The 72,089-nt window shown below is 42.2% G+C and overlaps 2 protein-coding genes across 2 annotated transcripts in view; one reads left to right on the top strand and one right to left on the bottom strand.

Annotated features, from left to right (window-relative positions):
• Window positions 1-27,451, bottom strand: part of LOC139173077 (vomeronasal type-2 receptor 26-like) — a 30,894-nt gene extending 3,443 nt beyond the window's left edge. The window contains exons 1-4 of the mRNA XM_070762574.1: window positions 27,228-27,451; window positions 26,254-26,550; window positions 25,175-25,180; window positions 11,861-12,641 (exon numbers count right to left, since the gene is read on the bottom strand). Coding sequence (XP_070618675.1) covers window positions 11,861-12,641; window positions 25,175-25,180; window positions 26,254-26,550; window positions 27,228-27,451 — 1,308 coding nt within the window. The remainder of the gene's footprint in view (window positions 1-11,860; window positions 12,642-25,174; window positions 25,181-26,253; window positions 26,551-27,227) is intronic.
• A 6,940-nt stretch (window positions 27,452-34,391) lies between these two features.
• On the top strand, window positions 34,392-69,467 carry LOC139173192 (vomeronasal type-2 receptor 26-like). The gene is made up of 8 exons (XM_070762790.1): window positions 34,392-34,612; window positions 34,981-35,269; window positions 39,417-40,211; window positions 45,645-45,857; window positions 54,713-54,839; window positions 62,690-63,588; window positions 67,483-67,578; window positions 69,324-69,467. The coding sequence occupies exons 1-8, from the start codon at window positions 34,392-34,394 to the stop codon at window positions 69,465-69,467; spliced, it is 2,784 nt and encodes a 927-aa protein (XP_070618891.1).
• The last annotated feature ends 2,622 nt before the right edge of the window (window positions 69,468-72,089 follow it).

Genomic DNA, 72,089 nt, shown 5'->3' with positions numbered 1-72,089 from the left:
CTTGTCGGACCCCTTTTTCAATTTGGAATTGTTCAGTTATGTCCCCATTAATTGTGATTCTTGCGTATTGTTTTTGGTAGATAGCTTCAATCATTGTAGTAAATGTAGAGCTGAATTTCATTTGTTTTGTCAGTTCCTTCATAAATTCCCAATTCAAATTATCAAACGCTTTTTGAGCATCTAGAAAAATGAGGGCCATTTGTTTTTCGGAGTGGGTTTTGTAAAATTCTAGGACGTTCAAAATTGTTCTTATATTGTTTCTAATAAATCTACTGGGTAGGAAGCCATTTTGGTCAGTGTGAATCCTGTTGTTTAAGATTGGTTTTAATCTGTTTGCCATAATACTCATGAATATTTTGTAGTCTACATTTAGTAGGGATATGGGTCTGTAATTCTGTATTTTGTGTTTTTCTGTTTTGGTTTTTGGTATTAAGCTCATTGTTGCTTCTGTCCAGGAACTGGGGATTAATCCTTTTTCTAATACCTCATTGTATCCCATCAATAGAAGTTATCCTAAAATAGAATTGAATTCTTTATAGAATTCACTGGGGATGCCGTCGGGGCCTGGTGATTTGTTGTTTTTCAGATTCCTTATTACATCTTCTAATTCTATCATAGTAATTTCCTTATTAAGTATTCTTCTTTCCCTATCTGTTAATTTGCCTATATCCGTTTTTGTTATATATGTTTTTTTTATCTTCTATTGGTTTGACTTCTTTTTTATATAGTTCTTGATAGCAATTTGTTTTTTCGCCTCTATTGTGGATTGTTTGTTTCCTTTGTCATCTTCTAAGAATTGAATGTATTGTTCTTCTTCTTTTTTGAGTTTATAGGCTAGCCATCTACCTGGTTTGTTTGCGTTTTCAAAATAATATTGTTTGGCCATTTTTAATTTCAACGCTATTTCATCTTGTGTTATTAAATTAATTTGGTGTTTAAGTTTGTCTTTTTCCTCTTTTAATTCCTCATTTAATATGTCTTTTTGTATCTCTATTTCTATTTGTTTAATTTTTGTTTGATATTCTTTTATTTGTTGGGTTTTAATTTTTTTTAGTTTAGCTGAATGTGATATTGTCACTCCTCTTATATACGCTTTGATGGTGTCCCATAAATTCTGTATGGATGTTTCTTCGTTCCAATTGTCTTGAAAAAAATTTAATTCCCTTTTTATGTGCTCAATATAATCTTTTTCTTTGAGTAGTGTCTGATTTAAAGACCATTTTAAAAAAATCTTTTTTAGGTTCTTTTATTTTAATTATAATTGGGTGATGGTCTGCCCATATATTGGGTCCAATTTCAACTTCTTCTATACAATTATCAAAGACATTATCTCCCCAAGTCATGTCAATCCTTGACCACGATTTTTGTGGTGGTGAGAAGAAATTGTATTCTGTTTTTTCCAAGTGTCTTTCTCTCCATAAATCTAGTAGTTTGAATTCTCTAACCATTTCAAAAAAATTATTTGGTAAGGTTTTCCTTTCTTGGGTTTTCTTGTTAGCTGTTTTGTAGTCTTTTTGTGTATTGTGAATTGCGTTGAAGTCTCCTATAATACATATATTTTTTCCTCCTAGTTGTGTTATTTGATCAGATATTTTTTGATAAAATTCTGTCTGGTTTGAGTTTGGGGCATATATCACCATCAAGACTGCTAATTTCTGTCCAATTTTAATTTTCAAATTGAAAATTCTTCCTTTGGGATCTGCATATATTAATTCAGGTTTGTAATCTCTCTTTGGCATATATTGCTATACCTCTTTTTTTTGTGTCTGCTAAAGCAGTAAATAGTTTCCCTAGTTTTTTATTTTGTAGTAGAATTCGATCTTGATTCCTAATATGGATTTCCTGCAGACATATTATATCTGCCTCTTCTTTCTGTAGTTTATTCATCGTTTGTTTTCTTTTAATAATGGAGTTTAAACCGTTTATATTCACTGAAAAGATTTTGAGGTTTTTCATGGTTTTTTTCTTTTTTCTTTTCTCTTCTTCCCCCTTTAAATTATGTGTTTGTTTCTTTATTGATTTGCAGGTTATTGTTCTTTTTCCTTCTTCTTATTATTTTTCTTTCTTATTCTTATTGTTTTTTCGCTGCCGCTCTTGTTGTTACTCTTTCTTCCTGTCTGGTCTGAGATCTGACTTCGGAACCGGTTTCATTCTCTCCTTCTAGGTATTGGAATATGAAGTTGTCCACTTTTTCAAATGAGTCTATCTTGATTTTTTTTGCCTTTCCAGGTTATTAGCAATCCCTCTGGTATTAACCACCTAAATGGTATCTCTCTTCTCATCAGTTTTGCTGTTAAGAAATGGAAATCCCTACGTCTCTCTCTGATTCTTTTAGGTACTTGTTTTAGTGTGATTATCTCTTTGTCATTACACATTATCTGTTCATTTCTCGTACATCTGTAGATTTTGTCTCTAACTGTTTTTTTGGTAAAGCGTATGTGTACCTCTCTTGGGACTCTGTTTTTCTTTGCGTAATTAGTCTGGATTCTGTAGACCTCATCTATATGGTTTCTCACTTCATCTTCATCTAGTTGTAAATTGTCTGTTAATATCTTCACCATTTTACTTGGTAGATCTTCTTCTGTTTGTTCTGGTACATTTTGAAAATGGAGAAAATACGAGGATTTTTCCATTTCTAAAACTGAAATTGCACCCTCTAGCTCTTTGTTTGCCGCTTTCAGTCTTCCTTCTGCGTGTTTGATCTTGTCATCAATTTTGACTGTGTTAGCTTCCATGTTTTTAATCCTTTGTTCATGATTATTAATTGCTTCTTGGACCCCTTCCATTCTAGCCTCTAATCCCTCAATCTTCCCTGCCATTTTATCAAAGTTCTTGTTAGTTTCTTCCTGGTTTTTTTCATTGTTTCTTGTGTTATGGTTGTTGATTCTTGGCTTCTTGCCATAAATTCTTGTATGAGTTCTAGTGAGGCCTGTATTGAATGTAAGGTTGGTAACTGACTCTGTTTGTCTGTGGTTGCCATCTCGGTGTTTAATTTAGAGCTTGAAACATTTGGACTTCCTGCTGAAGTTGTTTTTTTTAGTGTTTTGGTAAACGTTGTTGACATAATTAAAGAAATGTTCCACACTTTTCTTAGTGCCTTCTCCTTAATACTTAGTGTTTAGTGATATAGAGTAAGTAGAATGTATAACTCTGTACAGTGATCCCTCGAGTTTCGCGATCTCAATCTTCGCGAAACGCTATATCGCGATTTTTCCACCCGATGACGTCACTCTCTTCCTTCCTTTCTCATCTTTCTTTCTCTCTCTCTTTCTCTATCTTGCTTCTTCCTCTCTCACACTCTCTTCCTCCCTCTCTCATCTCTTTCTTTCCTTCTCTCTCTTTCTCTATCTCTCCCCCTCTTGCTGGCGGGCGGCGGGCGGGCGGGCGAGCGAGCGGGGGCATCAGCGAGGAGCCGGGTTTCCCCTTTGCGTGGGTGGCGGGGAAACCCCGATCTTTGTTGGGCGGCCAAAGGAACCTTCCCTGGGTCTTCCCCTTTGCGTGGGCGGCGGGGAACACCCAGGGAAGGTTCCTTCGGCCGCCCAGCAACTGATCTGCTCGGCAGATCAGTTGCAGCGGCGAGGAGCCGAATCGGGGTTTCCCCTTTGCGTGGGCGGCGGGGAAACCCCGATCTTTGTCTGCTCGCTGCTGCTGCGCTGCCAAGCAGATCAGCTGCTAGGCGGCCGCAGCAGCAGCGAGCAGACAAAGATCGGGGTTTCCCCGCCGCCCACGCAAACTCCACCATCTACTCATGCGCGGCCATGGAAGAAAGGGCGCGCATGCGCAGATGGTGTTTTTACTTCCGCAACCCTACATCGCGAAAAATCGATTATCGCGAGGGGTCTTGGAACGGAACCCTCGCAATAATCGAGGGATCACTGTACTTGCTTAATTATCAGTCACTTAGGTATAGGTATTTTAAGACAATTATCTTGATGGTGTTTTTCTCCTATCCAACTAGCTGCGCAGGTATAAATAGTAAATAGTAAATAATAAATAATATATAAATACGTGTTATTTATAAATATAAATTACTATAAATATAGTAAAATTATTAATGCAAATTATCAATTATACTATCACTAAAATCACATAATATTCACAAATTCATCTAAATGTGTTTACTATTAAATCTTAAATATTAAATATATTTCTAAATTTATTTGGTTGTATTTAAATTTAAATTGTATATATCTATATGTTTGGACCGTCCTTCAGCACTATCTCAGACCAGTTTTTTTTTCTATTTCCTTATACTATAGTGTCTAAAAGTATCAAGTATCCAATCTCAGATGTAACAATATACCATAGATAATGATAGCTATACGTTCTTACACTTCAAATGTTGATTTCACAGTCTATCGGCTCAAATCCTCAAATAATTTGTACTCAATAATCACTTTAACCGATAATCAGGTTATCCACTTATCAAATTTCAATTCATCAAGTAGTTAATATGTCAGTTAAATAAATCAATTTATCAGCTTATCAATATCATAAATATAAACAGATATAAATAGTTAAGTTATAAACAGTTATGAAATACCCTTTATATATTATCTTCTTATCTAATTAAACAAAATAACTCTAATAAATGCTGAAGTAAGATGGATATACTTATCAAATAATCAAATAGTCAGATACTCTAATAATAAGTTAACATGTAAAGATATGTAGGAAATTGATGGTTTATAAGTTAATTTAAATTAACTCTCTAATAGGCAGTAAAGATAAGTTGTATTTGAGTTTATAAGAGTTTATAAGAGAAAAATATACGAAATTTTCAACTTTCCACGTGATGCTGGTGTCTCCAATCTTCCTGTGACCTTGCTGTTCTCTCGTCATCGCTCGCCTCCATTCAATCAGCTCGTTGTTGTCCCTCCTGGCTGGCTCCTCGCACTTTCACACACACATGACTTTCTTTCCAATTCCGAAAAGGCAAAACAAACTGGCAATTTCTTCTTCTTTCATTGCTCACTGCTCACTGCTGCATTGCTCTTTCTCTGGATCCCTTGTATCCTCCAACCGCTGCCCCAATCTCCGTCACTCTGTACCTCTGTCACTCCGTCTCCGTCCTTCTGAGGATGGTCACTGTTCCACCGGCTCCACTGATCCACACCTCAGGAAACACTTCAGGAAACACCTCAGGAAACACAGGGGGATTTCTGGCACTTGTCATTTGTTTTCTCGCCCCGTTCACCTCTCTCCGCACTCTCCGCTTTCCTTCTTCTCCTGCTATCCGCCGTCCGCCATTCACTTCCGCTCACCAACTTCAACTTCCTTTTCCTTTCTCGTATCTTTGCTCCACTCTCAACGCTCGCCGCTTCTTTGCACTTCAGGAGACTCACAGCCCTCCAAAAAGATCACCCAAATTCACACCTACAATTTGGGTAAGTAGGTTATAGCTGTCTTTGCCATTTTCGCTGATACTACTGTTTGTTCTTTTTTACTTCCCCGATGTTCGCTCAGCATGCTGGGCCTTCGGGCTGATGAGGAACCTCAGCTTTTTTCTCCATCTGGTCATGGGGATTGTGCCTCTTGCTGGGGGTGTTTGCGCAACCACCCACCACTCAAGACTTCCCCTATGTTTAGTTCACTCGACTGTGAGGAACTATCACCGTTATCACTGTTATCAAACGGAAAATTTTGAGTGCAGCCCCGCCCCCTGCGACTTTTTTGCCACATTCAGTCTTTCTTCTACAATTGTCTAATCTCCAAATATGGTTAAATAATACAGCCATTATTTTCAAAAGTGAATGAAAAAGTAGGAGGAAAAATTGTCAATCATATACCAACAAAATATAGAGAAAATATAATTGATGAAATTGATTAATTATAGGGAACCTTCTAGAGCAGCTGACACATAAACTGAATAGAGAGCAGGGAAAATGATTCATAAATTATTTAGAAACCACAGGTTGATTCCCAGGAAGCACAGGTTTATCAAGAAGAAAGGTGTCAGGCTAATCTTCTCCCTGGCCATCCCGATGGAAAACACCTTCAGATGTGCTAATTCTACTTGATGGTAATGCGATATCAACCAAATGTTGCAAATCTGAAAGAACAAATCTCCCACCAAATTTTTTTTCAGCTTGAAATTTTAGCCAAGATCCTTTCTGAGTTTCGTTCTCTCCCATTATGCACCTGCAGGATTCTCCCCTCTGATCCGATCCTTCCCTAGGCAGCCTCTCTTTTCCTCAACCCTACAGTCATTCTCAGATACCATTACACTTCCAAAATACCATATTTTTCAGAATATTAAGACACACTTCCTCCCCTCCCCCCAAAATAAGGTGGAAATCTGTTCTACCCTCATGTCCCAACCGCCCGTAATTACAGGGTAATTAGTCCAAACAGACACACACCACATGATAGAAGGAAAACAAACGGTCTTTATCAACAGAAAAGCAGAAAAAACTCCTTTTTTAAATGTCAAAGGGATTTTCTGGTACACACAAGGCACAGGTTAAATGCAATCCAATTTCTCACCCAGTAATTGGGAAATTGAGTCCAATTCCAAAGTCCAGAAAGTCCACACACAGTCTTGAACAGGAAAACAGCAAAACCACGATCTTGATGAAACTATGAATCAGATAAACTTCCACAAGGCTTATCCAGCACGCTGTTCTTTTTATCTGTAGCACTAATTACAGCAGCCCCACCCAACCACATCTGGCCTCACTTATCTCCTGTAATAATCCTTCAGTTGTTCTCTCCTATGCATCACTCTACGCATGCGTGGGTCTGTAATAAGTTCTTGTTCAGAATCCAGGGATGATAAGGATGATTGATCTCCTCCTGGGCTGTCTGCCAAACTCCCCTCTTCCCTGTCACTCACGCTTCCTTCATCAGAGGAGACTTCATCGGCAGATTCTATTGGGAGCAAAACAGCACTGTGGCATGTGGATGTTTCCCCCACATCCACCTCCACATTCCTTGGGGAAGGAGCTGGGCCAGAGCTAACCACAACAGAAATGGTGGTGCATCTTATACACTGAATAAGGCCATTTTTGGCCTCCCTAAGACCAGCTCCATGTGAAAACAGGTGAGTAGACGGTTTGGGAGGTCTGCAAAATGATCCTATGGGTTGGGGAGGGCAAAACCTATTTTTTTCTTTTTTACCTCTTTGAAATCTTGGTATGTCTTATGCACGGGTGCCTCTTATAGTCCCGCATTGGAAGTTCTAAAGATATTGGATAACCATTTGTCTGCCTAGGCAGGGGGTTGGACTAGATGACCTCCACCATGCCTTCCAACTCTGATATTCTACATTCTAATAGAGGGATCCTCAAACTACGGCCCATGGGCTGGAGATGGCCCACCAATGCAAATAATCCAGTGCACAGAGTAGTAGAATTAAGCCCCGCCCTTGCCCCACCCCTCACCATTGGCCTTATCTTCCCATGAGCATCTACTCAAGTAGCGCTTCTTTTATTGGTTGAGCTGAGAAAGGCAAAAAATTTGATTGTTAAATTGACCATGCCCACTCACTCACATGACCACCTAGCCACGTCCACCCACTCACATGACCACCCAGCTGGTCCAGTCCCCCAACTATCTGAGGGTCTGTCAATCAGCTCCCTATTTAAAACATTTGAGGACCTTCATTCTAGTACTTAACTGGGGGACAATACATGGTAGGTGGCTTAGTCTGTTTTTAATGCACAATTTTTTAAAAATGTTTCATCTAATTTTTATTTTTGTAATTGTTCCATTTTTTGAAATTTTTTGAAATTTTTTACCTTTTTTGAATAAGATAAAATTTAATGACAGGGATATCAACTATGCAGAAAAAATATTTATGATTTCCACAGAGAGAAAGCTGCACAACCAAAAAGCAATAGAAAAACATGGGGGGTTTTTTTAGCAACCAGGACTTGAGTAACAAGAGAGTCTCATGTAATAACATTAATGAAGGACTGGGAGAAAGATGAGGGACACGTGATATGGATGTTTGTTAAAATAACCTCAAAATCATAGTGAACTGGAAACAGAATATGAGTCAGCAGGGAGATGTTCTTGGAAAGAAGGCAAATGCAACCATAGGGATCTCAGGAAGTAGATATTCTGGTTGGGGAGACCCCAACTCAAGGAAAAGGTCCCCTTGCAGGCACCAAGCTTTAACTGGGATTTCTGCAGAGAGGAGGTAAAATTCCACTACACTAATCACAAACCTCTACATACAGGATTTGATTTTGAAAAAGGATACAGTAGTTTTAATCAACCGTGTTTAATATTGGAATACCAGGGTATCTAGTCTTTGACAGGGGTGGGTCCTACTCAGTGATGGGCTACCAAAATTTTTACTACTGCACTGTGGAAATTGGGTGCTCTGGGGTGGAGCTCCAAATTTTGCTACCGGAACTGCATTCCTGACCATTCCCGTAGGAACCCATCACTGGTCCTACTGGTCCAGTATGGGTGCATTGGTAGCGGCCCGCTGGTGATATCACCCCACCTGGAACCAGCGTTCCCTGTAAGCTGTGCACCCCAAAATTCCCCCCACCCTTTTCCATGGGTGTGCGCTCCCCATCCCCCTGCCAGCCCGTGGGGCGGGGCGGGGAGGTGCGGCAGTAGGAGGAAAGGGAGCCGCGGCCGTCCCTGCCTCCCCATGGTGCCTCCGGCCAAACGCGTCCCTGGCTTCTCGGCCCTACCCCCCGCCCGCCCGATCTGCCCCCTCTCCTCTTCCACTGCCTCCTGCCTTGGGGCGTGACTTCTCCCATGGCGGTAGCGGGTGCGGGACGAAAGCGCTGCCAGCCAGGGGGCTGCAAGAGAGGGCTTTCTCCGTGGGCTTCGGGAATGCCCGCCCCGCACCTCTTGCAGCCCCTTCGCTGGGAGCGCTTTCGTCCCAGACTTCCAGCAAGGGGGAAGGGCAGGCATTCCCAAAGTGCTTGGAGAAAGCACTCTCGCAGCCCCCTCACCGTCAGTGCCTCCATTTCGGAGCTCCGCCTCACAGCTGATCACCCTGCCGCTGCCGCACGGCTACTGTCCAATGCCGGTGCTGAGAGAAAGAGAGAAAGGGGGGGAGAGAGATAGCAATAGAGAGAGAGAAAGAAAACAAGAGAGGAAGAGAGAGAGATGAAAGGGGGGAGAGAGAGATAGCAAGAGAGAGAAGAGAAAAAAAGCAAGAGAGATAGAAAGAAAGAGTGTGAGAGAAAGAAAGCAATAGAGAGAGAGAAAGAAAGCAATAGAGAGAGAGAAAGAAAACGAGAGAGAGAGAAAGAGAGAGAGAGAGCAAGAGGGGGAGAGAGAAAGAGAGAGAAATGACTCTTGATTTAAAGCATATGATAAAAAGCACCCAAATAATAACAGAGAAACCCCCCCAGCCATTTGTGTGTGTGTGTGTGTGAACTCTTGAACCATTTCCAATAGCTCACCTCTAATTGGAAATGGTTCAAGAGTTCACACACGCACACACAAGGGGGGAGGAGACAGGGATGAAAAAAGAGAAGATAATAATAGTAATAGATTTCGGTTTTGTTTTATTACTAATTTCTTTTAATAAAAAAAGAAGGGAATTTTTTTCTTATTTATTTATTTATTTATTATTTATTTATTATTTATTTATTTATTTATTTATTTATTTGTTTGTTTGTTTGTTTGTTTGTTTGTTTGTTTGTTTGTTTGTTTGTTTGTTTGTTTGTTTGTTTGTTTATTTATTTTATTTATTTATTTATTTATTTATTTATTTATTTATTTATTTATTTATTTATTTATTTATTTATTTATTTATTTATTTATTTATTTATTTATTTATTTATTTATTTATTTATTTATTTATTTATTTATTTATTTATTTATTTATTTATTTATTTATTTATTTATTTATTTATTTATTTATTTATTTATTTATTTATTTATTTATACTTCTATGCCGCCCAGTACCAAAGGGACTGTTGCTCAGATACTATACTTTTCCGCCCACACCGAAAAAAAATTAGAGGGAACATTGCCTGGAACCAGTCCTTAGGGGTCACCATTCCCCCCCCCCCATTTTTTCTGAATATGTTTCAATTTTGGGGATATTTCTTTATCTTTCTTTTCCTAAGCATGTGCAGAAGCCAAGTTTTCAGCAGTGCACATGCATCACCATTTTGTTTGGGTGGAAGGATGGGAGGAAGGAAGGGAGGGAGGGAGGGAGGGAGGAAGCGTGGGAGGTTGGGTGGGAGGGATGGAGGGAGGGAGAAAGAAGGAAAAAGGAGGAAGGTTGGATGGATGAATGGGATGTTAAAAAAGAGAGTAGGAGAAAGAAAAAAGAAAAAGAAATCAAAGAGAGGAAGGGAGGAGGGAGGGAGGGATGCTGGGTGGGAGGGAGGGAAGGAAAGAAAGAAAGAGAGAGAAAGAAAGAGAGGAAGAAATAAAGAAAAAAAGATAAAAGGAAGGGAGGGAGGGAGGGAGAAAGCGTGGGAGGTTGGGTGGGAGGGATGGAGGGAGAAAAAGAGAAAGAGGGCCGGAAGGAAAGAAAGAAAGAGGAAGAAAGAAAGAAAGAGGAAGGGAGGAAGAAAGAAAGAAAGAAAGAGGGAGAAGGAAAGAAAAAGGAAGGTTGGGTGGGAAAGAAAGAAAGAAAGAGAAAGCAAAAGGAGGAAGGAAGGAGGGAGGGAGGAAGTTGGGAAAGAAAGAAGGAAGGAAGTTTGGGTGGGTGGAGGAAAGAAAGTAAGATAGAGGAGTAGAAAAAAGAAAGTTAGAAAGAAGGAAAGAAAGACAGACAGACAGTAAGAAAGAAAGAAAGAAAGAAAGAAAGAAAGAAAGAGAGGGAGGAAAGGAAGAAAAGGAAGGAAGGAATAGGAAGGAAGAGATAGATGAAAAAGAGAAAGAAAGACAAAAAGGAGAGAGAAAGAGAAAAACTCTGCTATTATTTTTAATTGTTCCAATATTTATCATGTGTTAATATTTTATACACTATTTCACACACAGGGTGATTTTACTGCCTTTCTTTTGCCCAGGGCTACCACATATTTTTCAGGGATTTACGTTATTTCAATGTTTATAGTCCAGAGTATAAATATGGGTGTCTTTACTATGTCCATCAGATTGCATAATTCCAGCTTAATATGCTATTCCATTCCATATTCAGCCACATCAGCCATAACACTAATGACTGTTCTGAACAATATGCAGATTGTATTCCATGGATGGCAACTTTATATGTGAAATTATGACCGAAATATTTCTGCACCTACATTGGTTCTCACTGTCAGGAAATGTTTCCTTGGTTTTAGGTGGCTTCTCTCTTTCTTCAGTTTCCATCCATTGCTTCTGGTTTGGCCTTCTGGTACTTTGGAAAATACATCCCCCCCACTTCTTTCTAGCAGCCCCTTAAGAGCCTGTTGCCTCTCACACTCTTGGGCAAAGCATGGGAGCCATTTCCTCCTTTCAGGGGTCCATGAAAGGACATCTCAAGTATGGAAAGATGGAAAAAAGGCGAAGAACATTGTTGCAGAACTGCAGATTCATTGAGTGTGACAAGGAATGGCTGGGAGGGGAGGGGTTGGGCGAGGCACCTCTTGATGTGAGTGACATTGAGTTGGTCATGCCCACCCAGTCACATGACCACAAAGCCTCGCCTGCTGAATCACATGATCATGAAGCCACTCTCACCCAGACATGACGGCCAAGCCACCCTCACCTGGTCACATGGCTAGTAAGCCACTCCCATGCGTTCAGGTGACCATCAAGCCACACCCACAAAATAAGCCACACCCACAGACTAGTGGTAAAAAATTAGGAAACCTCCATCGCTTTGGAACCATTATTCTCTGAGTAATTAAATTGGGCAGATCTGTTGAGGTGGTTCCCCTCCTTCTCCTCGGGATTCCTTCTCCAAAGGATCTCAGATTCATGGATCCCTATCAGGATCCCCTACCTGCCATGGCTGCAGCCTTGGAGACCCCAACCTCTTTTCTCCCTCCTTCCTTCTCCTTCTCGATCTGGAGGAATAGGCCGCATTCAAGACATAGGCCAGAGTCTTCATGATGCTGTAAAATGTATATTGATTTGGGAAGTCTATCCTGTTCCATCTCCACTGGGTCTCCAGTGGGGCTTTCTGGGTGCATCTTCTGCGGCCTCTGACAGAAAAGACATTTTTTGAAAGAGAACAGAGAAAATAAAGATCTTGAATGTTTACTTCCACAAATAATAGGGGTTCAAAGGCTTCATCTTTTGGCCTTCTTTTGGGCAGATAACCAAAGTTCAAAATACTGTGGACGTATTTGAGAAGTCTGCGCCTGTCCATTTCATACCCTAAAAAATTTGTGAGAATCCAGACTTTCCCTTCAATGAGTCCTGGCAGGCCCAGAAATGTTTCATGGAAAGGAAGAATTCTGTCCCAAAGGGAATCAACTTCTATGAAGTGAACAAAGACATTAACTTGTCTCCACTTAGAGAGGGCATCTCTGAGGGAGGCTGTATGTTCAGTTGTTGAGAATCGTTGTGATAGAACCACACAAATTCCATTCCTGACAAGCACAGGAGGGAAAGTCCTCATGAAATTCTCTCCCTTCTCTGTGTCTGAAGCAAAGAGGCCAATCAAGGTCCATCTGAAATGGAGGAGCAGTTGGACAACAGCTGGGTACTGGAACCCTTCTTTGGGGAGCATCTGGTGGAAAAAGGGGGATTTGCTTTTATCACTCAGAGCCTCTGAAGCACTTGCATGATAGATCTGAAAAAGCAATGAAAATGCCGTGTCATATTTGGGGTCAGATCAAATCCAAACTATTAGATTTTAATAAATTCAATCTGCTTCTCATGAATGTATTAGAACAATTTGTACTTTGACATTTTTTGAATTATTAAAGACAGGATATTAGCAAGATTGTATAATAAATATGAAAAGGAATAAATTTTAAAACTATAAACATTGTGAATAATATTACTGTACCACCTCTACAATTTACCACAATTTGATTAACACATTCAAATGTTGACTGAGGTATTATAATTTTTGAGGATGGGTGCATCTTTTTCTGTTTCTGTATCCCAGATTTTTTTCTGAGGGACTCTTTTTTGCTTCTTCTCCTGTTATACAAGAAACTGGGAGACCTCAGTTCCTAATACAATTTGTCAGTTGTATAATCCAAGATTTTTCTTTAATTGAACTTTTGTCTGTTTTTGGAGTCTGTCAGTTTTCGTAGATTAAAATTTATGCCGTTATCTATGTTTTCTGAATTTAGAGAAAGCAGAAATTGTGTAAATTCCCAATACAACTTTGAGGGCAGCAGCTGCAGTCCTTTTACCCACCCCAAGATGCTCCTCAGAGGCTGTGATTGGGTTGGTTCTGCTAGTGATTTCTCTCTGAAGCCCCAAACATCAGATGGATGTAAGAACATGGGGGAAACCTTGACCTCTTATGCGTTGATAATTGGGGCTGAGGAAGCTGGAGAGCTATGAGGTTTTCATTTAAGCACCACTTTCACTCAGGCCCTTTCCCTCACTGAGCTCCTTTGATGATGAGGGTCCCAGATTCAGTCTCAGAGAAAACCCCAGGTAAGGAAAGGTGTTACACGCTCCATTGGCTGATCAACTGTGGCTACCATGTCATTTCCCAAAGACTTTAATTTTTGACCTGGATTGATTAATTATCAGATAATTATTATGACAAAAGAATCCAAGTCTTGTTCACAGAATATACAATCCAATGTGTAAGTATGATAATATCATTTTGTTAGTGTACATTAGTGAGTTCCAATAGGTATTTAACATGCTAAATATGTGTACCTATAACTAGTGATGGGCGAACCCAACGTTGTCTGGGTTTGGCGAGTTCGGCCAAACTTGCTGTGAATTTCGGGTGAGTTCGCCGAACCCGAAAACTCCGTGATGTCGAAGCTCCACCCCTGGAATCCCATTGTGGGATTTCCCAGCTCCTTTTGCTGAAAGGACTTCCCTTTGTTTGCTTAGAAGAGAGGGCAGAAGTATCATTGGTTCTACAGTATAATGGTTAGCACTCTGGACTTTGAATCCAGCTATCCGGGTTCAAATCTTGGTGGAACATCCTTTTTTAAATTTTTATTTTATTTATTTATTTATTTATTATTATTATTATTATCATCATCATCATCATCATCATCAACATCATGCTTCTTTATATAATAAAAGGGGTTTGGGTCCTTTTAATGCTTTCTTAGTGGGGGAAAAAAGAAAGCAATAAAAGGACCCTCCAGCTCTTTGGGGGCAAAAGGGAACCTTCCCGATGTGCCCATGGAAATAATTAATAAATGATGATGATGATAAATAAAAAAATAAAAAAAAAATAAAAAATAAAAAAGGAGGTTCCACTGAGATTTGAACCCGGATCACTGGATTTAAAGTCCAGAGTGCTAGCCATCACACTATAGAACTGGCTATGCTTTTGCCCTATCTTCCAAGCAAGTAAAGGGAAGTCCTTTCAGCAAATCTCCAGTGTTGGAGCACACACAACTTCTGAGTTAATCCACTGATTAATTGCTCTAAGTGTAAGGAAAGTTCTCCTTAGTTCTAGGTTGTTTCTCTCCGTGATTAGTTTCAATCCAATGTTTCTTGTCTTGTTTTTCAGTTTTTGGAAAATAGATTAACCCATTCCCCCTATTCTTTGGGGCAGACCCTGAAATATCACACACTGTTATTAGGTCACTGTGAGAAAAGGAAAAATAATGTCACAGGAGCCAGGTGAACAGGAACAGACATTTACTATCTCCTTAATCAAGGAGAGGCCAACTCAGGTTGAAAATCACACCTGAAGAAGGCAATTGACATCTTCACACCTCCATTTTTATACCAAATAGACAATACATACATGACTCCCAGTATATCGAACACTCCCATAAGTCTTGACGTGAGCAATGACGTATGTTCTTTATGTGGTTTTTCCTCTTACTTAGGGACTAGCCCCATTTTTATATCCTGTTTTTCACACAATGAGCTAAAAATACAATATTTGTTCATAATTCTGCTTCGCACGCATTGTTATATAAAGGTACAGAGGAAAGGCCTGAGTGTAAAAGACAACTTGATATCACAATATGGCTGCACTTTGGTTCCCTTCTTTACACAAAATAAACCATCTTTACATTTTCCTCTCAGTCACCCCCAGTCCTTTTCATTAAACTAGACATACCCAATGCCTGCAACTGTTCTTCATATGTTTTACTCTAGATTTTTAATCATTTATTTATTATTAAAGTTGAAAGGGACCTTACAGGTCATCAGGTTCAACCCCCTGCCTGAGCAGGAAATCCTACATCATCCCAGCCAAATGGCAGTCCAATCTCCTCTTGAAAGTGTCCAAAGTTGGGGAGTCCACAACCTCCGCTGGCAGGCCGTTCCACTGGTTGATCGCTCTCACTGTCAAGAAATTCTTTCTTATCTCCAGGTTGAATCTTTCCTTGGTCAGTTTCCAACCATTGTTCCTCGCCCGGCCCTCTGGTGCCCTGGAAAACAGTGTGTCCCCCTCCTCTCTGTGGCAACCCCTCAAGTACCTGTATACAGCTATAATGTCCCCCCTAGCCCTTCTTTTTACTAGACTATCCATGCCCAGTTCCAGCAACCTTTCCTCGTATGACCTGGTCTCTAATCCCTTTATCATTTTAGTTGCTCTTTTCTGCACCCTCTCTAGAGTCTCTATATCTTTTTTGAAGTGTGGTGACCAGAACTGGATGCAATACTCCAGATGCGGTCTGACCAGGGCCTTATAGAATGGTATTATTACCTCTCTGGTCTTGGAGTGTATCCCCCTGTTCATGCAGTTTAGGATTGTGTTGGCTTTTTTAGCCGCTGCTGCACATTGCTGGCCCATGTTTAGCTGGTTATCCACTAAGACTCCAAGATCCCTTTCACAGTCACTCATGGTGAGTGTGGTTTCACCTAATTTGTATGCATGTTTTGGGGGGGTTTTTTGCCTAGGTGCAGGATTTTACTCTTCTCTACATTGAACTACATTTTGTTCATTTCGGCTCACTGTACAAGTCTGTCTAGATCTTTTTGAATTCTGTGTCTATCCACTGGGGTGTTGGCCACTCCTGCCAGCTTGGTGTCATCTGCGAATTTAATTAATTCCCCCTCTATTCCCTCATCTAGGTCATTGATAAATATGTTGAAGAGTACTGGGCCGAGGACTGATCCCTGTGGTACCTCGCTGCCTATCTCTTTCCATGTGGATTTAGTCCCATTGAGGGCTACTCGTTGGGTGCAATTGGTCAGCCAGTTTTCAATCTATCTTGTTGTGTTACTGTCGATTCCACTCTTCTTTACTTTGGAGAGTAGAAGGTTGTGGTCCACCTTGTCAAATGCTTTGCTAAAGTCTAAATATATTATGTCCACTGCATTTCTCTGGTCAATTGATTTGGTCACAGTGTCGAAAACTGAAATGAGGTTGGTTTGGCATGATTTGTTTCTGACGAATCCGTGTTGGCTGGTGGTTATTACATTGTTCGATTCAAGGTGGTGGCAGATCTGTTTCTTGATTATCTTTTCCAATATTTTCCTGGGAATAGACATTAGGCTGATCGGTCTATAGTTTCCTGGGTCTGGTTTTTTGCCTTTTTTATAAATAGGGATCATGTCGGCTCTTTTCCAATCGTCTGGTAGGTCTCCTGTGGTCCAGGATTTTTGAAAGATGTGGTACAGCGGTTCAGTGATGACATTGGCTAGCTCCTTTAGGCTCTGGGGTGCAGGCCATCTGGTCCTGGTGATTTGTACTCATTCAGTTCCAATAGGTGGTCTCTTACTGTATTTCTATTAAAGTAGTGTTTTGTTCCAATTTTGATTTCTGCAGCTGTGATACAAGCTCATTGTTTTGTTGTTTCTTTGTGTGTGAAAACAGATGTGTTCTGTCTGGGTCACTCCGGAAGCTATGACCAACCCAAAAAGATAAGCCAGACACACCGGTAAAATGCAAATACAGTTTATAAAGTTCAAGAGAAACAAAGCGAACAGAAAATGTCCTTACAAAGCAGGAAAAACACTGGAACTCCAAATATATACACAAAGGCAATTGTCCCTGTAGCAATACAGGATTCTTGCTGCCAAGACGAAGCTGTAGATAACAGATATCTACCTCCCACAGGTCTTCCAAACTGCTGGGCCACAAGCCAGGAACAGAGACACCGAGATACAATGCAGGGTCACGCAACACCAAACTGATAACACTCCACATGGCTTCAAGAGCTTGCCTGCCTTATAAACCCTTCCCTGCTAATGAGGACCACACCCAAGCCCTGCTGTTCCTAATTCAATGTTGATAATATTTCTTCAATTGCTCCTTTCTTTGATCTAAACGTCTTTGTCGCATGTCAATGACAGCCTGTGCTTCGTCACCTAATGACTCCAAGCTACTGGCTGGGGAGAACCCCTCCCTGGGGCTCCCATGCTGTTCTTCCTCGTCACATTCCTGACTGGACTCTCCCCCGTCTGACTGCTCAGCCCCCTCCTCTTCGCTGTCATCCTCCTCCGGGCATGGAGCCAGCAGAGACACAGCTGGTCCTTGAGCTGCCTCAGGCTGAACCACAACAAGATGCAAAAAAGGTGTTGAGCAGTTATGCTTTCTTTTTATTGTCCGTTACTTCTGTGCCGTCTCCTCTTTCTAGCGGACCGACTGCTTCCTTGATTTTTTTGGGGGTGTTTATGAGTTGGAAGAAGCTTTTTTTATTGTCTTGGACCTTTGTTGCTAGGCTTAGTTCATACTGGGCTTTTGCTATCCTGATTTTTTCCTTGCAGATTCTGGCCGTTTGTTGGTATTCTGCCTTGGTTATGTGTCCTTCTTTCCAGTTTTTGTACTTGTCTTTTTTTTTCCATTCAGTTTCTTTGTTAGGTTTCCTTTTGGATTTTGGGTGTTTCTTTTTCATCGGGATAGCATTGTTTTGGGCTTTTGTGATTGTGGTTTTTAAGATTTCCCAAGCTTCTTGCGTGGTTTTGCCTTTTAGGACTGTTGTCCAAGGGATCACTCTCAAGTTTTCTCTTAGTTTATTGAAGTCTGCTTTTTTAAAATCTGGGATTTTGGTGTTGTTGGGTCTAGTTGATTGTGTTGATATTATATTGAATTTGAGACTGTTGTGGTCACTTTCACCCAGCACTCCATCTGTTTCGACCCCAGCGATCACTTCTTCTCTGTTTGTGAGAGTTAGGTCCAGTGTGGCTGCCCCTCTAGTTCCTTCCTCTACTTTTTGGAGTTGGACTATGAAGTTGTCTGCTAGGCATGTCAGAAATTTGTTTGATTTTTTCGCTTGGTGCGGAATTATTTTTCCTATTTATTTATTTATTTATTTATTTATTTATTTATTTATTTATTTATTTATTTATTTATTTATTATTTAGATTTGTATGCCGCCCCTCTCTGCGGACTCGGGACTCCAGGTAGTTAAAGTCTCCCATTATTACGGTGTTGCTTTTCTTGCATATGTGTGTCAGTTGGTTGTTGAAAAGGCTGTCCATTGTTTCTGTTTGGTTTGGTGGTCTGTAGTACACACCAATTGTTGTGTTGCACTTTTTTTCTTCTTTGATGTTGACCCATAAGCTTTCTAGAAGGTTTTCTTCTTTCGTAGTTTGTATCTCAGTGACATTGTAGTGGTCTTTTATGTAAAGTGCAACTCCACCTCCTTTTTTGTGTGATCTGTGTTTTTTTTTGAATAGTTTGTATCCTTTGATCTGTATATTCCAGTTCCAAGTTTCAGTGATTCCAACTATGTCATATTTGCCTTCGTGGATTAGAATTTCTAGTTCACCCTGTTTGTTCCCTAGGCTTTGTGCATTGGTATAGAGGCATTTGAGTTCTTTGTGTCCTTTTTTGGGAGGGCCCTGGGTGATTTCTGGTCGGTGTTTGTGAGTGTCTCCCTTCCCTTCCCTTTTTGGTTTGTTGTTGACCCTGCTTGCTGAGGGGCCCTGATTGGCGTTAGGTTCTGGAATATGAATGCCCACCCCACACGGTGTTAGTTTAAAGCCCTTCTGATGAGTTGGGCTAGACGGTTTCCAAGGACATTCTTCCCGGTCTTAGTGAGGTGTAACCCGTCCCTAGCTAGAAGCCCATCCTGGAGAAAGTGTAGTCCATGATCTAGAAATCCAAAGTTTCTTTGGCTGCACCAACCTTTTAGCCAGTGGTTCAACTGTAGAAATTTTCGTTCTCTTGTTGGGTTCCATCCTCTTGTAGGTAGTATGGACAAAAAAACTACCTGTGCACCCATATCTTTGACTTTCTTGCCCAGTTGGTCGTAGTCCCTCATTGTTGTTTCTAGGTCTTTTGCTGTGTTGTTTGTTCCCACATGGAATGTTATTAGTGGGTAGTAGTCTGTGGGCTTTATTATCTTAGTTATTTTTTCTGTTATGTCAGAAATTTTGGCTCCAGGGAGGCAGCATACCTCCCTGGATTGATTGTCCAGCCCGGAGATGACAGGTTCAGTTCCCCTAAGAATTGAGGTATCAATTCTTGGTATATTCGGGTTTCTTCCCATGTAGGATTTGGAAATTTCTGGCGACGTTTCGACGAGGTCCCACTTGTCAACTTCAGGCTGGTGTTTCTGTCCTTGGTGTAGGGCAAACACAGTGAGACCTGATCTGCCTTCCTTCTATAAATACTGGTGGCTGGGTGTGGTTTGATGGCTCAGCAATTGCCTGCTATATAGAAACTTCCAGGTGAGTCAGTGGGGTAACACCTGGGGTCGTTGATGTAGCTGAGATATGCTGATTAGTTAATGGTTGTGGATTAGGCGTGATATCCTGAGTAGTTGGAGCTTGCAGGCTACTTGATTGTTTTGCAATGTGTATTCTGAATCTGGTTTCAGTTTCTGTGGCTGGGATACGTTTGAGGGCTGGTTTCCAGATGTCTGGTAGGCGGGAGGTATCATCCCGCTTGTTCATATTTTGGGGATGTTTTTCTATCTCGATGGCTTCCATGATTATTCTTTTGCTGTTGTGTTCTGTTTTGGAAATTAATTTAGTACTGTCAAAATCAATTTCATGCCCTGTAGTTTTGAAGTGTTGGAAAAGGGAGGAGGTTTTTTCTTTTTTCCTTAATGCATTCTTATGTTCTGCAACACGTCCACTAACTGGAGAGTAACTTGGAATGGAAAAAAAATCAAAATAGATTCGTTCGAGAAAGCAGATTATTTCATACAAAAACATCTAGAACAGGACCCAGAGAATCGCCAAACTATAGAAGATCTATCACAAGAGGAGAGACGGGTGGAGGAGATAAGAGAGGAGGAACAGGACAAGGGAGAACAACAAAAAGAACAAAGGGTTACAACAAGAGCGGCGGCTAAACGTCAATAAAGAAAAGGAAAGCAACCGGGAAAGAAATGACATTAAAAACACTTGATTTAATCTCTGTAAACATCAATGGATTGAATTCTCCGATAAAAAGAAAACAGATAATGACAAAATTATTAAAACAAAACTCAGATATATTATGCCTTCAAGAAGTACATATAAGAAACCAGGACCATAAATTCTTAGAAAACAAAAAATTAGGTAAACTATTCACAGCTCTAACAGACTCAAAAAAGAGAGGGATTGCTTTATATATTAGGGATGTACTTTAACCAGAAAAAATTTACTCAGATGAAGAAGGAAGAATACTGATTGTAAAAATTAAAATAGGATATAGAGAAATAGTGATAATTGCGATTTACGCTACAAACACAAAACAGAAACAATTTTATAAAAAATTAGCTGAACAGCTAGCACATATAAAAAAAGGGGACATCTGTATCATTGGGGATTATAATGCAGTGAGCGACATCAAAAAAGAACTTTAAATCTATGAAGAAAAAAATCTAGAGAGAGGAAAACACTACCATCAGAATTCCAGGAAATAGCAAGAGAATTTAGATTGGTAGATATTTGGAGAGAGAGACACCCATCCACCCGGGAATACACCTTTTATTCATCCCCCCAAAAATCGTGGTCCCTAATAGATATGATCTGGACAGACCAAAATTTTGGAAAATTAATACACGAGATCGAAATAGGCCCAAACATATGGGCAGACCATCAACCAATATTGATGAAAATTAAAATACCGACCCCAGGACAACACCGCTGGTCCATAAATCAAATGCTATTCCAAGATCAGGATTATATTAATCACATTAAACAAGAACTCAAGCTATTCTTAAGAGACAATTGGAACACTGACACCACTATTCAGAACATCTGGGACACACTAAAAGCATTTATGAGGGGGATAACAATAGCTTATCTAGCAAAAAAAAAGAAATACAAGGATAGGAAATTAGAGGAACTTAAGACTAAATTAAAACATTTAGAAATAGAAGCTCAAAAAGACCTCCAAAATGAAAAAATAAGAGAAGAGACAGATACAATTAAACATAACATTAATTTAATAATACAAGACGAAATTGTCACAAAATTAAGAAAAACTAATCAATATCAATTTGAAAACGCAAATAAAATAGACAGATGGCTTGCTTATAAACTAAAAAAACAGGAAGAAGAGCGATACATACAAATTTTAGAAGATAAAAACGGGGAAACACAACATACACTGGGGGAAAAAAAGAACATAGCAGTGGAATACTATGCCCATTTGTATCAAAAGGAAGAAACAAATCAAACTCAACTAAATAAATACTTAGAGGAAGTGAAAGTACAAAAGATAGCAGAAGCAGATGAAGCTATTCTAAATGAAGAAATAACCCTATCAGAAGTTGAACACGCAATAACTAAACAAAAGAATAGTAAAACCCCAGGCCCAGATGGGATACCGGCCGAATTTTATAAAGAACTAAAAGAGTCTTTACTTGAAATTCTAGTAATAATATTTAACGAAGTATTAGGAAAAGGTTTGTTGCCGACATCTTGGACACAAACCTTAATAAGTTTAATCCCGAAAGACCGGGGGGGGGGAAACACATACAAAATTATCGGCCAATATCCCTTCTCAATGTCGATTATAAAATCTTCATGACAATAATAGCTGAAAGACTTAAACCAATCCTTAACAAAATAATAAAGGAAGACCAAAATGGCTTCCTTCCAGGTAGATACATAAGAAACAATACAAGAACAATACTCAACACTTTAGAATACTACGAGACACACTCAGAAAAGCAATTAGCACTAATATTTTTGGACGCCCAAAAGGCTTTTGATAATTTAAGATGGGAATTTACCCTTGAACTAATTAAAAAAATGCAATTCGGCCCAAAAATGATAAAAATGATTCAAACTATATATAATACCCAATCAGCTCAAATCATACTTAATGGTGAACTAACAAAATCTTTTCAAATCTCAAAAGGAGTTCGACAAGGATGTCCTCTATCCCCGCTTCTATATATTTTGGCAGTAGAAACACTATTAAATCAAATAAGAACTAATGTGAGAATTACAGGCCTCACGATCAAAAAACAGGAATTTAAAGTTCAGGCTTATGCAGATGATTGAGCATTTATTCTGGATAATCCAATAGAAGCAGGGAAACATTTATTGAGCGAAGTACAACGATATGGAGAGGTCTAAACATATGCCGGTCTAAACATCAATAAACAAAAAACCAAAATGATAACCAAAAACATGGACATTAAACAAGAACAGGAACTAGAAAAAATCTTAGGAATCCAAACTGTCAAAAAAGTAAAATATTTGGGCATAATACTAACCAAAAGGTGTGGCACAATTCAAAAGGATAACTATGATTTACTTCTCAAAAAAACAGAAGAACAGTTAATTAGGTGGAATAAAATTCATATCTCGCTATCAGGGAGGATAGCTACAATCAAAATGTCTATCTTACCTAAATTCCTATATTTATTTCAGACTATCCCAATAAAATTGAACCAAAAATTTTTCACCAAAATAAACACAACTATTTCGAAATTTATCTGGGAGGGGAAAAAGCCAAGGGTGAGATTTAAATCTTTACAAGACAGAGTAACACAAGGCGGATTTGGATTACCAAACTTTCAAGTCTACTATCAATCATCGGTTCTTTTATGGGTAAAGGAATGGATAACCCTCCAAAACCAGAGACTTTTGGCATTAGAAGGGCACAATATTCTTCAAGGATGGCACAGCTTCCTATGGAATGAAAAAGAGAAAATATCAGTATATTTTAGAAATCACATGATTAGGGACTCCCTAATAAACACATGGTTAAGAATTAAAAAAGAACACTACTCCAAAGTCCCAAAGTGGTATTCCAGCCTTGAAGCCCTTAGACACCCTAATTTATTTCAAACACAAAAAGCGCTGAGTTACAATCATATACTGGATGAGAAAGGAGTTATAAAAACCAGACAACAACTACAAAACCAAAACATCAATATTGACTGGTGGTCCTATTCCCAAATTTTCACGAAATGGAATAAAGATAAAAAGAAAGAAGGAATTCAAGAAAAAGATAGTATAATCGACAAAATATTATTAGGATATGAAAAAAAAATTATAACTAAAATGTACAACTATATAATGGGGTATACCATGGAAACTGAAATAGTGAAAGAAAATATGATTAGTTGGGCCAAAAATATAGGTCATAATATTTATATACAACAATGGGAACAAATGTGGAAAAATTTGAAACTAACTAAATCAGTACCGTACAAGGAAAACGTGCAAAAAATGTTCTATAGATGGCACCTGGCCCCAACTAGATTGGCTAAGATCTACCCCAACCTAAAACCAAATTGTTGGAGATGTAACAACAAAATTGGATCCTTCTATCACTTATGGTGGACATGTCCACACATAAAAAAATTATGGAAAAAAATTCAAATATGGATCCAACAGATCACAGCAATCACATTAAAACTCAGACCAGAAATATTTCTTTTGGGCATAATAGATTTGAAAAATAAAAAAGAGGACCTCTACTTAATACAACATATAATTACAGCTACGAGAATCACAGTGGCACAGAATTGGAAAAAAGAGAACACACCAAGTGAAAGAGAGATTATTAAGAAAGTTTACGATTGTGCAGAAATGGATAGGCTCACCCAAAAACTCAAAAATAAAGAAGATTCAAGATTTTATAAGACATGGGAAAAATTCTATGACTGGGTAAAAAACAAAAAACAAACGGAGAAAAATAAGAAAGGCAAGGAATTAATATAAATTACAGATTAAAAATAGGCTAACATATCAGTGGAGAAGCTCTTATATCAACAAAACACAATATTCTGAATGGTTTTATTGGACTATCATTGACGTCTTGATTAATTCAATCGGAGCCTAACTCAAGTGTAGATTAAAATCTACTCGAAAAACCGCGGCAGCCATATGCCGCCGAATTAGAAATCTAAAATTTTTAGAACTGTCAACAACAGTTCACTGGGGGGGGAGGGGGAGGGAAGGAAGAGTCAGAAGAGCTAATTGATAACGAACTATAGAAATACAGTACTTTAAAAAATTTGGAATTTATAACCGGTTTGGGTTGTGATATGTACATTGACTGGATAAAGCATAACTGAACAGAATTACCATATTTTATCTGTGACTTTATGTTATCACAAGGATGTTAAATACGATACATCCACTCTTCCTCCCTTTGTATATACCTCTTTGTAAATTAATAAAAACTATTTTTTTTAAAAAAAGAATGCATTAAGGAGAAAAGAAAAAACCTCCTCCCTAAAAAACCTATGTACAGAATATGCAAAAACATATATGTATATATACGTATCTACTAAGAGAAAATACAGTAAAATAGTATATTGCTAAGAGATATAATTCAAAAACAAAGGAGACTAGGAAAAACCCACTAAAAACAATATTTTCTAAAATATAAGCAAATTAGTGATCAGAATAGCAATCTAAAGCTATAAAATCTGAATACTTATTCAATTTATTACTATTGTTATTAATCTAGTATGGTAAAAAATAAAAGGAATAAATCTAAATCTTTAAAAATTCAATTAATGCAATTATTATACTAGAATATAACTAATCAATCTATTCATCTTAATCTCTACATTTTTAAAATAATATTGTGATCAAAACTGGATGCAGTATTCCAGGTGTGGTCTTGCGAAGGCATTATAAAGCGATACTAATACTTCACATGATATTATCCATCTGTTGATGCAAATGTTTTTAGCTTTTTTGTCTGGTGCCAAACATTGTTGGTCCATTTTTAAGTGATTGTCCACTAAGACTCCAAGATCTTTCTCACAGTTACTACAATTGAGGCAGATTTCACCTAATTTGTAAATGTACATTTAGTTTCTCCAGCCTAAGTGTAAAACCTTACATTTCTCTACATTGAATTTCATCTTGTTAGGGTTCAAGTCTATCTAGATCCCTCTGGATCTTCAGCCTATCTTCTGGGGTGCTGGCTATTCCTGCCAATTTAGTGTTGTCTTCAAATTTGATGATTTCCCCATTTCTCCCCTCATACAAATCATTCATGCCTAAAATGGAACCTTGCTGGTTTCCCTTCATGTAGACGTAGTTCAATTGAGGACCACCGGCTGACTCCATCTGGGCATCATGCTGCCTATCTCACATATTTTTAGCTTACCAAGAAATAGGTTGTGGTTTGCCTTATCAAATCCTTTCTGAAATCCAAGTGCTGTATACTATGTGCACTGCCTTTCACTGGCCCACTAATTTAGTAATTTTTTTGTCAAAAATAAAATAACATTTATTTATGATCTGTTTTTCATCCTGCATTAGTCCTAGTAAGTCATTCATATCTAGAATGAATAACAAGGGTTCAAATATGTATCTTTCCTTTCCTTGCTTGGTAAGCATAGATCCTTCTTCTTGTGACTCCATTGAGCCCAAACCTCCCTCTCCAACAAGGGTTTGGATCAGGGCAAACAGGCTGAGCTCCATTTGGAGGGCAATCCATTTTCTCCACCCTATTTCTCTGTTCATTCAGTCAAATGCTGCACTAACATCTAGAAAGCCTGTAAACCTTGTTTTACCTCACTGATAGCCACAATATCTGCTAGTCCATTTGGTCTATAATTGCTGGAGTCCTTTTTATTCCATATTCTAGTTACATAAAATGCGACTATTGTCAACTTCAATCCAAGTGGATAGGGCAGGTCTTGTCTTATAAAATGAAGATTCCAACAGAAGCTCCAACATCTAGAGATATTTTTGATCAATTAACTAGTTGGTAGAATGTCTTCTCCATGGAATGTATTGCTTGCATTTCCGGCCTTTTATGATTAATCTCAACATGAACATAATGGGGTAGAACATTGACATTTTGCTAACATGGAGGAAATCAGTTCCTGAATTCCATGCAGAAAACATGATTGCATCTATTGCTCATTTACCATCACCCACCACTTACTTTTACCAGATGGAGAAGAACACACACAAACCTGTGGGACTTTGTAGATGCCTCCTATTGTTGACATCTGGATGGAGATTTCCTTGTGAGCTGCATCAAGAAGAGCCAGAAGGTTGTCCTTCCTTCCACAGCCGTAGTTGGGGACATTGGCTTCTCCAGTGGAGAGAATGTCCAGCAAGGCATCTGAAGTGCGGAAAGTGCTCATATAGTTGTCATGGATATTGTAGCCAAGTGTGAGGTTGTGCAGGAGTTGGGAATTCTTGTTGATCAGTTGAATGTTGAAAATGAATATTAACGCAGATAAAAAACCAAAAATATCCCTATTGTAAAAAATATGGTATTATAATCAACAGCAACAACAAATACTTCTTTTAATATACATTACTCAAAAAAAATAAAGGGAACATTCAAAGAACACATCCTTGATCTGAATGAATGAAATATCCACTTTGAATACTTTGTTCTGTACAAAGTTGAATGTGCTGACAACAGCATGTGAAAAGCAACACAATCAGTGTGGACAGTTTGATTTCACAGACGTTTGATTGACTTGGAGTTATATTCTGTTGTTTAAGTGTCCCCTTTATTTTTTGGAGCAGTGTATAATCTTACACATGCCTACTGAACCAAAAGCAATGATCAGTTACACAAATATGGAAATCGACTGAGGTACAGCAACTAGAACTTATTCCACAATTACTTCACATCAAATTAATTACTCAATGAATAAATTAAGGATTGAACAGAGAGAGGAAATAATACTCTGCAGCCTTTTCAGCTTTTTCGCAGACCCCTTTTTGAGTCTCTTTCACAAAGACAGACAAAAACAAGAAGCCGTGGAAATCAAAATCATTCAGGAAATTAGATATATTCACAATATCAAAATCATTCAGGCAATTAGATATATTCACAATATAAGAATAAATGAGGAAAAAACATAAAATAAGGAGAGTGTTAGAACATAGAGAGTGCAGCTACATCACCCTGAATGACTTACGGATCGGGAAGAGAAGGAGCCACGTTGAAAAGCAACTTTGTATGCAGTGTTTCCTTTGTTTCCTTTACAGTGGCGACTATACCAATGAGATGGTCTCCTGGGTTGTAAAAGCTCTGTGGTTGTTTTCCATCCTGGTGCTCCAAACTCAGCGGGCATTTCCTTCTGAGCTTCCCAGAGATTGGATGGGACAAAAGCATCACCACAACCAGAAGCAGGAGATCCATAATTCACCAGGTGACTCAATCAATCTCCTTCCTTTTCCTAAGGAAGAATTCAGAGGATTCTCAGAAGGTGGGATATGATCCAGTTGCTTTCCTGATTGAAACACAGCTTCACCTGGAAAGGAGGGAGACGTACATGCAAGAGCACAGACTCTGCTGTTCCCAAACTCCATATTTATCTGCCCAAAGTCTCCCCTGGAGGATTCAGCCCAAGAGTAGAGCTGAAACGTTGATCGTAATAATTCTCCCTCTTTGGAAAGATCCCTGGATAATTCAACTTTGGGGAATTCTCTGGAGAGAAATGAAAGGGAAATAATCCCCATATGGCACATAATGGCAGGGGCAGAGATGGAATTAAATCGGTGATCTAGAATTGAGAGGTTCGGGAGCTCCATGCTGGAAACTGACCCCGGAGGGAATACAAGGCAACTGTGGCTGAAGACCAAATAAATCTGAGATTTATTGGCATGAAGACAAAATCCCAGGGGCCAGTTAATGCCAGAGCATCTCACAGATCTGAAATAGCTGCCTGCTGAGTTAAAGCCAACATGTATTTAACTTTATTTTGAACGTTAAAGCTCAAAGTCTCCATACAAAACGGCTGATGCAACTGGTGAAAAACTAGTTGCCAGAACTTTGCAGAGTTAAAAAAAACTTTCTCTCTCTCTCTCTCTCTCTCTCTCTCTCTCTCACACACACACACACACACACACACACACAAACCCATATAGAAGTTAGAAAAAAACTGGCTAGCTTAGCAACTTGAAGATGAGTGGACTTCAACTCCCAAAATTCCACAGTAAGCACTCAGGGACCTTACCTTCCTGGGCTTTTCCATGATTTAGCTGTCTCTCTCACTGCCTGTTGGGGGCAGTCTGTGCACTGGCTGTTAAGTCATAACTGGCCTCCTCAGGCAGTGAGCTGGACAACTAAAGCTGGCAAAGACCCATCTTGTGTGTTTTTTTAGGCCCATTCTCACCAGTCCTTTGGAACATGTTTGTTTAGAGATAAATAAATAGATATAGGAATATGCAAATGTGGTCACATGAAGAAATACATTATCCAGAGTGCAATTTCACTACATTTCCCCTAATGAAAATGTCTTAAAGATACATGTCTCAATACAATTTCACTATTTCTGCCTGTGGTGACTTTTTGGGGTTCGATGATGGCCACAGATTGGGGGGAGGGAGGCCTTTTCCCCCTCCTGCCTCCATCCCTCCCCCTCCCTCTGGGAAGCATCTTGAAGGGCTTTGGGCCTTTTGTGGCCCTTGTGAGAAAAAGGCCTTTTCGTCTAGAGGCACCTTGGGAGCATCAATACAGGCAGCCCTCAACTGACGACGGTTCCCTCAGAGACCGTTTGTAGAAAGAAGAGACTCAGGACCATTTCCCACCCTTATGACCCTTGCAGCATCCCCAGGGTCACGTGATTGACATTCCAATGCTTTGCGGCTGACTCACATTTGTGACGGTCACAGTGTCTGGGAGTCACGTGATCCCCTTTTGGGACCTCCTGACAAGCAAAGTCAATGGGGAAGCCAGGTTCACTTCACATCCTGTGTGAGTCACTCAACAACTGCAGTGATTCGCTCAACAATTGTGGCAGGATAGGTTGTACAATGGGGCAAAATTCACTTAAAAACGGTCTCGCTGAGCAACAGATAATTTGGGTTCCACTGTGATTGCAAGTCAAGGACCTCCTTCATGGTGTACTTGGAAAGTCTGCAAAGATATTTCTGAGATGCAAATTTAAAAAAATCAAACCAAAATAAATCACTTTCCCCTCCACCTTTAATACAACAAGTAAGCTATTCAATTCAGCTGAAAATCTATTTGAAATCTTTTAGGTGGAAAAATAACAATCAAAAAGTAAACAAATGTGGCCATGCAAACATTTCCTGATCTGTCAGTTTCCCTGAGCATTTCTAATATACCTGATAAATGGTTGCAACTTTTTTCCCTGTAAGGAGAAGCTTCTGATTGTCATAGCAGAAGTAGCAAAATTGGATTATTATATGCACAACTACACACAAATACATGAAATTATGTTTAATGTTATTTGATCTAAGAGTTTCAAGTAAAAAAGCTCAATGTGTATAATTTCTCTCTGTTCTTCGTAATTGACGGGAACACAATAGAAAAATCCAACTAATTGAAGAAAAGGAACAGGGGCAGGGACCAAAATGGAGGAAACATTTTGCTGGAAGGAAAAGGGCTCCAGTCCCATTAACGTGGATAAGCTCGAAGCTTGGCTGGTAGGGTATAGACCTAGGGAACGTGCAAGTATTTTGTTACAGGGATTTAAGGAGGGGTTTAGGATACCATTTGAAGGGCCAAGGAAGGCTTCATGGGCACACAATTTATGGTCTATTTTAGGAATGGAGGGAAAAGATAGAGAAGGAGGTAAGAGAAGGTAGAGTTTTAGAACCATTTAAACACCCGCCATTGGTTACACTCAAGGTATCACCACATGGGCTGGTCCCCAAGAAATTGGAGGGAGAGTTCCATCTTATTCATCACCTATCCTTTCCCCCAGGGGAGTCGGTGAATGAGTTTATTCCAGAAAAATAGTGCTCGGTTAAATATACGTCATTTGATTCAGAAATAAAGTTCTTCTTTCTAACTTTCCAATAGATTGGACAACCATTTAAAAACATTATATAACCAGAAGTACTTTTTCGTGTTTCTTTGTCACCTGCCCAATCAGAATCTGTGTAGCAAACTAACTCAGGAAACTTGTTGTGTTTTGGTTTTAAGAACAACTTCATGTCTTTCGTGTGATTCATGTATCTCAGCAGTCTCTTTATGCATGTCCAGTGAAATGTAGTTGTTTGCCAATGTACCTTGACAAAAGGTTGACACTAAGTGAAATGTCAGGTCTTGTCCAACTGCTAATGTATAACAGTGACCCAATAACTGAACGATAAAGTGTTTGATCTTTGAATTCAGGACTAAACTGTTGTATCAACTTGTAAAAAATCTGTTCGCATTGGAGAGCGACATGGATGTGTGTCAGTCATGTTGCAGTTTTGCAAGAGTTGATCAATTTTGTTTTCTTGTGAGAGGCTAATCCCCTTCTGAGTTTTTTCAATCCGAACACCTAGGTAATCATGAATGTGTCCTAAGCTTTTCAATGTAAAATGTCTTTCTAAACCTTTTGCAAAAACCTTCACTCATACGGGTTTTTTTGGACCAATGTAAACAATGTCATCAACATAAACAAGTATAATTTCATAAACATTACCTTGCCCTTTTGTAAGCATGCATTCATCAGAGTCTGACTTAATAAAGCCCATTGAATTTAGCTTGTCAATGAGACACCTGTGCCACATTAAGTCAGATTGTATCAGGATGTAAAGACTCTTTTGCAGATACCAGACATCTCCTTCTTGATCCTGGAAACCGAGTGCGCCCTTCACATAGATCTCTTCATTTAAATCGGCATTCAGATAAGCAGTTTCAACATCAAATTGGTAAACTTCTAAATTCAAGGCAATAGCTGTGGTTAAGGCAATTTTGACACTTTCATTTTTAACTGTAGGTGAAAATGTATCTGTGTAATCTTCAGGATAAACTTGGGAGTAGCCTTGTGCTACTAATTTTGCTTTGTATATTTTCTCACCGTTTGGTTTTTGTTTAATTCTGTAGACCCATTGTGTGCCAATAATCTTCTTGTTTGTTGGAGGCTCAACATATTTAAACACTTTCAGTTTCTTTAAACTGTCCAGTTCAGTTTCCATTGCCTCGTACCATTTTTCTTGTTCAGACTCAGATTAATGCCTTATTTGAGAAAAATTCTCAGGAGGAAGTGTAACATTGTTGCAAAGAAAAGGAAAAGATTTTTTGTAATACCTGCTGTTGGTATCTCTTTGGAGGAATTCCTTCTGTGGTTCTCTTGGAATGTCTTGGAACTGTGGTCCATCCTACATCTTGGTCATCTCCGTCTCCAACTTCATCGCTAGGAACATCATCTGCGACTTGTGAAGACTGTGCATCATCTTTTGGAGAAACAACATCTGGAATAGCTGCCTGTGGATCAGGTTGCACTGTACCTTGAACATCATCTTTAGGAAAATAAACTGAAGTATCATTACTGTGTATTCTGGACCAATCTGTATCTTCTTCAAATTTAGCTGAGTTTGAAATAACAACTGTGTGATTAGTGTCAGCAAATTTATAATACTTAGAACTTTGATCAAAACCTATAAATCTCAGTCTTTCTGCTACTGGACCTCCTTTCTTTCTCTGGACCAACGGAATGTTGACCATGGCATATGAGCCAAAAATGTGGAGGTTTTGGATATCAGACTTCTTTCTGTACAGCATGTAAAAAGGAGTTTGATTTATAACACTGCTCCAAATACGGTTAACAATGTAATTGGCATACCTTAGTGCTTCACCCCAATAGAAGTTGTTGAGATTTGCGTCTTCTAGAAGACAACGAAACATAGTCTGTAAAACGCCTTGGCGTCATTCTACAATACCGTTGTGACTTGGGGTGTAAGGTGCTAAAGTTTGGTGATGGATTCCATTTTGTCTCATCCATCCTTGGAATTGCTGGGACATGAATTCTCCACCACAATCACTTTGTATTCTTCTAATGAGGACACCATGTTGATTGAAGACATGTGCAGAGAAAGGTCTCTGATTTTTGTTTCATTAGATACACAAAACCATATCTAGAATAATTATCAACAATAGTTAAGAAATACTTACAATTACCTTTAGTAGGCCGAAATGGACCGACAATGTCGGTATGAACCAAATCAAAAATGCGTGTAGACAAACGTGTGGCATGTTTAGCAATAGGTGCTGCTTTGGATTTTGATTTGTTACAAACAGAATAATCTAAGTAAATTTTGCAATTACTATCAACCTTCAAACCATTGACAAATTCTGGCATCTTGGATAAAACTGCAAAAGATGCATGGCCCAAATGATGATGCCAACGGTGAACACACCTGGAATGAAAATATTTGTTTGTTAGTACAGGTTTAACATTTGCAACATTATGCGGAACCTCAGATTGGTTTTGATCAACTCTTTGAACTTCATTGGCTTTAGGAGCCTTTGTTTCTGGAGTAGCAACAGGTTTTCTCTCTGGACCTGTGCTTTCATTTTTTGGAACTTTTATACTTACTTCAATTTTCATCTGGGGTTTTGGCTTTATGTAGTAAACACTTCTAATTGGAAAAGCACGAGCAACAACTGTCCCATTGTTGATAATGTGGGCTTCCTTTCCTAAAAACATAACTTTATAACCTAAGTCTTCGTTTAGGTGATACATACTGAGTAAGCTGCTGCTTTTAGGACATCCTGGAAGGTGGTGTCATCATCAACCAGCAGCTTCTTTTGCAAAGCCCCATCTCTCCTGCCTAGGACTTTCCTGTCTTTCATCATTTCTTCAGGCTCTTTAAATATACATCTTGCTACAATTTCTCTTAAGTCATTTATGCTTTTGCCCTCTCTCTGCCTCCAGTGGTAGAATTCGTTTCTATTCACCATACTTGCTGCTGGCGGTTGGTAATGGGCTTCCAGCCTTTCCTGCAATGTTGTCCAGTCTACTTCCTCAAAGTTTGCCTGGTCGACAAGGGCTAGTGCCACATTGTATACTTCCATGCTGCAGTAATTCAGGAAGAGTGCCTCTTTTCTGATCATTTGGAATATTGTGAAAATTCCCTGCTCTCAAGAATTTCCACAATCAAGACATATATTTCTTCCATGCTTCCTTCTGTGGGTTGAATTCGGCTGGAGGTGCAACTTGGGAGGTCATTTCATTCTGCATTTCTGTCCTGAGGTTGTCCAGGGCACTTGGTCAATGCCATGAGGTTCACTCTTTCCCCTTCGTCACCAGTGTTAGATCAGACAAAGAAGAGGCTGGAAGCTTTAGTTTATTAAATCAAGCTGTAGCATTGTTTACACTCTGGGTTGAGCCGCATGCCCAGCTGAAGCACTTATAAACTGCCTTCTTGGAGGTGTGGCTTAACAGCTATTTAAACTTGCTGGTCGCAGCAGATCCAATCAGCAACCAGAATGTAAATTTGGAGTATGACCTCCCTGGGCATAACAGGGGGCATCACAGAGTCTCCTACGCCTGGGCTCCTCAGGAGGGGGAGACCTTCCCTTTAAGGCAGAATTAAGGGAAGGCTGGGAGATGAGAGAAGGGGGTTCAGCCAGACACCACACAGGTGCTAATATACCTACTGTGTCTGCAGCCTTCGTCCCTGAGACCAAACTCCTCTTCCAACACTTTCAAGGTTCTTGTGTCCAGAAAGGGTCAGGGGCCAGCTGGCTGATGGTGAAGGGCACTTGGAAATACCACAAGGTTTAGAGGCCAAAAAATTGGCTTCAGGCTCTCCAAGTTGGATGGATATTGTGACCCCAAAGCTAGAGTTTAACTCAGCAGGCAGCTATTTCAGATCTGTGAGATGCTCTGGCATTAACTGGCCCCTGGGATTTTATCTTTCTGCCAACAAATCTCAGATTTATTGGTTGCTTCAGCCACAGTTGTCGTATATTCCTTCTGGGACCAATTTCAAGCATGGAGCTCCCAAACCTCTCAATTCTAGATGACCGATTTAATTCCATCTCTGCCCCTGCCATTATGTGCCATAGGGGGATTATTTCCCTTTCATTTCCCTCCAGATAACCACCCAAAGTTGAATTATCCAGGGATCTCTCCTGAGAGGGAGAATCATGATCAAAGTTTCAGCTCTGCTCTTTGGCTGAATCCTCTAGGGGAGACTTTGGGCAGAGAAATAGGGAGTTTGGGGACAGGCAGAGTCTGTGCTCTTGCATGTACATCTCTCTCCTTTCCAGATGAAGCTGTGTTTCAATCACGAAAGCAACTGGATCACAACATTCTACCTTGTGAGAATCCTCTGAATTCTTCTAATTCTTCTTTAGGAACAGGGAGGACTTTGATTGAGTCACCCCATGAATTATGGACCTCCTGCTTCTAGTTCTGCTTTTGTCCCATCCAGTCTCTGGGAAGCTGAGAAGGAAATGCCCACTGAGTTTGGAGCACCAGGATGGAAATAAACCACGGAGCTTTTACGGCCCAGGAGACCATCTAATGGGTATAGTTACCACTGGAAAGGAAACCTTGCATACAAAGTTATTTTTCAACGTGGCTCCTTCCCTTCAGTTTGTCCCCCATGATCAGTAAGTCATTCAGTGTGATGGAGCTGCACCCCCCTCCATTCTAACCCTCTCCTTATTCCCCCCCCATGGCTTCTATCTTTTGTCTGATTTTGTGAGAGACTCAAATCCAAAATGGGATCTGAGAAAAAGCTGAATGTGCTGCAAATTATTTTCCTCTCTCTGTTCAATCTTTAATTTATCACTTGAGTAATGAATTCTCTTTAAATCAGTTTAAAGTTTTAGTTGCCTTAACTCAGCCATTTTCCATATTTGTGTAACTGATCATTACTTTTGGTTCAATGGTGGCTTTACACTCACTAGGCTTGTGGAGGATTATATATTAAAATAAGTATTTGTTGTTGCTGTTAATAACACTTTTTTTACAATAGGGGTTTTTATGATTTTTTACATGGCTTAGGATTCATTTTCAATATTCAACTGATCAACAAGAATGCCCAGTTCCAGCACAACCTCACACTTGGCTACAACATCCATGACAACTATTTTAGCACTTTCCGCACTTCAGATGCCTTGCTGGACATTCTCTCCACTGGAGATGCCAATGTCCCCAACTATGGCTGTGGAAGGAAGGACAACCTTCTGGCTCTTCTTGATGCAGCTAGAAGGGAAATCTCCATTCAGATGTCAACAATAGGAGGCACCTACAAAGTCCCACAGGTTTGTGTGTGTTATTCTCCATTTGGTAAAAGTAAGTGGTGGGTGAGCAACAGATGCAATCATGTCTTCTCCATGGAATTCAGGAGCTGCTTTTCTCTACATTAGAAAAAAATGTCAATGTTTTACCCCATTATGTTCACATTGAGATTAATCATAAAAGGCCTGAAATGCAAGTAAGACAATCCATGGTGAAGACATTCTGCCAACTATTTAATTGGTCAAGAATATCCTTGGTTGTTGGGGTCTCTATTGGAATCTTCATTTTCACATATGAATAAGACCTGCCCTTCCACTTGGATTGAAGTTGACAATAATAGCATTTTATGTATCTAAAATGTGCAATAAATAGAACTCTGGCAATTATAGACCAAATGGACTAGCAGACAATGTGGCTAAAATTTATCCCATGAACCTCTTAGTTAAACTTGAGAAAAATGCATTCCTTGCAGAAGAACCAGAAGGTTTTAAGTACAGTTAAAAGCTATATAGATTTTATAAGATATAATGCATAAGTTAATAATCATATTGTTGTGGTTAGCTCTGGCCCAGCTCCTGCCCCAAGGATTGCGGATGTGGGGGAGACATCCACATGCCGCAGGCCTGTTTTGCTCCCGTTGGAATCTGCTGATGAAGGCTCCTCTGACCAAGAAGACATGAGTGATAGGGAGGAGGAGAGTGTGGCAGGCAGCTCAGAAGGAGATCAATTATCTAGCTCCTCCTTGGATTTGGAACAAGAGTTAATGATACAGCCACGCATGCGGAGTGCGATGCATAGGCAGCAACAACTGAGAGATTATTATCAAAGAAAATGAGGCCATCTGTGGTTGGGTGGGGCTGTGGTAATTAGTGAGGCTGCTATAAATAGCAGCCTGTGGGTTTGGCCATTGTGGAGGATTATCTGATCGTTGTGTTTCGTGCCTGCCTTGCTGACTTCGACCTTTGTGTGCTGATTTCCCCCCGCTTTGAAACTAAACCAGAGCAAAGTGTGTTTCACTTTGTGAAAGAAGAAGGACTGTGAATTGCCTCACAGCTGCAAGCTAAGTATCACAGAACTGATAAGGGACTTGTATCAATTACCAGTTTGTTTGGAGACGAGTGCTCTTTGCTATACAAAAAGAGTGCTTAGTTTATTTGAATTTTCGGTATAAAGAACATTGTTTTGAATTTTCAAACGTGTGTGTGTCTGAAATTTGTATCTGTGAATTTTTGGGATGATTCTACCAGAGAGCTCGACAGAACATCATATATTGGCTCAACTTGGTCTTGAAATATCTAATGTATATCAGTGAGGTAAAACAAGGTTTGATGGCTTTCTAGATGGTAGTGCAACATTTGACTCAATGAACAAAGAAATATGATGGAGAAAATGGATTGTCCTCAAAATGGAGCTGAGCCTGTTGGCCCTGATTGAAGCCCTTGTTTGAGAGGGAGGTTTTGGCTGAATGGAGCCATGAGAAGAAGGATCTATTACCAAGAAGGAAGGGAAAGATGCATATTTGAACCCTTGTTATTCAGTATAAATATGAATGACTTACTAGGACTAATGCAGAATAAAAAACAGATCATGAATAAATGTTATTTCATTTTTTGACAAAAAATACTAAATTAGTGGACCAGTGAAAGGCAGTGCACATAGTATACAGTATTTGGGTTTCAGAAAGTCTTTCCAAAGTAAACCACAACCAAGCTAGAAATATGTGGGATAGAGAGCATTATACCCAGATGGAGTTAGCCTGTGGTGCTCAATGGAACTACCTCTGCGTGGAGGGAAACCAGCAGTGGGGGACCCCAAGGTTCCATTTTAGGCTCAGGACTCTTCAACATCTACATGAATGATTTGGAGGAGGGGAGAAATGGGGAAATCATCAAATTTGAAGACAACACTAAAGTGGCAGGAATACCCAAACCAAAGGGTGAACAGATGGATCTAGATAGTCTTGAACCCTGAGCCTATCTTACAAAATGAAATTCAGTGCAGAGAAAAGTGTAAAGTTTTACATTTAGGCTAGAAAAACCAAATGTACACTTACAGGTTAGATGATAGCTGCCTCAAATGCATGTGAGAGGGATGTTGGAGCCTTAGTGGACAATCACTTAAAAATGGACCAGCAATGGGTGGCACCAGCCAGAAAAGCCAAAAATGTTTGCATTAACAGTGGGATAAAATCAAGATCACGTGAAGTATTAGTACCACTTTATAATTCATTGGCAAGACCACGCTTGGAATACTGCATCCGGTTTTGATCACCATATTATAAAAAAGATGTAGAGACTAAGATGATTAAGGGTCTGGAGACTAAAACATATGAAGAACAGTTGCAGGAATTGGGTGTGTCTACTCTAATGAAAAGGACTGGGGGTGACTGAGAGGAAAATGTAAAGATGGTTTATTTTGTGTAAAGAAGGAAACCAAAGTGGAGTCATATTGTGACATCAAGTTGTCTTTTATACTCAAATGACTTTTCCTCTGTAGCATTATATAGTAGTAATAATAATAATAATAATAATAATAATAATAATTATTATTATTATTATTATTATTATTATTATTATTATTATTATTAATTAGATTTGTATGCCGCCCCTCTCCGAAGACTCAGGGCGGCTCACAACACAACAGCAATACAATATAAATACAAATCCAATATTAATTTTTTTAAAAAACTAATTTTAAAATACATTATTATAAAAAATGTATCTACTACAGAGTCATACACACTCAATCCAACTAAATATAAACATAATAAATATAATAAGGTCAGCGAAAAAAGGATGGGGGGAGATTAATCCCCCCACGCCTGGTGGCAAAGGTGAGTCTTCAAAATTTTACGGAAGGCGAGGAGGGTAGGGGCAGTTCAAATCTCAGGGGGAGCTCATTCCAGAGGGCCGGGGCCACCACAGAGAAGGCTCTTCCCTGGGTCCCGCCAGACGGCATTGTTTTGTCGACGGGACCTGGAGAAGGCCAACTCTGTGGGACCTAACTGGCCGCTGTGACTCGTGCGGCAGAAGGTGGTCTCATAGGTATTCTGGTCCGATGCCATGTAGGGATTTATAGGTCAAAACCAACACTTTGAATTGTGACCGGAAGCTGATCGGCAACCAGTGCAGGCTACAAAGTGTTGATGAAACATGGACATAACTGGGAATGCCCATGATTGCTCTTGCAGCCACATTCTGCATGATCTGAAGTTTCCAAACACTTTTCAAAGATAGCCCCATGTAGAGAGCATTGCAGTAGTCGAACCTCGAGGTGATAAGGGTGTGAGTGGCTGTGAGCAGTGACTCCCGGTCCAAATAGGGCCGCAACTGGTACACCAGACGAACCTGGGCAAACGTCCTCCTTGCCACAGCTGAAAGATGGTGCTCTAATGTAAGCTGTGGATCGAGGATGCCCAAGTTGCGGACCCTCTCCAAGGGGGTCAATAATTCCCCTTCCAGGGTAATGGATGGACAGATGGAATTGTCCTTGGGAGGCAAAACCCACAGCCACTCCATCTTGTCAGGGTTGAGTTTCAGCCTATTGACACCCATCCAGACCCCAACAGCCTCCAGGCACCGGCACATCACTTCCACTGCTTCGCTGACTGGACCTGGGGTGGAGATGTACAACTAGGTATCATCAGCGTACTGATGACACCTCACCCCATGCCCTTGGATGATCTCACTCAGTGGTTTCATGTAGATATTGAATAGCAGGGGGGAGAGGACCGACCCCTGAGGTACCCCAGAAGGGAGAGACCTAGAGGTTGACCTCTGACCCTCCACCAACACTGACTGCGACCGACCAGAGAGGTAGGAGGAGAACCACTGAAGAAATAGAAAAATATGCACCAATCCTCAAAAATTATAATAGGCCCTTTATTGGAATATAATATTTCAGTCAGTATTTCAATTTGTTAATCTAATTGTGGTAAACTGTAAAGGTGGTACGGTAATATTATTCACATAGTTTACAATTTTTAAACTGTATTAGTTTTCATTTTTATTATACAACCTTGATAATATTCTGTCTTTAACATTTCAAACAATGTCTAACCACAAATTGTTCTGATACATTCATGAGAAGCAGGTAGGATTTATTAAAATCTAATATTTTGGATTTGATTTGACCCCGAATATGATACAGAATTCTTCATTGCTTTTTCAGATCAGTTATGGAATTGCTTCAGAGGCTCTGAGTGATAAAAGCAAATTCCCCTTTTTCCACCAGATGCTCCAGAAAGAAGGGATCCAGTACCCAGCCATTGTCCAACTGCTCCTCCATTTCAGATGGACCCTGATTGGCCTCTTTGCTTCAGACACAGAGCAGGGAGAGAATTTCATGAGGACTTTCCCTCCTGTGCTTGTCAGGAATGGAATTTGTGTGGTTATATCACAACAATTTTCAACAACTGAACGTGCAGCCTTCCTCAGGGATGCCCTCTCTAAGTGGAGACAAGTCAACGTCTTTGTTCACTTCATAGAATTTGATTCCCTTTGGGACAGAATTCTTCCTTTCCATTTAACACTTCTGCGCTTGCCGGGACTCATTGAAAGAAAAGTCTGGATCCTCACAAATTTTGTAGGGTACCAAATAAACAAGCGCAGACTTCTCAAATACATCCACAGTATTTTGAGGTTTGGTTATCTGCCCAAACAAAGGCCAAGAGATGATGCCTTTGAATCCTATGTCTTTGTGGAAGAAAAGTTTCAAGATCTTTATTTTCTCTGTTCTCTTTCAAAGAACATCTTTTCTATCAAAGGCCGCAGAAGATGCACCCAGAAAGACCCGCTGGAGACCCGGTGGAAATGGAACAGGCTGAGGATCCCAAATTTCTATGATATTTACACTATCATGAAGACTCTGGCCCAGGCCTTGAGTGCTGCCTATTCCCCCAGATTGAGGAGAAGGAGGAAGGAGGGAGAAAAGAGGTCGGGGTCTCCAAGGCTGCAGCCATGGCAGGTAGGGGTCCCGATATGGATCCATGAATCTTAGATCCTTTGGAGGGGAATCCCCTCAGTAGATCTGACCAATTTAATTACTCAAGAAATAATGATTCCAAAGGGGTGGGGGGTATTCATAAGTTTTGCTACCACTCTGTGGGCGGTGGCTTATTTTGTGGATGTGGCTTGACGGTTATGTGACTGGGTGTGAATGGCTTACCAGCCATGTGATCGGGGTGGTGGTGGTTTCGTGGTTATGTGATAGAACACTATAATAGTTTTTCACTTTATCTCTTCCTTTTTCTTTCTTTCTCATCTATTTCTTGTTTCCTTCCTTCTTCCCTCCTTTCTTTCCCTCCCTCCCATCTAACCACCCAACCAACCTTCCACTTCGCTCATTCCTTCCTTCCTCCTTCCTCCTTCCTTCCTTCCTTCCTTTCTTTCTTTCTTTCTTTTCCTTTCTTCCCTCCTTGAAACCCCTCCCTCCCTCCTTTCTTTTTCTCTTTCTCTTTCTCTCCCCCGCTCTTCTTTTTCCTCCCTCCCTCCCACCCACCCACTCATCCAAATTCTTCCTCTTCCCTTCCTTCCTCCCTCCCTTCTTTCTTTTTCTCTTTCTTTCTTTCTTTCCCCCTGTGTCTTACATTCCCTCCCTCCCACCCAGCCACCTATCCAACTTCCTCCTCCTTCCTTCCTTCTTTCCTCCCTCTGTCCCTACTTTCTCCCCCTCTCTCTTTCTTTCCTTCTCTCTCTCTCCCTCCCTTCTTTCCTCTCTTTCTTTCTCCCCCCTTTCTTTTTCTCTCTTTCCCTCCCTTCTTCCCACCCACCCATCCAACTTCCTTTCCCTACTTCTTTCCTGCCGCCCTCCCTCCCTTTCTTTTTCTCTTTCTTTCTTTCTCTCCCCCTCTCTCTTACATTCCCCTCTCCCACCCACCCACCCACCCAACTTCCTACTTCCTTCCTTCTTTCCTTCCTTCCTTCCCCTCTCCCTCCCTCCATCCGTACCTTCTCTCTCTCTTTTTTTCCTTCTTTCTCTCTCTCTTTCTTTCTCTCCCCTCTCTCTCTTACCTTCCCTCCCTCCTACCCACCCATCCAACTTCCTCCTCCCTCCTTCCTTCCTTCCTTCCTTCTTTCCTCCCTCCCTCCTTTTTCTCTCTTTCCTTCTTTCTCTCTCTCTTCCTTTCTCTTTCTCTGTCTCTCTCTCTTTCTTCCATTCATTCTCTCCCTCCCACCCACCCACCCACCCTTCTTTCTCACTCCTTTCATCCTTCCCTCCTTCCTTCCTTCCTAGTTTTCTCCCTTTCTTCCTTCCTCCCTCCGTCCCCCTGTTCCCTCCCTTCCTCTTTTTATTTATTTCTTTCACTCTCCCTCTCCCTTCCTCCCTCCCTCCCCCCTCTCTCCTTCCTTCTTTCCTTCCTTCACCCAACCACCCTTGCTTCTCCTTCCTCCCTCCCTCCCCCTACACCCTCCCTCTCCCTCCCTCCCTCCCCCTCCCTCCCTCTCCCCCCTCCCTCTCTTTCTTTCTCTCTCTCTTTCTCCTTCTTTCTTCCTCTCTCTCTCTTTCTTTCTTTCTCTCCCTCCCACACACCCAACCTTCTCACTCCTTCCTTCCTTTTCCTCCCCCTCCTTTCCTTCCTTCCTTCCTTCCTTCTTTCTTTCTTTCTTTCTTTCTTTCTCTTTCTCTCCCCCATTCTTTCTTTCTTTCAAACGCGTGCACACACACACACATGGCTACTTTCTCTCCATCTCTTTTCTCTCTGCAAAAGTGGCTCATTATCTGAAAGATATTGACAAACTGGAAGCATAGGGGGACACGGGGGGGAGGGAGAGAGCTAGAAAAAGGATGGAAGAGGCTGGTATGTGTTACGAAAGCAGATCTACATCGCATGTTTGGAGCTTCTCCGGCTCAGCATGGGTGAGGGAGAAGGAACAGGGGCCAGCAGCTCTCTCTGGTTCCCTACCACCGTAGTAGAACCAAGCATCAGTCAGAGAAGCCTGCAAGGGGACCTGGTCCTTGATTTTGGGTCTCCCCAAAGCAGAATGTTCACTTCCTGAGATTCTTATGGCTGCATTTGCCTTCTTTCCAAGAACATCTCCCTGCTGACTCATATTCTGTTTCTAATTAACTATGATTTTGAAATCATTTTAGCAAACATGCATAAAGTTGGTATCCCTCATCTTTATTCCAGTCCATCATTAATATTGCGCTGGATGTGGAATAACAACGTGGAGACAAGAGCTGGAATTTAACTCGGGTCACTTTATTTAATTTAGCATAGCTTTGAATTAACATAACTTTAACTGTTGTAAACAAATAAACAGAATGTCAGGCCGAAGTCTTTATGTGGAGTTAGAGAGTTCAGCCTGACACAACACAAGGGGGGATGGGAGGGGTAGTGAGTAGTCAGAGGGGAAAGTACATAGACACCAACCTGAGAATGGGATTCATTCAGCCTGCAAATTCCAAAATAGCAGCCCCAGTGCTCTTTAAGGAGAAAAAAGATGGCAGCATTCGTCTGGTAGCAGATTTTTGCAATTTAAATGCAGTGTGTGTACAGAACACATCCCCTCCCCCTTATGAAGGATCTACTCAATCATCTAGCAAAGGGGAAAATATTCACCAAGCTGGACTTAAGAGAGGCTTATTATCACATCAGAATAAAGGAAGGGGATGAATGGAAGACAGCTTTTAACTGCCCATTGGGGAGTTTCCAATTCCATGTCATGCCATTTGGCCTAATAGGAGCCCCTGTGGTATTCATGCAGTATATCAATGAAGTACAGTAATACCTCATCTTACAAACTTAATTGGTTCCGGGAGGAGGTTCGTAAGGTGAAAAGTTTGTAAGACGAAACATTGTTTCCCATAGGAATCAATGGAAAAGCGATTAATGGGTGCAAGCCCAAAACTCAGAAACCCGGAAGCCGGGCCGCCACCACCGAAGGAGGCTTGAACCTCCCGGTCCTCCTCGCCCCTTTGCCATGCATGTCATCCTGGGTGAAGCGCTGGGGGGAGGGAATCAGGAAGGTCCTCCTGCTTCCCCCCCAGCTGAAAACACAACGGAGGTCTGTGGCTGCCAGTGGCTTGAGCCCGTATTTCACTGCAGCCTGCTAAAGCCTGTGATCGGGTCCAACATTAGGCTAAGTGCACAGCCACCTCCTCCTCCCCTAGTGATTCAGGGGGAGACTCACTATGAAGTGAATTTTTTTTTAGATTCCCGCATTTTCTGAGGCGAACTGCAGTACCTGATTCATTGGAAAGGGTACCTCCAGTTGGAAGCAACCTGGGTTAAGAGCCAGGATGTCAAAACTGATAGATTAATTAAGTGGTTTCTTGAAACTTACCCAACTAAACCGAAATGTCTTAACTGATACTAACCCCTTGTGTTTATTCTAATTTTCCAGGAGATGGTTCTTTGTGAAGGGGGGCCGCCTGTCAGGCCAAAGTCTTCATGTGGAGTTAGAGAGTTCAGCCTGACACAACACAAGGGGGGATGGGAGGGGTAGTGAGTAGTCAGAGGGGAAAGTTACTAGACACAACCACAGATTCCTTTCTCCAAGCCAAGGCCACCGTTTGTTCTGCCTCAACTGAAGAGAAGAGGAAGTTGATAAGCCCCTGCACACAGACTGGCTCTCGTGATGAACTTGTGGGTGTGGGGGATGCAAGGTGAACCTTAACCTAGGTGGGATTCTGGGAAGGACTCAGAATCGGAATGACAATAGCGTAACATGGTTCTGTAAATAAATCAAGCTCTGATTGAGATAATTGGATTGGGACTTGTTTTATTTCTCAGATGCTATTTAGAATGCTGACACAGTAGGGACCTGCATAGGCCAATCAAACTAATGGGGCGGAAATTACCTAATATCCTTCCTTGGCAACTATAGGGGATAACTCCTTGCTGAATCAGGTGAAGGTAGCCACCTTCACCTGGATCTGAGCCATGCCCTTAAAGCATTTGGGAGGAGCTCACCATCAAATCCCACTCTGGAAATTGGATTAGGTGAGTCCCATGGGCATCCCCTCTCCAATCACCCAGGTCGTGCTGACCTATAGTTCCTGGCGAGAGGCGGCCCATCATCTTTGAATTAGATCTTCATTCGTTCGTTCGTTCATTCATTCATTCATTTATACTTCTTTGCCACCCAGTCCCGAAGGGACTGCCATTCAGACACTATACTTTTCTGGCCACACTGAAAAAAAAAATAGAGGGAACATTGGTCAGATCTCTATCTTGGCCCCCTGACTCCCCCACCCCATCAGCTCATGTAGGCACCTCTGCAAGTTCGAAAGAAAAATGGCATTCCCCTCATCTGATAGGTGAATGCCGTCGGCTCTGTAGAGCCACGACTTGGTGTACTTAATCTAAGGGTGTTTAACCACACAACCACCCAACTCTCTAACTGCTCTGACAATAGCCTGATTGACTGTCTTCCTGGTTTTGTTGATAGCTTTTGGTGACAAGGCATTGCGCCAAACCATCCTTGGAAGGATTTCAGACCACACTAACTGTGTGTCTGGCAACAAATCAGAAATGACCCGAAGGTCCTTACGGTCTTGACAGATTACCATCAAGCCCTTCAGCATCCCAAGGTCATTGCCCCCCAAGTGTATAACCAACCACCTGGGGGCTCCCCTGGAATGGCACTTGCCCAAAACCAAAGGCCCCTTCCAACGAATTTTTTTCCTCTATTCATTTTATTTCTCATCTGCTCTAGAATGTTCCCTATAATTGACCAATTGTGTCAATTATATTTTCTCAATATTTTGTCAGTACATGATTGACAAATTTTTCTCAAACCTTTTCATTCAATTTTGAAGATAATGGCAGTATTATTAACCACAACAAAATACCTTACTCCGCCAGATTTGAAATTCTTGGTTTAGACAACTTACAACTCCGTCATCTCTGTTCCAACTTAATTATAGTTCATAAAATCATATACCAAAATGTCCTACTTGTTAACAACTACTTCACCTTCAACCACAACAACACATGAGCATGAAATAGATTTAAACTAAATGTCAACCGCTCCAAACTTGACTGCAAAAAATATGACTTCAGCAACAGAGTAATCAACGCCTGGAATGCACTACCTGATTCTGTGGTTTCTACTCCTAATCCCAAAACCTTTAACCTTAGCTTATCTACAATTGACCTCTCCTCCTTTCTAAGAGGTCTGTAAGGGGTGTGCATAAGCCTACCGTCCCTGTCCTATTGTCTTCTTTTGTTATTTTTTATCATTACTTATCTAATGTTTTATTTGTACAAATTACCACTCTATAATTGTTTGACAAAATAAATGAATGAATGAATGAATGAATGAATGAATGAATGAATGAATGAATGAATAAATAAATATTTGGAGATTAGACAATTGTAGAAGAAAGATTCAATGTGGGATAAGAAACAATGTTTTGTGTATTTCAAATTCCTGGATGTTCCCATTCTAGTTTCATCCTTTTATGGAGAAGAATGAATATTGGAATATTTCAGAGTTGAAACTGTACTTGGACCAAAATGGAGAGATAAAAGCAGATCTGATCATAGACAGCTACTTGGTTCTCCCCAAGGAGGATGTCGAGAGACAGAATCTGGCGTATTTTATAAGACAGAGATTTTCTATCGACCAAGGTGCTCTTTCACGGCTAAAGTTGCTCAATAAGGTGGGAGGAATTTTGCTGTTTTTTCTGTTTTCCAAAGCCTGAGGTCCCATTTCAATTGGGAAAAGACTAGAGTCTCCAGGGTGGTAGGCCTTCCAAGCCAGTTGGTGTAATCTAATTGTTTGTTTGTTTATTTATTTGTTTGTTTATGTTGGAAGGGACCTTACCGGTCTTCTAGTCCAGTGTTTCCCAACATTTTTGGAGCCGTGGCACTTTATTCATATTTTCAAAATCCTGGGGAACATTGAGCGGGGGGGGGGGGTGTAAAATAAGTTTGGACAAAAAAAATCTCTCTCTTCCTCCCTTTCACTCTATTTCTCTCTACCTCCCTCTTTCTCTCTCTTAATTCCTTCCTCTTTCTCTCTCTCTCCATCCCTCTTTCTTTCTCTCTTCCTTCCTTCCTCTCTTTTTTGCTCTCTTTCTCTCCCTCCTTCCCTCCCTCTATGTCTTTTTCTCCCCCTCCTTCTACCCTCTCTTGCTCTCTCTCTCTTGCTTTCTTTCTCTCTCTCTCTCTTTCTCTCTCTCTCTCTTTCTCTGTCTCTCTTGGTATCTCTCTCTTTCTCTCTCTCTCTCAGTCTCTTGCTATCTCTCTCTTTCTCTCTCTCCCATTCTCTTTCTCTCTTTCTATCCCTCTTGCTATCTCTCTTTCTTTCTCTCTTGCTATCTCACTCACTCTCTTTCTCTCTGTCTCTCTGTCTCTCTTGCTATCTCTCTCTCTCTGTCTCTCTTGCTATCTCTCTTTCTTTCTTTCTCTCTCTGTCTCTCTTGCTATCTCTCTTTCTTTCTCTCTCTCTGTCTCTCTTGTTATCTCTCTTTCTTTCTATCTCTCTCTTTCTCTGTCTCTTGTGCTCTCTCTCTCTTTCTCTCTCGTTACACCATGCAACGGGCAGTAGCCAGGGGTGGCGGCAGAGCGGTTGACTGTGAGTGGGAGCCCTGACGGCAGCAGCTGGATGTGCTGCTGGATGCCGTACACGCTGGCGCTGCGCTGGGCACGGGGCTGGCACCTCCAGCCCAGCCAGCGGGCCAGTGCCAGCTCCACAGCACCAGCATGTACAGCGTCCAGCAGCACGTCCAGCCACCGCCGTCGGTGCCTCCACCCTGGAGCTCCCTCTTGCCGCCGCCATCCCCCAGTGACTGCCCGGTGCCGCTACAGCTGGTGAACTCCTGCTCCCACTGCCGGTGCCCTCCCGCCGGGCCCCAAAGCATATTTGTTGCCACCCTTACCAAGGAAGCTCCAGCTGGGTGGGGCGCTGCCAGTGCCTCCGCCCTGGAGCTCTTGCTCGCCACCCGCCATCCCCTGGCTACTACCCGGTGCCGCTGCTGGGCTCCAAAGCTCATCTGCCACAAAAAGGAAGGCGTGAAAAAGGAGGCACGAAAAATGAAGCTCAGCTTCCGGTTTCGGAAGCTGAGCTTCGCGGCACACCTGACCATGTCTCGCGGCACACTAGTGTGCCATGGCACACTGATTGAAAAACACTGTTCTAGTCCAACCCCCTACTAATGCAAGAGACCCTACATCACCCCAGATCAATAGCATTCCAATCTTTTCTTGAAAGTCTCTAGTGTTGGAGCATTCACCACCTCTGCAAGCAAGCCATTCCACTGGTTGATTGCTCTCACCGTCAGAAATTTCTTCCTTATTTCCAGATTATTTATTTATTTTATTTATTTTATTTGACTTCTATGCCGCCCAATCCTGAAGGACTCAGGGTGACTTACAGTAGTATAAAATTACAATTAACAACAATAATAAAAAGAAGTCAAGGAAAAAAACTAATTTCTAAAATCATCATTAAAATTAAGATAATTTAATGGCATACTTACTAAAGAGGTTGAATCTCTCTTTGGTCAGCTTCCATCCATTGCCCCTTGTCTGGCCTTCTGGTGCTTTAGAAAACAATGTGACCCTCTCCTCTCTGTGGCAGCCCCTCAAGTATTTGAAGACTGCTATCATATCCTCCCTGGACCTCCTCTTTGCTAGACTATCCATGCCCAGTTCCTGCAAACTTTCCCCGTATATCTTAATTTCTAGTCTCTTTATTATTCTGGTTGCTCTCTTCTACACTTTCTCTAAAGCAGTGATGGCAAACCTTTTTCTCCTTGGGTGCCGAAAGAGTGTGGACATGCGCTACCATGCATGTGCGAGTGCCCACTCCCATAATTCAATTCCTGGGGAGGGCAAAAACAGCTCCCCCCATGAGGCCCCCTGGAGGTCAGGAACAGGCTGTTTTCCCAACTTCTGTTGGGCCCAGTAGCCTCATGTTTTGCCCTCCAAAGGCTTCCCTGGAGCTGGGGGAGGGTAAAAATGCCCCTCCCCAGAGGCTCTCTGGAAACCAAAAATGCCCTCCCAGAGCCTCTGTGAGAGCCAAAAATCAGCTGGCCAGCACACACATGCACATTGGAGCAGAGCTAGGGCAATGGCTTGTGTGCCAGCAGATGTAGCTCCACGTGCCACCAGTGGCATCGGTGTCATGGTTTCACCATCACTGATATATAACATTTGTCAGGCAGGGGACTAAGATCTAATTGCCTCAAGCCTGGTAAGATAAATGAGTCTTAAGACTCTTATGGAAATGAGATTGGTTTGGCATGATTTGTTCCTCACAAACCCATGTTGGCTGTTGGTTATTACGTTATTTGTCTCTAGGTAGTGGCAGATCTGCTTCTTGATTATTTTTTCTAGTATTTTTCCAGATATTGACGTTAGGCTGATCAGTCTGTAGTTTCCTGGATTGGGGGGGGGGGGGTTGCCTTTTTTATAGATAGGAACCACATTGGCATGTTTCCAATTATCTGGTAGTTCTCCCGTGAGCCACGATCATTGGACGATGTGGTAAAATGATTTGGTGATGACCTCATTATTTTAGGACTCTGGGGTGTAGTCCATGTGGTCCTGGTGATTTGTACTCGTTGAGTTTCAACAGGTGGTCTCTTATTGTGTTTTTGTTGATGTGGAGTTGAGTTCAACTGTATTTCCTGCAGCTGTGTTACATTTTTGTTGGTTTACAATTTTTAGTGAGTGAAGACTGATGCAAAGAATATGTTGAGTAGTTCTGCTTTGTCTCTGTTGTCTGTTATTTCTCTGCCATCTTCTCTTTTTAGAGGACCAACTATTTCTTGGGTTATTTTTTTATTCTGTATATGTTGGAAGAAACATTCTTTTATTGTCTTTGACTTTTGTTGCTAGTCTTAGTTCGTTCTTGGCCTTTGTTGTCCTGATTTTTTCTTTGCAGATTCTGGCTGTCTGTTAGTACTCAGTTATGTATCCTTCTTTCCATTTTTTGTATTTGTCTTTTTTTTTCATTCAGTTTGTCTGTGAAGTCTCTGTGTAGCCATGCTGGTTTCTTTTTGGATTTGGATTTTGTGTATTTTTTTTTTCATCAGGATGGTGTTGTTCTGGGCTTCTATGATCATGGTGTTTAAGGTCTCCCAAACTCCTTGTGTGGTTTTGCCTTTTAGGGCTTCTATCCAGGGGACTGCTCTCAGGTTTTCTCTAAGTTGGTTGAAGCCCACTTTTCTAAAATCTAGGGCATTAGTGTTGTTGGGTCCTGTTATTTGTGTTAGCATTACGTTGAACTTTATAATGGTGTGGTGGCTTTCAACCAGTGCCCCTTCAGTTTAAACTCCTTCTATCACTTCTTCTCTATTTGTGAGAATTAGGTCTAGTGTGTCTCCCCCTCTAGTTTCTTCCTCCTCTTTTTGGACGATGAAGTTGTCTGCAAGGCTGGTTAGAAATTTGTTTAATTTTTTGCTTGGTGCAGAATTGGTTTTCCAATTGATGTCTGGGTAATTGAAGTCTCCCATTATTACAGTGTTGTTTATCTTACATGTTTTAGCTGGTTGGTAAAATGGCTGTCCATTATATCTGTTTGGTTTGGTGGTTTGTAGCATACTCCTACTGTTGTGTCACACTTTTTTTCCTTTATGTTGACCCATATGCTTTCGAGGAGGGTTTCTTCTCTTGTTACTTGTATCTCTGTGGCATTGTAGTCATCCTTTATGTATCATGCAACTCCACCGCCTTTTTTGTGTGATCTATTGTTTAAAAAAGTTTGTATCTTTTTATCTCTGTGTTTCATCCCACCAGGTTTCAGTTATTCCAACTATGTCGCCTTCATATATTAATATTTCCAGTTTACCCTGTTTGTTCCCAAGGCTTTGTGTTTGTATACAGGCATTTGAGTTCTTTGTGCCTGGTTCTAGGTGAGCTCTTTGTGTCTTTTGATTGTTGTTTTAGTTTGTCCCCATTCCCTGCCCTCTTTGATTCATCGTTTGCCTTGTTGGCTAGAGGTCTTTGGAGCTGGGAGTCCTAAAGTCTGGTCACCTACCCAACTCAGTTTTAGTTTAACCGTGCTGTTCTGTTCGCAAAGACTGTACACATACTGTTCCCGGATCTATTTGACCTGGACTAAAAATGGTTTATTTTAGCTACTTAATTTAAAAAAAAACTTTTTCAATTGGTTTACTAATTTGAACATTTCTGATCGCAACCAAATGAAAAATGAAATGAAAACTGTAGCACGATTAATAAAGACAATTATGTAAAATTAGTACAAAATATAAACAAGGACATAGATAAATGGTCAAATTTACAACTTTCTCTGATGGGTAAAATAGCAGCTATAAAAAGTAACATTTTGCCAAGGGTCCTATACCTCTTTCAGGTAGCTCCAATAAAACTTAACAAAACATTTTTTACAAGTATTAACCAAAAAATTCATAAATTTATATGGTCAAAAAAAAACAAAAAACCAGAATTAAATTAAAACTGCTGCAGGATCATAGGAAGAGGGGGGGATTCGGATTGCCAGATCTGGAACTTTATTATAAATCTGCAATATTAAATTGAATAAAAGAATGGATCCACCTCAAAAGTACTAGGTGACTAACATTAGAAGGCTTCGATCTCCAAGCAGGCTGGCATGCATTTTTGGGAGGTGAAAAGCACAAAACACACACATACTTCAAACAACACTATATTAGAAATAGCTTAATCGAGACTTGGATACAAATTAAAAAATCTCATTACTGCCAATCACCAAAATGGTTGTCTCCAACAGAGGCAATAACTTATCCTAACCTATTGGATACCCCAAAATAGTAACATACGAGTAAATTTTAGATCAACAAGAAAATTTGATATCTACACAAATCTTAGGGGAGAAAGGGATAAATCTGGATTGGTGGACCTGCTTACAAACCCGATCTAAATATAAAGAAGATAAATCTAAATATGGTTTTCAAAACAACACTCTCCTAGATAAAATCCTTTTAGGCTCTGACAAAAAATCAATTTCTAGAATATATAAATTTTTACTCACCCATGAGATGGCCGAAGGACAGTAAAAGGAACAATGATCGATTGGTCTCAAAATTTTGGGTATTCTATAAACTTAGTAGAATGGGAAAGAATTTTGAACATAAACTACAAGCATACCTTGGCAATATCCTGTAAGGAAAACCTGTATAAAATGTTCTACCGCTGGCACCTCCCCCCAGCATGACTCAATAAAATGTACCCAAACATTTTGCCACTTTGCTGGAAGTGCAAAAGGGAAACAGGAACCTATTATCATCTATGGTGGACCTGCCCCATTGCCAAAAAATTCTGGCTCAAAATTAAAAGCTATTTAGAACAAATTGTCACGCAGACGATTCACCTAAAACCTGAACTCTTTCTTTTCGGCATTGCAAGACAGAAACTTAAAAATGAAGATAAATATCTAATCCTCCACATTATAATGGCAGCCAGACTACTATATGCCCAAAACTGGAAAACCGATATAGTTAAGCTTCATAAATAAAGTTCTTGAATGTGCCGAAATGACTAAATTGACATTGGAGCTGCAGGAGAAGGATAAATCCAAATTTTATGAAATATGGGAAAGATGGTATAAATGGCTTGAACGGAGAAAATATATAAAAAATAAAACAGAATAACAATATCAGGCACTCCTTCTTCTCACACCCATATGTAACGACCATAAGGAAATATTACACCACGAGTCAACAGAACTTAAACTCCCTAGTTGCTTACACTCCTCCAAAAGCACATAAAAGAAATATTAAGACAATATCTACAACATAAGAAAATAGGTATACACAAATCCATACCTCAGACATGAACAACTAGCCTAAGATCGCTCGACAACGATAGTCAATGATATGGTTGACGATTTATGTTTGTTTGTCTTTGCTGTTTATTGATCACTGAAATGTAATATTATATATGCTAATGCATTGTTTGTCCCTTGTTCCATCCCCCCCTTTTCCCCTTCCCATGTATGCTTTTGTTTGTTTTACCTGACCTTTTATCTGTGTAGAAAATCAATTAAAAAAAATTTTTTTTAAAGAAAAATGAAATGAAAAAATGTTTGTTTATTTTGCTCAGAAAAGCCCCTCCCCCCATCTGTGTGTAATAATGTTTATTTATATATAGATTAGGCAGCAAGTTACAATTTTTTTTGAATACTTTTTGCATTGGTTTACTAATTTTAACATTCCTGATCACAACAAAATGAAAAATGAAATGAAAAAAATAATGTTTAGTTGTTTATTTTGCTCAGAAAAGCCCTCCTCCCCGGCTGTCTGCAGTTATGTTTGCTTTATATATAGACCAGGCTGCAAGTTCCAAATTACATACTTGTTTTTAGTACAATGGGTTTCTTGCATAAAATTAGTTGCCCGTGTATCATTTACTTACTTTTCTGTGTACTTCATCCAGTGGTGGTCTGGAGGTAGAATAAACAGGTATGCAGTACTGGTAGCAAAATTTTGCTTGGCTTATACTCGAGTAAAATTTTGCAGAATTTTAGCAAAATTGAGACCCCAATTACGAGTACTCTCCTTTTTTTTTTTAGGCTAGGATTTTTTGAGCAGTTCTTTTATTGTCGTGGTGGTGTCTGGTGGTGCTGTTTTATGAGGATTATTATTGTTGTTGTTTTGAGGATGATTATAGTTCTTCAATAGACAGGACCTAAGTGGCATAGTTTTGCCATGTTTTATGGAAATCTTTCAAGATCTTACTGGTCAGAGGTTTCTTTCTTCATCATAGTTTTATTCTACATTAAAAAACTGAATGAAGTAAAAGTTTTCTAAACCTTTTACAGTAAACTTTATTCTCAGTTTTAATATGAATATATCAACATACTTAAATCTTTTTTTTAAATTCCATCTCTCCAGACTTTATTAAATAGAAAAGTACTTTATTGTAATGTTAAATTCCAAAACCAAAGGAGAGGAATTAAATGAAGAATCTGACAATTGTAATACCTCCTGCATCTGTTCAGAAGTACAGTGGTCCCTCGACTTGCGCGTTCTCGATTAGCGCGAAACGCTGCAACGCGGTTTTTCAAAAAATATTATTTAAAAAAATAAAATATTAAAAAATATTTTTTTTTTTATTCTGTTCCCTGAATGGAGACCGCCGGCCGCTCAATCGGGCCGGCAGGGAACAGAATGGAGCCTTCCGCGGCGGGGCTGGTAAGGGGGGGAGCCGAGGGGGGAGCCGAGCCCAGCCCTGTGGCATTCGCTTTCCTCCCGCCGGCAGCCGACTGATCGTGGGCTCCTTCGCAACCTCGGAGAGCTTCCTGGTTTTCGTGAGCTTTCATGCCCCGGAAGCTCTCCGAGGTTGCGAAGGAGCCCACGATCAGTCTCGGCTGCGGGTGGGAGGAAGGCGAATCCCCCGTGGGCTCCGTTACATCTTCCGCTGCCAGCCAGGCCATGCTGGCGGCAGCGGAACAATCGCTGGCTGTCAACTTTTCTTTTTAAAACTGGGCAGGAGCTGACTTGCCTCCCCAGTGCTAAAAAGAAAAGTTGACAGCCAGCGCTACGACTGACGGAAGCGCTGCTTCTCCGGTCGCCCGGTCCTCTCCTGCCTCCTGCGCCGATGTTCCCCGCTGCGACGGAAGGCAGTCGCTTGGCTAGGGAGGCTCGGCCGAAAGGGGCTGGAGCGGCAGAGCCGAGCACGCCTTCCACCCAGGGAGTCCTGCCCTTTCATCCCCGCCGACCACAGGGGCGAGGGGTGGGGATGAAGGGGCAGGACTTCCCGGGCGGAAGGCGTGCTCGGCTCTGCCGCTCCAGCCCCTTTCGGCCGAGCCTCCCCGGCCAAGCAGCCAGGGAAGTCGAGCCAGGCGTGGCGGCGGCAGTGCTGCTTCTCTGGTCGCCCGGTCCTCCCTAGCCAAGCGACTGCCTTCCGTCACAGCGGGGAACATCGGCGCAGGAGGCAGGAGAGGACCGGGCGACCGGAGAAGCAACGCTGCCGCCGCCACGCCTGGCTCGACTTCCCTGGCTGCTTGGCCGGGGAGGCCCGGGAAGTCCTGCCCCTTCATCCCCACCCCTCGCCCCTGTGGCCGGCTCATCCAGGGGGGCGTGTGTGAACTGGCAAGCGGCAAGCGGGAAGACCAAGGGAAGGTTCCTTCAGCCGCCCAACACCTGATCCGCTCCGCAGCGCGGCAGCAGCGAGGAGCCGAAGATGGGGTTTCCCCTTTGCCTTTACCCCATCTTCGGCTCCTCACTGCTTCCACGCTGCGGAGCAGATCAGCTGTTGGGCGGCTGAAGGAATCTTCCCTTGGTCTTCCCCGCCGCCCACACGCAAACTCCACCATCTGCGCATGTGCGGCCATGAAAAAAATGGTGCACATGCGCAGATGGTGGTTTTACTTCCGCATCCAATATAACGCGGAAATCGGTTAGCGCGGGAGGTCTTGGAACGTAACCCCCGCGCTAACCGAGAGATCACTGTAGTCAGAGATTTCATATTTGCTTCAGGAAAGACCAGAGGCTAATTGTCTCCATCCATTTTTACCTCCGTTTTCTATGGATGGAGAGTCCTAACACATTCTCTTTTTTCTGCTCAGTCTCTGCCTGAGTCCAAATGTGTGGAAAGTTGTCATCCTGGATTTGTCAAGAGGGCTCAAGAAGGAGAGCCAGTTTGCTGCTATGACTGCGTTCCTTGTCCAGAGGGGACCTTCTCCACTCAGGAAGGTGGGTGACCCTGAGGAAAATGGGAGGCTTTGTGGAACTGGATCCATCTAGAATCTTTTCATGAAAGTGCAAGTTAAAAGGGAGATTGGAGCAAATCTGTTTTTTTATTTCTAATCTGCACAATTTCTTATCTAAAAAGAAGTAATCTTGAAGAAGGGCTGGGATGAGACGGGAGGAGGGGGTGGGAGACTGGGCAAGCTTTACTAACAGCAGAGGAAATATCTCTTACACTCAAGACAATAAACATACATTTCAATGCAACATTATATATCAAATCATTTTTTGACTTACGAGTCTGTCAGTCCATATAATGTGGATAAATGCTCAGTTTTTTATAAGTGTTCTTATATTCGTCAAAATGGACAGTCGCGATTTCATGTAAATATACAATATACAAACTAAATATAAACTTTGACTATAAAGTTTAACTCCATTCTATTTGTTTAACGTTTTTTGTTTCTTGCCAACATTTGCTTTTTAATTTTTATAGAAACATAGAAACAACGAAGATTGATGGCAGAAAAAGACCTCATGGTCCATCTAGTCTGCCCTTACACTATTTCCTGTATTTTATCTTAGGATGGATATATTTTTATCTATTTATTTATTTATTTGATTTTTATGCCGCCCTTCTCCTTAGACTCAGGGCAGCTTACAACATGTTAGCAATAGCACTTTTTTAACAGAGCTAGGCTATTGCCCCCACAATCCGGGTCCTCATTTACCCACCTCTGAAGGATGGAAGGCTGAGTCAACCTTGAGCCGGTGATGAGATTTGAACCGCTGACCTTCAGCTCTACAAGTCAGCTTCAGTGGCCTGCAGTACAGCACTCTACCTGCTGCGCCACTCCGGCTCTTATCCCAGGCATGTTTAAATTCAGTTACTGTGGATTTACCAACCACATCTGTTGGAAGTTTGTTCCAAGCATCTACTACTCTTAGTATCCCTAAGCAGCCTTTTAGTCTCTCTGATAAATATAACTCTGTCAGAGTGAATGGACCTATCACAGTGTTTTGTTCTTCCTTAGTAAAGTATATACTTAAAATTTCCATTTCCTAAAAAGGGGGGCTATAAATTTGCTCTTAGATTTTTCCGCTTCCAGGCGTTCTACATGAAAGAGTCATTTCATGTGTTCTATTACCATGGCTACTGTTGGCACTGTGGGTTCCAGCCAACATTTTAATAAACACTTTTTGCTGACCAGCAATAAAACATGTAAGAGTTTGCGTTTACCCGGGGAATTCTGTGGCTCACCATTTAACATTTCAAAGTCACAATGAAATAGACATAATTTGGAAGAAAGGTTGTTTTCCCTAGGCCAAGGGTAGGCAAACTTAAATATTCAAAGAGCCATTGGATCCATTTCCCACCGAAAAAAGCCGCCGGGAGCCACAAAACCTGGGTGGGTGTGGCAACTGACATCACTCACTCTTACCCAGTCACATGACCCCCCCAGCCATGCCTACCAAGCCAGTCATTAGGACAGAGAACTGAGAACCACAAAACCCTTTTCTCTCTCTCCCCTTCTATCTATTTCTCTCTCCCTCTCTGTCTCTGTGTCTCTCCCTCTCTATCTCTGGATTTCTCTATGGTTCTCTCCCCCTTCCCTTCTATCTCCCCTTCTTCCAGCACACTTTATATGAACTAGCCCCTTTTACAATATGACTTATAACAGTTCATTTAGTTATTGTTCAAAGTTACAAGAGCACAGAAAAAAGTAATTTATGACTGTTTTTTCACACTAAAGTCTATTGCAGAATGCTCACATGATCAAAGTTCAGATGCTTAGCAACTAATCCATATTTATGACAGTTGCAGTGTCCAGGGGTCATATGATCCCCTTTTGTAACCTTCTGACAAATATCTTTTTTTAATTCCTTCCTTTATCATAACCAAAAACCTCTAAAAATATCTTTAGGTATGTAATCAAGCCTGTTATCTAAATTAGTATGAATTTGTTGTAACTATATATGTCTTACTCACACAATGCTGCCTTTTATTGTAATGAAAATAGATGGTATATCGCATTGTATGATTGTATGTGTAGAGAAAAAAATTATCCTCCCCCCCCCCCCCAAAAAAAAAAGTAATGGGAGCTCACTCCGTTATGCAGCATTAGGGATTCGAACCGCCGAATGGACAATCTTTCTGATCAGCAAGCTCAGCCAACTGAGCCACCACATCCCCTAATCGGTTCCTGGATTTGTCACTTAACTATTTGACTGAGTTGACTGAGTTCTTTGATTTGAGGAACTGCCCATTTCCCATTCTTAAATCATTATCACATGGATATGATAATATTACATTACAAGAGTCACGTATGCTCTCAGAAAAAAAAATCCATGTTCCAAGGAAACGAAAACAATGATATACAAGAAACTAAACCTAAAAAACCAGAGTAAACATGAGGCAGCAATGTGGAGCAGTAGATAAAAAAGCCAACAATCTTAAGCTGCATCAACAGGGGGATACACTCCAAGACTAGGGAGATACTACGGTAATAATAATTTAATAATAACAATTTATTAGATTTGTATGCCACTCCTTTCCAAAACTTGGGGCGGCTCACAATGTTGTTTGGCGGGACACAGGGGAAGAGCCTTCTCTGTGGCGGCCCCGGCCCTCTGGAACCAGCTCCCCCTGGAGATTAGAACTGCCCCCACCCTCCCTGCCTTTCATAAACTTCTTAAAACCCACCTTTGCCATCAGGCATGGGGGGACTGAGACATCTCCCCCGGGGCCTATACAGTTTATACATGGTATGTTTGTGTGTATGTTTGTTTTTAATAATGGGGGTTTTAGTGTTTTTTAAATTATTAGATTTGTTTTACATTGTCTTTATTATTGCTGTGAGCCTCCCCGAGTCTACGGAGAGGGGTGGCATACAAATCTAATAAATAATAAATAAATAAATAAATAATAATAATAATAATAACATAGCAATAATACAATACATTACAAATCTAATAATAAAATTTTTAAAAGTCAATTAAAAAATAAAGCTCTCCTCATCCGGGATTTAATCCTGGATGAGGAGGCCGACCTGGCATGTGTAACTGAAACCTGGCTGGGCCCGGAGGGAGGAGTTCCTCTCTCGGAAATCTGCCCAGCTGGGTTTCAGATATGGCATCAACCTCGACCCCAGGGAAGGGGGGGAGGAGTGGCTATTGTAGCCAGGGAGAGCCTTGGCCTGCGTGGGCTCGTTGCTCCGGAGATTGCGGGTTGCGAGTCCCTCCTTGTGAAGTTGGACTTAGGGGTTCAGGTGGGCTTGTTTCTCACGTACCTGCCTCCCAGCTGCGTGTCAAAAGCCCTGCCTGTGCTACTCGAGGAGGTAGCCGGGTTGGCGGTGGAGTTCCCCGGACTTATTGTCCTGGGGGACTTCAATCTGCCGTCACTCGGCGAAACCTCTGGGTTGGCACAGGAGTTCATGGCCACCATGACAGCCATGGACCTGACTCAAGTAGTTCAGGGTCCGACTCACGAGGGAGGGCACGCACCTGACATGGTATTCCTCTCTGAGCAACTGAGTAATGGTCTGAGACTAAGGGGCTTAGATGCGCTGCCTTTGTCATGGTCAGACCATTTCCTACTACGGCTTGACTTCCTGGCTCCAATCCTTCCCCGCAGGGAGGCGGAACCAATTAAGATGTTCCGCCCCAGACGCCTGATGGACCCTGAGGGCTTTCAGACGGCGCTTGGGGTTATACCAGAGGCACTTGTCCACAGTCCGGCAGAGTCTCTTGCGGAAGCCTGGAACAAGGCCGCAGCGGAGGCTCTTGACCGGATTGCGCCTTTGCGACCTCTCCGAGGTGCTAGACCCCGTAGAGCTCCATGGTTCAACGAGGAGCTCCGGGAGTTGAAACGCCAGAAGAGACGTCTAGAGAAGCGATGGAGGAAGAGTAGGTCTGAATCCGACCGAACACTTGTAAGAGCTTTTATTAAGACTTACAAAGTGGCGCTCAAGGCGGCAAGATGCGCGTACCATGCCGCCTTGATTGCATCAGCGGAATCCCGCCCGGCCGCTCTGTTTAGGGTGACCCGCTCCCTTCTTAACCAGGGGGGAGTTGGGGAGCCCTTACAGAGTAGTGCCGAGGACTTTAACACGTTTTTCGCTGATAAAGTCGCTCGGATCCGAGCCGACCTCGACTCCAATTGTAAAACAGAGTCGACTGACAACGAGTCAGTCGAGGTGACTGGGGCACGTACTTGTCCACCTGTCTGGGAAGAGTTTGATCTGGTGACACCTGATGAAGTGGACAAGGCCATCGGAGCTGTGAGTTCCACCACCTGTTTACTGGATCCGTGTCCCTCCTGGTTGGTTTCGGCCAGCAGGGAGGTGACACGGAGCTGGGCCCAGGAGATTACCAACGCTTCCTTGGGGAGGGGAGTTTTTCCATCACTCTATAAAGAAGCGCTTGTGCGCCCCCTCCTCAAGAAGCCCTCCCTGGACCCAGCCGTACTTAACAACTACCGTCCAGTCTCCAACCTTCCCTTTATGGGAAAGGTTGTCGAGAAGGTGGTGGCACTCCAGCTCCAGCGGTCCTTGGAAGAAGCCGATTATCTAGGTCCTCAGCAGTCGGGTTTCAGGGCCAGTTACAGCACGGAAACCGCTTTGGTCGCGTTGATGGATGATCTCTGGCGGGCCCGGGACAGGGGTTTATCCTCTGTCCTGGTGCTCCTTGACCTCTCAGCGGCTTTCGATACCATCGACCATGGTATCCTTCTGCACCGGCTGGAGGGGCTGGGAGTGGGAGGCACTGTTCTTCAGTGGTTCTCCTCCTACCTCTCTGGCCGGTCGCAGTCGGTGTTAGTGGGGGGTCAGAGGTCGACTCCTAGGTTTCTCCCTTGTGGGGTGCCTCAGGGGTCGGTCCTCTCCCCCCTACTATTCAACATCTACATGAAACCGCTGGGCGAGATCATCCAAGGACATGGGGTGAGGTATCATCAATATGCCGATGATACCCAGCTTTACATCTCCACCCCATGCCCAGTCAACGAAGCGGCGGAAGTGATGTGCCGGTGCCTGGAGGCTGTTGGGGCCTGGATGGGTGTCAACAGACTCAAGCTCAACCCGGATAAGACGGAGTGGCTGTGGGTTCTGCCTCCCAAGGACAATCCCATCTGTCCGTCCATCACCCTGGGGGGGGAATTATTGACCCCCTCAGAGAGGGTCCGCAACTTGGGCGTCCTCCTCGATCCACAGCTCACATTAGAACAACATCTTTCAGCTGTGGCGAGGGGGGGCGTTTGCCCAGGTTCGCCTGGTGCACCAGTTGCGGCCCTATCTGGACCGGGACTCATTGCTCACAGTCACTCATGCCCTCATCACCTCGAGGTTCGACTACTGTAATGCTCTCTACATGGGGCTACCTTTGAAAAGTGTTCGGAAACTTCAGATCGTGCAAAATGCAGCTGCGAGAGCAGTCATGGGCCTACCTAGGTATGCCCATGTTTCACCATCACTCCGCAGTCTGCATTGGTTGCCGATCAATTTCCGGTCACAATTCAAAGTGTTGGTTATGACCTTTAAAGCCCTTCATGGCATCGGACCAGAATATCTCCGAGACCGCCTCCTGCCGCACGAATCCCAGCGACCGATTAGGTCCCACAGAGTGGGCCTTCTCCGGGTCCCGTCAACTAAACAATGTCGGTTGGCGGGCCCCAGGGGAAGAGCCTTCTCTGTGGCGGCCCCGGCCCTCTGGAACCAACTCCCCCCAGAGATTAGAACTGCCCCTACTCTTCCTGCCTTCCGTAAACTCCTTAAAACCCACCTTTGCCGTCAGGCATGGGGGAACTGAAACATCTCCCCCTGGGCACGTTTAATCTATGCATGGTATGTCTGTGTGTGTGACTGTTAGCATATGGGGTTTTTTAAATATTAAATATTTTAAATTTGTCTGATTGCTTATGATTTGTTTTTACATGTTGTGAGCCGCCCCGAGTCTTCGGAGAGGGGCGGCATACAAATCTAAGTAATACATAAATAAATAAATAAATAAAATAAATAAAAAAACATTAATATAGCATAATCAGTGTCATAAAATCACCAACTACACAATCGTACACATTCAACCCAGTTAATCATACAACAGAGGTCAGAAAACACAACGAAGGGGGGGGGGGGTAATCATCCCCACGCCTGGCGACAGATGTGTCTTCAGCATTTTACAGAAGGCGAGGAGGGTGGGGGCTGTTCAAATCTCTGGAGGGAGTTGATTCCAGAGGGTCGAGGCCGCCACAAAGAAGGCTCTTCCTCTGGGCCCCACCAACCGACATTGTTTAGTCCAGTGTTTCCCAACCTTGGCCACTTAAAGGTATCTGGACTTCAACTCCCAGAATTCCCCAGCCAGCATTCATTTACAAGTATAATAATAATAATAATAATAATAATAATAATAACAACAATAACAACAACAACAAAAACAACAACAACAAAAACAGAGGGAAGAGATCTTGGAGGTCTTCTAGTCCAACCCCCTGCTTAGGCAGGAAACCCTACACTACTTCAGACAGATGGTTATCCAATATCTGCTTAAAAACTTCCAGTGTTGGGGCATTTGCAACTTCTGGAGGCAGGCTGTTTCACTGATCAACTGTTCTGACTGTCAGCAAATTTCTCCTTAGTTCTAAGTTGCTTCTCTCCTTGTTTAGTTTCCACCCATTGCTCCTTGTTCTACCCTCGGGTGCTTTGGAGAGTAGGTTGACTCTTTAATAATAAAGATATTAATAAATTAAATAATAAAGATAATAGATCACTAAATAACAATTTGGGGTTACACAATTATTAATTGTAAAATCTTTCTTCTACAAGATGATCAAGATGATTGGGGTGATACGATTGCAGTTTGTTATAAGGCAAGTCAGATACAGTTCTAGTTACAGGACTCCTTATATAAGCCAACCTTTTTAAATTAACAAAACAATAAGAATAATATAAAATTTAACAAATAACACTGTTCTAAATATTGCTAAAAAGAAATTTACATAATTCTTGTGTATATTACCCTAGAATTTAAATTGATGACCTCCTTTTTTTCTGGTAACAGGTGGCCAAACTCCATCCTTCCTTCCATTAAGTGTAGTATTTTTATCATAACCTTTTAAAATACATAAGTAATAGTCACAAGACAAGTAGTACAAATTCACCCCCTTTTGCTAGATGCCGTCTACTGCCAATTGGTAGAATTGTTATTAGGAGTAACCATGCAGCACCCAGCATGTGCTACATGAATGTTGGGTACCTATCAGGTTGTTTGAAGAAGCAAGGATTAACCCAAATCATCACAATTTCCATTTTGTGTGTGATGAAATTGCTCAAAAAAGATTATTTTTTTGTTGCCGAGGATGTAGCTTGTTTCAGAGCTGGTCAGTCTTCTTCTTGTGAAGGTGCACTGTAGTGGTCCAGTCTCTTCTTAAAAACTGCCAATGTTGAAGAACTCACAATTTCTGCATGCCAGCTGTTCCACTGGTTACGTGCTATAACTGTTAGGAAGTTTCTCCTTAATTCCATATTACTTCCAGATGTTACAGAATACCGCAGGGATCCTCCAAGTCCAATATATTAACTGTTTTGTTAAAAAGATGATATGATTCATTATTAACCTCTATTAATGTAGATTTCTATGAAGATTCTACACATTACACAGAAAATAATTAACATCCTATGACTCCCCTCAACTTCATATACCTGGCTACATTTTGAAAAATATCCTTCTTAGCTCTTTTTAATGGAATTGTTTACATATATGCCTTGGAATATGTATTTGGAATTAGGTGCTGTCCAAAAACGGTATTTCTTGTAATTTAAAAAATCAAAATATTAAAGAAATATTGCTTCTTATTTTGTCAGATACTGAAAAATGCACCAAGTGTCCAGATAATAAATATCCAAATGAGGACAGAGTCCAATGTATCTCCAAAGTTATAACCTTCCTGTCTTATGAAGAATATCTTGGCATCATTCTGGTCTCTTTTGCCCTACTGTTGTTCTTAATCACAGACCTTGTTTTTATCATTTTTATTAAATACCGAGAAACCCCCATTGTCAAAGCCAACAACCGAGACCTCTCCTACATCCTCCTGGTCTCCCTCCTGCTTTGCTTCTTGTCTTCTTCTCTCTTCATTGGTCAGCCAAGGAAAGCCACCTGCCTTCTCCGACAGACAATTTTCAGTATCATCTTCTCAGTTGCTGTTTCTTCTCTCTTGGCCAAAACCATCACAGTGGTGCTGGCTTTTCTGGCTACAAAACCAGGAAACCAAATTAACACATGGTTGGGGAAGAGCTTGGCCAACTCCATTATCCTTTCTTCTTCTGCTGTCCAAATTGTCATTTGCTCCATCTGGCTGGGAGTTTCTCCCCCCTTCCCTGACTCTGACCTCCACTCCCAGCATGGAGAGATCATTCTGCAATGCAATGAAGGGGCTGTGGTCATGTTCTACGTCACCCTCAGCTACATGGGCTTCCTGGCTGCCACCTGCTTCATGGTGGCTTTCCTGGCCAGGAATCTGCCTGGGGCCTTCAATGAAGCCAAGCTGATCACCTTCAGCATGCTGGTCTTCTGCAGTGTCTGGGTGACTTTTGTGCCCACCTACCTGAGCACCAAAGGGAAGTACATGGTGGCTGTTCAGATCTTCTCCATCCTGGCCTCCAGTGCTGGTCTGCTAGGCTGCATCTTCTTCCCCAAGTGTTACATTATCCTTCTGAGGCCAGACCTGAACACAAAGGAGCATCTCACAGCTAGAACAAATGTAAAACATAATATATAACACCATTGTGATATTGGAAAAATTGTTAACATGACTTTTATTTGATTTCCATTTAGATAGTATGCAGGAGTCAAAGAAAAAAAAATCTCTATATGTTTCAAAATGGGAAATTGTTGAATGATGGGAATTCTTGCAGCTCCATCCCAATTTTAATAAATCGTGCTAAAGAGATCTTTGTAAAATTCAGCGGAATTCATCTGTTCAACCACACTACTGAATGTGAAAGCTTATAGAAAATACCGTGGGCACTCTTTCCTATTGACAGCAGCTAAAAGTATTTGTGAGAGAGAATGAGTAGGAAAAGAGGTCAGGAGGAAGCTGTTGGGTACCAAATACCAGCCTGGTTGCCTGAGAATGCCAGAATGATGTGAAATGCCAGGTTTTATTGGTTCTCAGCTTGGAAGAGAAATCTTCATCCCTCTTATATAATTCTTTCTTTATTTGGGATTTCAGTTTGGGTTTATTATTTTTTGTTTCTGTACTTTGCCCTAAAATAAAAAAAAAATAAACTAAATTTTAAAAATAAAGTTTGCAATGAAATTTCCACTGTTTTTTTCTTTCAAGCAGAGAAATAAAATAGCAGTTTTTAAATCCTTGATGGATGACCCCCAAGAGCCTAGTCCATGATCAACCCAGGAAAGTTTTCCTGACATTTGGTGTTATATCACAACCTTTGATCCAGCCATGGGGAAATGCTGGGGGTGTTTCCTCAGAAACCCCTCCTGCCACTGTGGGCCTTTCAAGATGGAGAGTCAGAAGCTGAAAGAGACACTCGGAGAGTTCCAGACAAAGTCTGTGGAATGAATAGAATAAAAGGGGAGTGAAAGACCCAGGAAAGACCTTGGACTAAATGACTGGAGGGGGAGGAGAGAAGGAGAGTGGGGGGAAGGAAGAGGAAAGGAGGGAGGGAAGAGAAAATATAAAGAAGGGAGCAGTGGAGGGATTCAGACGATTTATTTATTTATTTTTATTTATTTATTTTGTCAAGTACGTATTGGTGGTATAGAAAAATATAATAATATTTATATACATGATACCAGTAAGAGAGAAACATTAGAATAGGGGACGGAAGGCACTCTGGTGCACTTATTCATGCCCCTTTCTGACCTCTTAGGGATAGGGAGAGGTCAACAGTGGATAGTATAAGGGAAAGGTTTTGGGGGTTAGGTGATAATACTACAGAGTCAGGTAGTGAGTTCCATGCATCAATTACTCAGTTACTAAAGTCATATTTCCTGCACTCGAGTTTGCAGCGGTTTTCTTTGAGTTTGCATCTGTTGTGTGCGTGTGTGCTGTTGTGGTTGAAGCTGAAGTAGTCGTTGACAGGAAGGACATTGTATGGGCTATGCTTAGGTCATGTTGAAGGTTTAATGGAGTTAATCATTTTTAAGACGGTTCTCCCTGTTTCGCTAGAACCGTTTAACTTTATGCCCAGTTCAGGGAACCGTTTGAATTGCCTGGCCCTGGCCCCTCCTTCTGGCCTCCCTTGCCTGGTCCACCCTTCCTCACCCCTCCCCTCCTGTTCAATAATTAAAAAAAAGATGGAGAGTCAGAAGCTGAAAGAGACCCCCAGAGAGTCCCTGGCAAAGTCTGTGGAATGAATAGAAAAAACGGGTGTGAAAGCCCTTGGGAAGATCTGGGGCTCAATGACTTGGGGAGAGACAGAGAAGGAGGATGAGGAAAGGAGGGAGGAAAAAGAAAATACAGGGAAGGGAGGAGTGGTGGGATTTAGCTGATTCTCTCTGGTTCAGGAGGTTGGGAGCTCGATCCTAGGTAGAGGCAGATGTTGCTTGGACAGGGGGTTGGACTAGATGACCTGCAAGGTCCCTTCTAACTCTGTGGATGTGTTCATCTGAACCGGCTGAATTGCCTGCTCCTGGCCCCTCCTTCTGGCCTCCCCTGCCTGGCCCCGCCCTGCTTCCACCTTCGCTCCTCAGGGTCCCAACCCCCCAGGAAAACAATTTGTCTCCAAAATCCTGTGAATCCCTTTGGCTCAGGCACGGGGATTCCCCACCGGTTCCCTCTGGGAGAAGGAATTGTAGAAAGGCAGCTGAGCCCGGAATGGAGTTTCCTCGAAGTTAGTAATTGTGAGCATCCAGAAGGGAGCAGGACCAATGAGAATTCTCCCTTCTGCAGTGTCATCTATCTCCGGGCATACTCTCCCTTGACTTCACCCACTGGAGGAGAGATCTCCTCCCTCCCTCTATCTCCACTTCTCTCTCTCCTACTTCAGGTGAAGCCACAAAGGACTCTGCTCAGAAACCGATGACGCTCAAGCAGGCAGAATTCCCATTGGTGCTGTTCCTCGTTCTGGCGCCTCCCACCTCCAACGGCAAAAATAAACGGTTCTCCGTGACAGTCCCTTCCCCCAATACAGAACGGCGGATTCTTCGTCTGGAGCTCTCTGCTCATACACAGAGAGAGACACAAACACAATCCATCCTAAAACAAAAGGCTCCTTTTGGGGAGGGAGGGGGAGAAAATTGGTGAAATAAAGAGGAAAAGAAAAGAAAGAAAGGGAAAGGAAAGAAGATAGAAGAAGGTCTGGAATTAAGATTGATAGTATGTATGGTTTTTTATTATTATATACGTGATTTTAGTGATGTTTTCACTGGTTTTTTAAACTTGTATTGCATTTATAACCGTTGTTAGCTGTTTAGAGTCCATTTCGGAGTGATCAGCATATAAATGCAATGAATAGATAGATAGATAGATAGATAGATAGATAGATAGATAGATAGATAGATAGATGGATAGATAGATAAATGATAGATAGACAGATAGAAAGAGAGAAAGAAAGGGAAAGGGAAAGGAAAGAAGATAGAATAAGGACAGGTAATGAAAGAAGGGAAAGGGAAAGAAAAGGAAATGGAAAAGAAAGTGAAAGGAAAGAAAAGAAGATAGAGTAAGGACAGAAAGGGAAAGGAAAGGAAAGAAAAAAGAAAGGGAAAGAAAAGGAAAGGGAAAGGAAGGGTGAGGAGATGAAAAAGGAGAGGAAGATAGATATAGAAAGGACAGAAAGGGAAAGGAGGGGAGTGGAGTGGGAGGGAAGGGCTAAAAAGCCAAATCTCAGGATCTCCTGGATCCCTTTGGCTCAGGCAGTGGGATTCCCCGCCGGTTCCCCCTCTGCACAAAGCGAAGGGATCACGAAAAGGCTGCCCAGCCCAGAATGGGGCTTCAGGCGACGCCAGGCCGGAGAAACGCCGGAGGGGCCGAGAAAGGCGAGGAACCCCCGAAGCCCCCGCAGCTCTTTCGGAAGGGATGGAGAGGATGTGACCGCTCAGCCCCAGAGACGGAGGGGCTGCGTTGGGGGGGGGGGGGCGTTTGTCTGGAACTTCGGAAGAGGGAAAGCCCAGAAAAGTGGAACAATGGGAATTCCCCTTTCCTCAGCGTCATCGGTCTCCGGGCAGAGTCTCCCTGGACTTCACCCGAGGGAGGCGAGTTCTGGGTAAGAGAGAGAAGCGGAGGGAGAGGGAGGGAGGGGGGATATTCTCGGTCTTGGGGGACCGCAGCATGAGGGGGGGTCATGGCAGCACTGGAGGGGAGGGTGGACTTCCTCCTGCCCTCCCCACATCCATCCATCATGCAGGGGGGCTGCAGTTGGTGACTGAAGGGGAGATTCAGCCCCATAGCCAGGGGGGACTTTGGGGGTCTCAGAGAGCTGGCTGAGGAGTCCCCTGCAACACTGTTTCCCATAAGATGTGTGCGCCCGGCCGCGCAGGCAACGTGAGATCTTAGCGCAGCACTTTCCACGTGTGCGTAGTTATGCTTTCCCACCCGCCGTGGCTCCTCCCCGTTCCGCCCCTGCTGAGCGCGGCACTTTCAAAGTGCATGGCAGTTATGCCTCTGCCCCCGTCTGAATTGGCTCCTCCCCAGCGTGAAGGCCGGGCCGGGGTCCGGGAGAAAGCGCCGCGCCGTCCGCTGAGCCGCCTAGCCCGGGCGCCAGAGAGAACAGCCAGCATCAGAAGACAAGTACGGCCAGGAACCAGCAGTGAGCGCCGGCATCTCTTTGGAAGGCAGCGGCGGATCTCGAGCCCCGCGGTTTCTCCTCTGGGGGGGGGGGGTTCTTTCAAACCGTTAGTGGCTGAGGGCAAGGGGCCGCTTCCCCCAGAGGGGAGGGGGTGTTTCTCCGCGTGCCGCGCCAATTGCTGAGGGAGAAGGTGGCAGTTTGGTCTCTTCCCTCGGAAAGCGACCGTTTCTCCCGCAGCGGCGGACTAAGGAAGCGGGAGGGAGCCAGAGTGAAAGAATTTCTGTCTCCTCTTATACATTCTGTGCAGTATTTAGGAGAACATATATGGGAACATAATTGTTAAACTTTACTGAGAAGTCAGTCCCTTGTTCAAGACAGCCTATCCATGTGAGCTGAGCATAGGATTACAAATACTGTCTTTCTAAATAAAACCATAAATGCAACTTTAACAACTCTCTATTAAGTTATACTAACTACATTCATAGTATACTACTACAAATAGATATGTTTTGAAGAAGCTGAATATACCACTACAAATTTTGTTAAAATAAAATACTTATAATGATATTGCCCAGAAGTTCACTTCAATTAATTTACTGTAGGGCAAAATTTATACTGAAATAACAAATCCCACTATCAACTCAGTATCAATTGTCACATTTATTTATGGAGAGATATGGAACAAGCATATATACACATTTATTACATGAATACAAATGCAAAACATGACTACTTCCCAATTAGATCATCTTGGTTGAACAAATAAAGTCATCAGCTTTTAATTAAAATCGATATGCCTCTGTCTTCTATTTTAAGCAAAGATTTCCACAAGCAAATTGCAAAAAAACAAAAACAAGGCAACAAAACACCCAATCAGCAAGAGAAACATTCTTGGAAGTATTTAAAACTGGGTCACATATTCCAGCTATATATGATACATTCAAAAAAAAAACCTTTAGTAAAATACTGCAACCACACTAACAGATTTGCCAGCCAGAGGCTATTTGCTTTAAATAGCTTGTTCCTTTCATCAGTTAGACATCGCTACAATATTTCAGCAATGAACAGTCTAGCACCATAAGAACCAACTACGTCTAGCATTTTACATTGATTATTTATACCACTTTCAGTACTATTAAATAACAGCATAATGCCTATGTAGACAATCCAGCTGCCGGACCAAATTCTTCGTAATTATACACCATGAGAACACGTTCTGCATGCAAAAAAAGAGATGTCTAGGTAAAAGTTGAAAGCCTAAAACACCGGTGCTCCCGGTCTAATGCAGCACAGCAGGGACACTGAGTAAGGCTCTTGAAGCTGTTTATCTGCATGTACTCAAGAAGTACTCCTCGTGAAAGCTACAACCGGGCAGGCATCATGGAGCAGCCTTTTGACACATGCTAGTTGATATTCGCCCCTATAATACAGCATTGCAAAGGGCGCCCGCTCCGACTTTTAAGGAGCTCTAGCCTGGAAGGAAGGGAGGGAGGGAGGGAAAGAAGGAAGGGAAGGAAGGAAGGAAGGAGCCAGGCCCATTTCAGCAACGCCTAACCCTCCCCGGTGGATCTCCTCCCGTGGATCACTGAGGGGCTCAAACTCCCCCGCCCCCTTTCTATCAAGTTCGCAGCACCCACGCTTGCCTGTTCCGTGCAGTTGCTCTTCCTCCTAACGGTGGAGAAGCCCGGAAGTAAAATACAGTATATGCAGTTCATGTCTTCTCTCCCCCCCCCCCCCCTCATTGCAGCGGCAGACTCCTGGCTCCCTCTGCCTGCTGGCTTGCTTTCCGTCCCCCGCTGCCCACTGGCACCGGCTGCTCTCGGGGACCAACGCCGCTCTTAGAGAAGACACCTGGGCTGCCCCCAACCTCCCCCGCGGGGAGCGGGACTAGGCCTTCACTCTGGCTCCCTCCCGCTTCCTTAGTCCACCGCTGCAGGAGAAACGGTCGCTTCCCGAGGGAGAAAGGAAGAGACCGAACCGCCGCCTTCTCCCTCAGCAATTGGCGCGGCACGCGGAGAGACACCCCCTCCCCTCCGGGGGAAGCGGCCCCCTGCCCTCAGCCACTAACGGTTTAAAAGAAGCCCCCCCGCAGAGGAGAAACTGCCGGGCTCGAGAGCCGCCGCTGCCTTCCACAGAGATGCCGGCGCTCCCCCCCACTCCCCAATGCAGCTCCTCCGTCTCTGGGGCTGAGCGGCCGCATCCTCTCCATCCCTTCCGAAAGAGCCGCCGGGGCTTCGGGGGTTCCTGGCACAACCGGCCTGGCTGGTTGTAGGCAGCCTTTCTCGGCCCCTCCGGCGTTTCTCTGGCCTAGCGTCGCCTGAAGCCCCATTCTGGGCTGAGCAGCCTCTCCACGACCCCTTCGCTTTGCTCAGAGGGGGAACCGGCAGAAATCCCACTGCCTGAACCAAAGGGATCCAGGAGATCCTGAGATTTAGCTTTCCAGCCCTTCCCTTCCACTCCACTCCCCTCCTTTCCCTTTCTGTCCTTTCTATATCTATCTTCCTTTCCCTTTTCATCAGCTCCCCCTTCCTTTCCCTTTCCTTTCCCTTTCTTTTTTCTTTTCTTTCCTTTCCTTTCCCTTTCTTTCCTTCGTCTATCTTCTTTCCTTTCCTTTCACTTTCATTTCCATTTCATTTACTTTTCCTTTCCCTTCTTTCATTTCCTATCCTTATTCTATCTTCTTTCCTTCCCCTTTCCCTTTCTTTCTGTCTTTCTGTCTTTCTATCTGTCTGTCTGTCTACCTACCTACCTACCTACCTACTTGCCTATCTATTGCATTTATATGCCGCTCCCTCCGAAATGGACTCTAAGCAGCTAACAACGGTTATAAATACAATACAAGTTAAAAAACCAGTAAAAACATCACTAAAATCACCTATATAATAATTAAAAAACCATACATACTATCAGTCTTAATTCCAGGCCTTCTTCTATCTTCTTTCCTTTCCCTTTCTTTCCTTTTCCTCTTTATTTCACCAATTTCCCCCTCTCCCGCCCCTTTCTCATTTCTTTACTACTTTTATTTTCTATTTTATGCCATGATAATAAAAATAATAAAAAAGAGCCTTTTGTTTTATGATGGATTGTGTGTGTGTGCGTGTGAGCAGCCAGATGCTTCCAGCCCCTGACGAAGAATCCGCCGTTCTGCATTGGGGGGAAGGGCTGTCACGGAGAAACGTTTATCTCTGCCGTTGGAGGTGGGAGGGGCCAGAACGAGAGACAGCACCAATTGGAATTCTCCCTGTTTGAGCGTCATCGGTTTCTGGGCAGAGTCCTCTGTGGCTTCACCTGAAGGAGGAGAGAGAGAAGCGGGGAAAGTGGGAGGGAGCGGGATATTGGCACGAAGGACCAACTGGGGCTTCTTCTCTGGGCGGAACTCTCTCCTCCAGGGGGTGAAGTCGAGGGAGAGTCTGCCCTGCCTTTTTACAATTCCTTCGCTGGGCGCAGAGAGGGAACCGGCGGGGAATCCCCGTGCCGGCTGAGCCAAAGGGATTCACAGGATTTTTGAGACAGATTGTTTTCCTGGGGGTTTGGGACCCTGAGGAGGGGAGGGGAGAAGCAGGGCGGGGCCAGGCAAGGGAGGCCAGGAGGAGGGGGCCTGGGCCAGGCAATTCAGCAGGTTCAGATGAACACATCAACAGAGTTGGAAGGTACCTTGCAGGTCATCTAGTCCAACCCCCGTCCAAGCAACATCTGTCTCTACCTAGGATCGAACTCCCAACCTCCTGAGCCAGAGAGAATCAGCTAAATCCCACCACTCCTCCCTTCCCTGTATTTTCTTTTTCCTCCCTCCTTTCCTCGTCCTCCTTCTCTCCCCCCCCCCCCCCGAGTCATTGAGTACCAGATCTTCCCCAGGGCTTTCACTCCCGTTTTTTCTATTCATTCCACAGATTTTGCCTGGGACTCTCCGGGGGTCTCTTTCAGCTTCTGACTCTCCATCTTTTTTTTAAATTATTGAACAGTTTCAAAAAAACATATAAATACAAACATACATGTGTACAAAACAAACTTTCAAAAGACAGCACATGATATTACATAACACAACAAGACCTAAACAGTAAAAATTAATATTCATTTACCAATGTTGCATATTGGTATATTTTCGGTGTATCTATAACACTTATTCATTAACTTATCTATATTCATGTAATCCAACTCATTACAATTATCTCTCCCATAACATCTTGTCTAAATGTATTCACCTTTCACTTTATGTCCTATATGCACCACTAACTTTCTGGGGCACTTTGCCCGCCCCTCGCCTGTTGCTCTCACGTTCCCTTTGGTTCCCTCCCGGGCTTTAAACCCCCACCCCCTCCACCTCTTCCTCCTATTCTTCCTCCCCTTCCTCCCCTTCCTCCTCTTCCTTCTCCTCCTCTTCTTCTTCCTCTACCTCCTCCACTGCTCTCCTTCACCCACAAGCAACAGGCAACCACAACACTGCACCAACAATACCCCTCCCACGCCTTTGTCTTACGACCATGGGATTCCCAGATGGACACATGCACAAAAA

Source organism: Erythrolamprus reginae, chromosome 10 (genome assembly GCF_031021105.1).
Source record: "Erythrolamprus reginae isolate rEryReg1 chromosome 10, rEryReg1.hap1, whole genome shotgun sequence".
In the NCBI taxonomy this organism is placed as follows: Eukaryota; Metazoa; Chordata; class Lepidosauria; order Squamata; family Dipsadidae; genus Erythrolamprus; species Erythrolamprus reginae.
The sequence above is the reverse complement of the archived record's forward strand: the minus strand, read 5'-3'. Positions and strand labels throughout refer to the sequence as shown.

Excerpts from the sequence above, each read along its gene's own strand:
- LOC139173192 (XM_070762790.1), top strand. The coding sequence starts at position 34,392 with ATGGACCTCCTGCTTCTAGTTCTGCTTTTGTCCCATCCAGTCTCTGGG. Across the intron at positions 35,270-39,416 it reads GCACCTACAAAGTCCCACAG|ATCAGTTATGGAATTGCTTC; the intron begins GTTTGTGTGTGT and ends TTGCTTTTTCAG. Across the intron at positions 54,840-62,689 it reads GACCTTCTCCACTCAGGAAG|ATACTGAAAAATGCACCAAG; the intron begins GTGGGTGACCCT and ends TTATTTTGTCAG.